Raw genomic sequence first — 72,089 nt, 5'->3', positions numbered from 1 at the left:
TCCCACCACAGCACAAGCTCTGATACATTTTTTCGCCTTGCATTGTTATTGTAGATAAGGCTGAGACTCAAATGCCTTAAAAATTTAGTGTCTGTATAGATACTGTAAGGTTTTATTGTATTCAACACAGTACTTTAGGATGACATGTGTATCACAATCTATAATATAATAAGCTGTAAATGTATAATCATTACGTTTATCCACAAAAAAATTTATAATTTGTTAAAATTCATCAACAGTGTCACCATTTAAATTGTGTACTATTATGAGATTTGGAATGTGTATTCCTCTTTCTTGTTGAGCTTCAAGATCAAACCACATACATTTTTCAATATATGCAAAGGAATTCTCTTTGGGAATCCTTTTTGCATCACTTAAACTTTATGATTGCATTTTGAACAATCAAATGTATAATAATTTTATATTATCCATTAACACAACAACCATTTTACTACATTTTTGACAACATTTGGCTATATATTCATCACCAAATTTTCGTTTACATAACCACCTTTTTGTATTTTGTATTACATGTAAAATTTTTCATTTTTAATTTCTACTTCTACATAATAGTTTCTACATTTTTCCAAGCCAGACATATGTTCCTTAGATATCAAACAAATATTTTTATACTCATCACATTTATAAACTATATTACAAATTTATTTGTGATTGTTTAAGCAGTCTTCACTATAACACTATGTTATTTTCCACACTATTGTGTTCTGTACCATTATATATACATGAAATTTCAGAGGGGAATAATTTCCATCCCTGCAAATTTTAAACGAATTATAAAAGGATTATATTAAATTTCTTAAATAAAAATTTTAAGTATCACATATGATATTCATTACATTATTGCAGGGTAGCTGAGTGTCAACCATCAAAACATTAAACAAATAAAAAGGAACTGACAACCTCCAGAAACATTGATGTTACCAACCTCTAAAGACACCAAATTTAATTTTTCTAAGGTAAATTTAAGAATAGAATGGAATGCAAAGTTTAGCTCTGTTTTTTACACTACAATATTCATAAAGTATACATATTTCTTCTCCATTTAGACTGTATAAATAATTCACATCATCATCATTTAACTGATCTATTAATTCATCATCACAATCAAATAGACACAGAATTATGAAATTGTTAATTTTCTAATTTCTATTATGACATCCACATTATACAAAAAATTTTATTGATAAAAATAAAACTTCAATAAAGTGCAGCAAAAATACAGGTTGAGAATAACAACTGGATTGTTTTTAATAATACAGAACTGTTAGTGATAATTCATCAAGAGGATAATCTGAGGTTAAAAGCTAAGGATGTGGCAGACTTATTAGAGTATAAAAACAGTGACTATGCAATTAGAAAATGTCTTGACAGAGAAGATAAAAATATTGGAAAAATTAAACCCCTAGGAGTACATGGGGTTAAGAGGTAATGATGAATCATCAATATTTATCAATGAAACTCTATTATATTCGTTTATTTTTAAATCACGAAAGGAAGAGGCCATAAAATAAAAAAAGAAACAGCGTTTTACCAACCATTAGAAAACATTGTGTATACAAACTACAATCAACAACTGACAGCCCACAAGAGCAAATTGAAGATTTACAGACTGATAAAGAAATGGCTATCGGTGTGTAGAAGAAAAGAAAATAAGAAATCACAACCTCAAAAAGAGAAGAACTATTTGTACAACAAATTACTGAAATGTAACTGCGTGTAGTTATACCAACTCAAGATATTAATTAGAGAAATATGTTTCTTCTTTTAAAAGTATTTGATGATGACTTGAATATAATTGTTATAGTATTAGAACACCATGTACAAAATTACAAAAACAGTTGTTCATTATTCAATGTAGACATCCAAACTAAGAGGCAATGTTAATACTTGGTTATGATCCTATTTTGATAAATTTATACCAAGGAATGAAAGAAAATTTCAGTATTTTGTACTTCTGTTATTATTCCAACATTTTACACACAAGGACATTTAATTAAAGATATAATCAGTCTTTGTCAGATTGAATACATTACTATTACTCCCTCATGTATCACATGAACCACATGTTTTGTCCTTTGTACTTCAGACTTATATAAAATTATTTTTATTTTATCTCCATCTAACGCCTTTAATTTATATGCGATTGGATTTGAATAAATAATATCTTCAGTTCCAAAACTTTATGTGACTTATTAGGAATGTAGAGTTTCTTAAAATTCCTTTAGCTTTACTAATTCTAACTTCAGCACCAGCTTTATATTTTGGATTATCATTTGATACAAAGATGATTGGCTTGTCATGGTTTTGATTCTCTGTTTTCTTCACTTTTGTCATTAAATGATTTGTACTGTAGTACTGATCAACGAGTTTTACATTTACTTCAGTCCATTTACAATTTTCTTGTAAGTCCAATTTTCTTCCACATCTTTCATTTAAATGTTCTGTTAAATTGTTCAGTAACCCTTGCTTTTTATTCAGTAAAAGTTGACTAATGATTAATATTATACTTTTTAATAAGGTCTTGAAAATCTTTCGTGTAGAAGTACACTCCTGGAAATGGAAAAAAGAACACATTGACACCGGTATGTCAGACCCACCATACTTGCTTCAGACACTGCGAGAGGGCTGTACAAGCAATGATCACACGCACGGCACAGCGGACACACCAGGAACCGCGGTGTTGGCCGTCAAATGGCGCTACCTGTGCAGCATTTGTGCACCGCCGCCGTCAGTGTCAGCCAGTTTGCCGTGGCATACGGAGCTCCATCGCAGTCTTTAACACTGGTAGCATGCCGCGACAGCGTGGACGTGAACCGTATGTGCAGTTGACGGACTTTGAGCGAGGGCATATAGTGGGCATGCGGGAGGCTGGGTGGACGTACCGCCGAATTGCTCAACACGTGGGGCGTGAGGTCTCCACAGTACATCGATGTTGACGCCAGTGGTCGGCGGAAGGTGCACGTGTCCGTCGACCTGGGACCGGACCGCAGCGACGCACGGATGCACGCCAAGACCGTAGGATCCTACACAGTGCCGTAGGGGACCGCACCGCCACTTCCCAGCAAATTAGGGACACTGTTGCTCCTGGGGTATCGGCGAGGACCATTCACAACCGTCTCCATGAAGCTGGGAGACGGTACCGCACACCGTTAGGCAGTCTTCCGCTCACGCCCCAACATCGTGCAGCCCGCCTCCAGTGGTGTCGCGACAGGCGTGAATGGAGGGACGAATGGAGACGTGTCGTCTTCAGCGATGAGAGTCGCTTCTGCCTTGGTGCCAATGATGGTCGTATGCGTGTTTGACGCCGTGCAGGTGAGCGCCACAATCAGGACTGCATACGACCGAGGCACACAGGGCCAACACCCGGCATCATGGTGTGGGGAGCGATCTCCTACACTGGCCGTACACCACTAGTGATCGTCGAGGGGACACTGAATAGTGCACGGTACATCCAAACCGTCATCGAACCCATCGTTCTATCATTCCTAGACCGGCAAGGGAACTTGCTGTTCCATCAGGACAATGCACGTCCGCATGTATCCCATGCCACCCAACATGCTCTAGAAGGTGTAAGTCAACTACCCTGGCCAGCAAGATCTCCGGATCTGTCCCCCATTGAGCATGTTTGGGACTGGATGAAGCGTTTGTCTCACACGGTCTGCACGTCCAGCACGAACGTTGGTCCAACCGAGGCGCCAGGTGGAAATGGCATGGCAAGCCGTTCCACAGGACTACATCCAGCATCTCTACGATCGTCTCCATGGGAGAATAGCAGCCTGCATTGCTGCAAAAGGTGGATATACACTGTACTAGTGCCGACATTGTGCATGCTCTGTTGCCTGTGTCTATGTGCCTGTGGTTCTGTCAGTGTGATCATGTGATGTATCTGACCCCAGGAATGTGTCAATAAAGTTTCCCCTTCCTGGGACAATGAATTCACGGTGTTCTTATTTCAATTTCCAGGAGTGTATTTCCTGTGTCTGTTTCTAAATTTCTTGTAGTTCTTGTTTCATATATTATTTCATAAACCTCAGCTACATTTTTGTTAGTTTTATCATAAATGGAATAGCCCAAACATATTTAGGAAAAACATCAATTAAAGTTAATAAATATTTGTATGCTTTATTTTTTATGGCAATCTTTTCAAATTACCTGAATCCATTTCTGCTAAACCTGCTTCTCATAAATGATTTATACTATAAAAAATTACATTTCATGTTCTAAAACTTTTTGTCATTGTTTTACGTAAGTCATTAATAATTTTTTCAGAAATACATCTTACAGCACCAAGCACCACTTCGATGTGTGCATTCAGTACCTACAACACTTTCCAACAAATTTAGTTCTTTACTTTTTTCATACTATACAAATTCCTCCATTGCTTTGTCTTCTGTATTAAGTTGTTACTCTTTGAGATTTAGATGTTTTAGTAAATTTTGTGCATGTGAAGCACCCATCCACTTATTTAGATTAAAAAATGACACGATTTAAATTTATTTATTGATCCAACTACCATTATTTGATTCTAAGAACTGTTCGCAAACAAGATAATTCAGATCTTTCCTGATGGATGTGTTGTAAATAGTCTTCTTGGGTTTGCCACTGGGTCTGCTGTGAAGACTATTTACATGTGTAATTCACCTGAAACAGGTTTGGTTTTAACAGGTTCATTTGAAGATACAAGTATTATGTCCCTCATTGTCATTTTAAAACTTTCTGGCGGATGATTTGTTGAAAGGAGATGGTGTTGGATGAATTTTTATGCTGATTCTAGAAATAACTTCAGTTTTTGTCTATCATGTCAGGTTTTTACATAAAATAAGAAGTAATATTTTAACGATTTTCACTTCTGAGCCCACAATGTATTCTAACACCATTTCACACAAAGTGAGTTTTTAATCAAAGCACATTTAAAAAATGAAGTACATTTAAAAAATTCTCCTAATTTGTATCATCACTACCTTGTATAAAAACAAGAAATAAGCAGTGTTCCATATTTTTTAAAATTTCTCTTCTTTGATTTCCTTGTAGATCCTTTCCCTCTTCAACATCCAACAGTAGTCGACAACCTATAGTCCATTCACCGAAATAAGAGACGTACTGTAAACATGGCAAGGCACGTGACCACAGCGCTGCCGTCGAGGGGTGTACAAGGCTGGGGCGTCAGAAATTAAAAAAAAAAAGTCGTGTTTTTTATAATTTGGCACCTGAACATGATAAAGTGATCCGAGAACTACCATCCGACACCTTTATTTACATTACATTAAAATTTATTGTCACTCTAAAAGAGAAATATTTAAGCTTTCAGGAAAAGTTTTGTCTCGTTATTCTACATTTAACACGCCATATCTCCTAAACTGTGTGTAGCACAGCAAAATAATTTTATAATTGCCTTCAGTGCCATATGTTGATGACGTCTGCAAATTTTCTGCCCAATAGAGTCAGTAATAGTGAAGCAATGAATTAAAATCTCACGTCTGATATAGAACTTTTACCAAATCATCATCCGAAATATAGTAAGCGACAAACTTTTTTCCTTTAAATTCTTTTGTGGGGGTGTAAACGAGAAAAGTTTCAGAAACGTATGAATTTAATTTTGTAGTTTGTTCGAATGTGATGGGTGCAACCGTTTGTCCTTGCAACCGGTTCACAGGCGCGGCACTCAGTCAGTGTGGCCGCCTCAGTTGCAGGTGTGAGCTCGTTAGTGGGTGTTGTACAGCGACGATTTCAGCATATCTTATGTTCATTTGTAAAGACGCTTGAAAGACTAGTTGTTGATTATTAGAGTAAGTATATGTGTTTGTAGTCACGCTGAGCATTCACTGTTTATGTGCACATCCAATAGCATCACATGGTTTCTTATTTTATATATTCACTTATTTCATTAGCATCACAAACGGCTGTCCTTATTATGTCATCCACGGATTCAGCGAGCGAGGTCGACGTGTCAGTTTTGAGTCCACCAAAAAAGCGAGCAAAAAAGAAATCATTAAGTTCTGAGAAGCACATGGTGCTTAATGTGTATAAAACGGAACTTATACATCCAGAGCAGTCCATGAGTGATATTGTTTCGAAAACAGCTGCAGCTACAGGTGTTGGACGTTCTTCAGTGTATCGTGTGATAAGTGAGTACAAGGCCACACACTCTTTGAAGTCTACCAAGAAAGGAAAATTACGACAAACTTTCTGAAAATGTTGATGACTTCGATAGAAATGCGATACGAAGGAAAGTACACTAATTTTTTTCGTAACGAATTGCCGTGAATTGACAAAGTGGTTACAGACGTGAACGAAGATGCAGATCTGGCCAATTTTTGGAGAACTACATTTTATAAGTTATTGAGAGAAATGAATTTCATATATGTCCGGCGTGCGCGCGATAGCATGCTAATAGACAGAGATGACATCTTCTTATGGAGGCGGCGTTATCTTCGAACCATTAAACGGTTGAGAGATGAAGGCAGACCCATTTACTATTTGGACGAGACGTGGGTGAACGCAGGACATACCCGAAGTTACGTCTGGGTAGATGACACTATAAATTCCTCAAAACGAGCGTTTCTGTCCGGGTTATCCACCGGAAGCAAGGGCCCATGAGGTAAAGGGAAACGTCTGATTATCGCACACATTGGCAGCAAAGCAGGGTTCGTTGAAGGATGTTTGTTGCCTTTCGAATCCAAGAAAAGTGGAGATTATCATGAGGAGATGTGCGCCGAAACCTTCGAGAAGTGGTTTCAAGATGTTCTTCCTCGGCTTCAGGAAAATGCAGTTATTGTTCTTGATAACGCGGCGTACCATTCTCGGAGAAAAGAAAAAGTTCCCAATGCGAATTCCAATAAGCATGAAATATCAGAGTGGCTAAAATCTAAAAACATCCATTTCGAAGACGGTATGTTGAAGAAAGAACTTTTAGATATAGTTAAAAATCACAGAACAGCGCACAACGAATACGCAATAGATGAAATGGCGAATAATGCAGGGAAAACAGTTTTCGTAATTCCTCCATACCACTGTGAATTAAACACCATCGAGTTAGTGTGGGCCAGAATCAAAGGCTATGTTGCAGTGAAAAACAAAACATACAAAATGCCGGAAGTTAAAGTACTGCTAGAAGAAGCAGTAAGAACAGTGACTGCAGAGGATTCGAACAAGTGTGTCCTCCATGTCGTAGAAAAAGTGGAAACTCAAATGTGGAAATTAGACTGCATTATAGAGGAGAGAGAGGAGCGGTTTGTTATAAATCTCAATGAAAACAGTTCAAGTTCGACAGAGTGAACCTTGTTTCGTTCTTTCTCATTATTATTACTGGTATTGTTATTAAAATTAACAATTAATTGTTTTAATGGAGCGTTTTGTTAGCAACCTGAATGAAAAGAAATCTGCTTCGACAGAATAAACTCAGTTTAACATTATTTTAACATTGTTAAATTTATTTCGTACATTGTTGCCCAGGTTTCTCACGGTCCGCTGTGACAGCTCGGCAGCCAGCCGAACGCCGCCAGCTGCAAAGCGTGCGCCAAGGATTTTCCACACCCCTACGTATCACGTGGACACCGAATGCTTTCTCTGGAAACGAGCGTAGTCGCTCACGTGACACTGTTTATATTTCGTCCCAGCTCTCGGTGAATAGACTTTAGCTGCTGTCTAGTGCCACTGGTACCCCCTCTTAATAGCACATTGAAAAGGTTCACTCTACTCTTGAATGTAATGTCTCAAATTTCTGGAAAGTGGTCGATATGTGAGCATAGAAAGTGGAATTTTAATATTTTGCAACTTTTTTCAACACTGTCATTATAATTAGGATCTTTGTTATACCATAGAAAGTTCTCAGTAATGAATCCGAAAGCAGCCATGCAGCTTTTTCCCTTTTCTTCGTTTTTTCTCAGAATCTTAATCCTTCAGTTTCTTTATGTAAGGACCCAAATAGAATTCCAGTTTTCAATATGTCTTGTGTGGGAAAGGGAAATTTCTTGGAAAGGACCTTGATCATAGGTTCGTCCTGTGGCAGACCCAGAGCCAGGTAGTTCCGCAGATTCCTTAGGCAAACACAAATCTGGTACAGGGGCATTAAGTTATCTCTGAGAGAAGAGTTGTGGAGTAATGTCGCATTCAGGCTGGTGGACGTCATTATCATCTTCAGTAATTGCATCAACTTCTTTCTCTTCATCGTCTTCTGCCATATTCTCCACAATATCTAGAGCAAGAGTAGCAGATTCTTCATGTGCCAACTGGCCTAATGACTGAATCAATGCTTGGTTACAAAATTTGCCTCTTATTTTTCGAACTGTAACCCCGAACATTAACTAAACACAGATAACAGTCACTGAGGTGATTTTTAGGTTCCCTCCACACCCCTGGAATCACAAATGGCATGCATGTTTTTTTCCATTTGTACATAATTTTAACCTTTCCACAAAATAACAACAAACTGTCTCTAGCGTATATCTCTTGTGCTAGTCACCAAGTCTCATTTTAAAATAAACATGGTAAGCTTTTTTACAAAGTCTGTTTAGCCACTGTATAATTTCCAAAATGTATCACGGAACATTTAGATTCTTAACATATGTGCATTCATTGCCATGGTAGTAACTATCAACAGTAGGTGAAGTATTTCATTAACACTGTCTCAAATATACAGAATAATCACAATAAACCACTGGTAACCCAGGCATGTGAGACAAGCAATACTTTAAGGGTCACAGAACAACAACTAGCATAAACAGGTGTAACAACCTAAAGGTATACAGACCCGTGTTCAGAAATTTCCCTCCAAAAATACACATAATCTACTGGAACAGCCATACATCTTTGAAGTCAAACTGCAGCAAAACTGTACATGAAAGGAAAAAAACTGAAAACAGAATTGGAATCAGTGTAAAAATTTGGGCTAACATCGTATATTAGTTTCAGTCACCTGATACCAGGCAGACTAGCGTTACTGAATAGTGTTGGATATGAAATTAGCAGTTAATCAACTTTATACCTTTTTATCTCTATTTTAAAATATGTAGATGCCTGGTCGCCATAAACATTTGCTCCAAACAAAATAATTCTATTGATTTTCACATAATATCCAAATGTGTATTTTAATGCTTCATAACCAGAAACTAAATAAAGTAGCAGTTTATATTTGTCACACATTCTAGTTTGAAAGTTACTTAACTGGTTATAGAATGGTGTCAATCTGACTTTGAGAAAAACACCTGCAAATGCTGTCTCTACTTCCTTTTTTGTAAAGTAATTTGTTATAGAGGTATAGTATTCACTATGAAGCTGGTTAATTTTTTGGTTGATATGTGTTGTAGCGATATAGTTATTAACTTGTATTGGAATACTTGTATAATCAGGTTTTGTAACATATTTTTTTCTAAATATTTTTGGTAACTGCATGATAACCACTTACTGAATGTTTTAAATCTACTCATTGTCTACCTGTACAATCAATATTTGCTTTTGTTACTTAAAATGTTATCTAATTCTGTATGAAATTGTTTGATTGCATTTTCTATTTTTCGATCAGGTTATTTATGATCATTTTCCACGAAAATATATTCAAAAGTTCATTAAACTTAGAATTTAAAACAAATATAAACAAATAACCACATATTACATCATTAAAATTTTGTAATGGTTGTCTATTATTGTACAACTCACTTAAGCCAAGATATGTGACCAGTTATTTAGGAATATTTCCTCCACTGCATTCAGGAAAAATTTGGAATCCAAAACGCAAATTCTTAAGAAGGAAAAAAGGAAAAAAGAAACTGGTTTCATTTGAAATTATATTTACTTCAAATGCGGATATTTGAGATTAACACTGATAGAGGTCGTCAATTATCCGTCTATATTTATCATAGACGCCCAGGGGACGCCCGGATGTGTAGAAATTAGTAAGCAAACACACCCTACGTGGAGGCTTCTCTCATGTCCCCCATCACCAGTTGCGTTGCTATTAAAACAAATTTAGCACAACAAATTCTTTCACAAAAAACTGAAGTGAACTCTTTACAACGTAATAAGAAGTAAGCCGTCTTCACACAAAAGAAAACTTATTTTCTTAGTACTCGTGAAAAACAGTTCCAACCTTTCTCGCCGTAAAAAGAAACTATGCAGTGTCAAAAGAAATAAAAGTAGTTATCTTTGATAATTGGAATTTCCCCGTTTTTGCTACTTATGGGAAATTTTACAGCAGTTCAAGCAGTATCTAGATTTGTCTGGGCAGGTTGTACAGTCGTATGGAATATCAGTGCGCTTGCCTTGTTCCGCGCACGTCTTACACCGCTTTCTCATAATTTGCTTCTTCCCTGCAGTAGCTTCCCGCTTTTGCTCAACGTGTGTTTGTTTGTGATGTTTCTTCCTCACATTTCGTGGAACGTCCATTGGTGGAAAGTAGCACTTTATAATGTTCATTCTGTAATCGTACAACGTCATTTTATTTCCTGAGTATTTGTTGTACAGATATAGAGAATTGAAAACTAGCAAGTCAATGACATGAAAGAGTAGTTTTTTCGGCCAGCGGATAGCCTTCGTTCACATAAATAATACGATAACATCTAATCTTGTTTATCAGTCCGAGACATATACGCATTGTACCTAATAATAGGCAAAGGTTTCGTGACTATTTGCTGGCGCGCATTTGTCACGTGCCTGATAACATTTAGATGTTCTTTGGTAATGTAGGATACCTCTCGTCGATCCTTCCATTTTCCAATCGTAACTCCACTAGAATAACGCGCAATTCTCTCTCCTCTCCCAAGTTTTGCCGATACAACGTCTTCGGGGGTTTATTTCCTATTTAATTTCAGAGTACCTGTGGAAAGTGTAAAAACCCAACAGGGTTGTAGCTAAATGAAAACTGTGATAGCAATTGTCCAAGTTAATGTGATGACTGACATGCAGCTTTTCTGCCATCAAACGCAAAACGACCTTTTTAGCGTGACATTTTCCTCCCATATCTCCACTACTTCCCGTGTATACAGCGCACTTATTTATGAAACCGTCTGGATTGTTGAGCATGTACATATTAATGCCATATTTATTACGTTTGCTTCTTATGTGTTGTCTAAATGACAATCTTCCCCTCAAAAGAATCATTGATTCATATATTGATAAATCTCTTCCCTGGTAAAACACTTGAGACATTCTCGTGTTAAAATAATCCAATGTAGGTCGTATCTTATATAAAAGATCGTCTGGTTTCGGGTCTCCTGGAAGTGGATTTTTTGCAGAATGCAGAGAGCGTAATATGATAAGATACCGGTCTCTACTTATACTCATCGGTATTCCTCTATTCTCAAGCAGCGGTTCTTTCTTCCAGTAGTCTTGTAATCGCGGATATTTAACCTTACCCATATGTAACGAAATACTCAGGAAAACTAGTAATTCGCCTATTCTAAGAGGTTTCCATTTACAGATCCTAGATCCCTCTTTTGTATTTTCGCTCAGTAATATGTTGACTGAGTTGTCGCTCGTTTCGTCAACTACAAATTGCAACAATTCGTTTGTTACCAATAATCTAAAGAAATCCATAGGAGAATTGCCAGCAGGATGAATTTGCAAAACTTCTTGCTTCGTAAATGAGTGATACTGCATATTATGTGGTTCTTTATGCCAGCACTCACCTGGATTATCTCCGTGTGACAGGTCGTGACCTTTTTCGTCGTCGATTGCCACACAATCGTCATGATCCGTATCGTCAGATTCGGAAATGTCACGAAACAGATTCGAAAGCTGTGCTTCACTCTGCGTTTCTTCTGGAGCCTCTAAATGACAATCACTGTGGTATGCCTCGTCCTCACTACACTGGGCACGCGTACTCCGCTGTTAAATAGCACAAAGCAAGAGCTGTGGTTCTCACTATTCCAGGCTGTGCCCCCATGTAGTGCCCGTTAATTTCCTCGCAATGTTGTTTCTCACGGCTACTTTGTGTTTAGTGTTCATGCACTGCTTTTTATAGGTGAGTGCTCTATCCAAGGTGACGCCTAAGTACTTTGGTGTTTCGCAATGTTTCAGGGCCACTCCTTCCCAGTTAAGTTCTAGTCTTCTTCCAGATTGTCTGTTCTTTACGTGGAAGACGCAGGTTTGGGTTTTCCCTGGGTTGGGTTTGAAATGGTTGCGCTTATAGTAGGTGGCAAGCTGTTCGAGGGCTTCTGACAGATTCTGTTCAACAGTTTCAAAGCTGTCTGCTTGAGCGGTAATGGCGCAATCATCTGCATATATGAAGCTTTCGGTGCCTCGGGGGAGGGGCTGGTCATTAGTATATATATTAAAAAGTGTTGGGGGCAGTACGCTTCCCTGGGGGGGGGGCATTTTTCTGTGTCCTCCACCGGCCTCTCTGTCCCTGAAAATCCACGAAGAATCTTCGATTCTGGAGTAGGGTTCCAATCAGTAAGGTTAGTCTGTAGTCCCTACTCGTTGCGTATATTTTCCCCAGGAGCAGTCGGTGGTTGACTGTGTCGTAGGCTGCTGATAGATCTAGGAAGACAGCCACGGTGATCTTCCTGTTCTCGAACCCATCCTCTATGTGTTGCGTTAATTTTAGCACCTGTGACGTGCAGCATTTGCCCTGTCTGAAAGCTGCTTGTTGTGGGATCGGGAGGGGCTCGATGGCGTCCGCGATTCTGTGGCGTATCATCCTTACATATGGCATAGCAGAGAGATCGGCTTGTAGTTTTGGGGATTGTCACGTTCTTTGCCGTGTTTTAGGATGGCAATGACTCGCGATTTTCTCTAGATTTTTGTAATTTTGCAGGATGTCATGCAGTTTTTCATTATATCGACTAGCCATTTCCTTGTTACAGGTCCAAAATGCTTTATTTTCTCGACACACATATCATGAAGGCCGGCTGCTCTCCGCATTTTGCACTTACTGATCGCCTTCTCCAGTTCCGCCAAGGTAAATGGCTAGGATAGTTCTTCGGTCTCCTGAGGGGGGTTTCGTTCTATGCCCCTCTTTTTTGTCTTTAGGTTGTCGTATCTTGGTGGTTTCCCATTTTTGGGAAGCTGGTGTGCAATTTGCTGTGCTGTGACGTTCGTGTGTAGATTTGGTATGGTGTGGTCATTGGCTAGGCGTTTTATGAGTTTCCAGGCCTTTTGACTATCTCTGCCAAAATTAGTTTACTCCATCAATTTGGTCCATTGCTCCCTTCTCACTTCTGGTATCCGGGAGGTAATAACTCTTCCTTTGGTGAGGGTTTCTTCACTGAAGGGGTTTCTTTCGAAGAGCATTTGATACTCTTCCAGTAGGGGCTACTGTTTCCTGGGTGAGTCCTGGTGTGTAACTTTTTCTGCATCCCCTTGGAATAGACGCTAAGGAGCAGGTTTTGACGGTGTCCACGAAGTTCTCATAGTTCTCAGGATCTGGGCTATATGTCTGGACTCCCTCTTCTAGTATTCTGGTGAATTTGGGCCAGTCTGCCTTCCTGCAGTTATATCTCCTTCTGAACTTTTCTCTTCGTGGTATAACTATTGGCAACATTTGGCACATTATTGGGCGGTGTTGTGTCTTTGGGATGGGGACGCAGATGGACTTAAAGCACTGTTGTGCTATTTCTTCGCCGACGAATAGGAGATCCGGGTTGTATCTGCGGCGCCACCTGCCGCTGTTGAAAGATGTGGGAAGTTTGCTGTCGTGGATAAGTGACAGGTTGTTTGACTCGGCCCACGCCAGAACGGCTTCACAGTTTTTGTCTTCTTGTGCATATCCCCATACGTGACTATGGCTGTTGAAATCGCCGATGATGAAAGCCGTTTTCTGTTTACCGATTTTTACTGGTGGTTCAAAGTGGAAGTCTACATTTGGGGTGAGGTCGCCGTGTATTCGCCAAATTCCAACGTGTTATTAATGACACATCCTTCGCGGAGGCTTCTCTCGTGTCCCCCGAAATTACTGTTGGGCAATATATTTAGAAAACCTTCGAAAAATGCATTCATTCAAACACGCCTAATATATGCATAAAGCAGATGAAATTTTAAATAGAACTATTATTGAGAGAGATTTTTGAAGCTTTCCCAGTGTAATAAATATTCTATAAGAATTCACGATTGCAGCCGGATCATGTTGACTTCTTGCCACAATATTTGGGCTGGCAAACGTCCAGCAATCTATAGGTGAGTGTCCGCCACTGGAGACTGCTAGTTCACGGTGTCTGCTTTACAACAAAAATTGGCGCAGAAACGTATGCGCTTTGGCGGCCGTCACGGGAGTGTCCTCTGTCGAAATCCACGCCCTCTGGAAATACCGTTTCATTTGTGGTGTTTAGGCTCGCGTCGCTAAGAACAATCGCCAGATATCGCCAGGTATGTCATTACGAATGAAATGTTTTCTCTTAGAAGAAATTAAAGAGATCACCGGGTCCCAAGCTTTGTCCACTTGAAATCCACCGTCACGATTTATAAGATTTTTTGGCAGACGTATTTCCACAGATACCACAGATTTCCATCTAAATTCAGTCCACGAGAACATACAATTTACGATAGAAGTAGAGAAGGTTGGTTTCCTCCTGTTTCTGGACTATCAGACCGATTGTGTGATTGGATTGAGGAGTTCCTAGATAACAGAACGCAGCAACGGCGAATGCTTATTTACAAATCACTTATCAATGTGGACGGCACTCTAGGTGCTTCGACATCTTCTGCGAAGGGTAAAAAGAACGAAACGAGAGGAGTTGGTAAAACTACTCAATTTGTTCTTATTAATGGACCTACTTTATTTTGTGGTGCGAGGTTAAATTTTTCTTTAATGAAAGTATCTTCTTCCTCTAGTTTGGGTAACGGGTGGGTAACTGTAGCTTTCGTTGCTTGTAACAATGCAGGTAGACCAGGTTTGGAATCTTTTGAAACTAGGGAGATCTTAGCTTACCGGACTATTCTCAATAGAGAGAAGTCTTCCGAAGTAAGAGTGATTTCAGGTGTGCCGCAGGGGAGTGTCATAGGACCGTTGCTATTCACAATATACATAAATGACCTGGTGGATGACATCGGAAGTTCACTGAGGCTTTTTTGCAGATGATGCTGTGGTGTATCGAGAGGTTGTAACAATGGAAAATTGTACTGAAATGCAGGAGGATCTGCAGCGAATTGACGCATGGTGCAGGGAATGGCAATTGAATCTCAATGTAGACAAGCGTAATGTGCTGCGAATACATAGAAAGATAGATCCCTTATAACTTAGCTACAAAATAGCAGGTCAGCAACTGGAAGCAGTTAATTCCATTAATTATCTGGGAGTACGCATTAGGAGTGATTTAAAATGGAATGATCATATAAAGTTGATCGTCGGTAAAGCAGATGCCAGACTGAGATTCATTGGAAGAATCCTAAGGAAATGCAATCCGAAAACAAAGGAAGTAGGTTACAGTACGCTTGTTCGCCAACTGCTTAAATACTGCTCAGCAGTGTGGGATCCGTACCAGATAGGGTTGATAGAAGAGATAGAGAATATCCAACGGAGAGCAGCGCGCTTCGTTACAGGATCATTCAGTAATCGCGAAAGCGTTACGGAGATGATAGATAAACTCCAGTGGAAGACTCTGCAGGAGAGACGCTCAGTAGCTCGGTACGGGCTTTTGTTAAAGTGTCGAGAACATACCTTCACCGAACAGTCAAGCAGTATATTGCTCCTTCCTACGTATATCTCGCGAAGAGACCATGAGGATAAAATCAGAGAGATTATAGCCCACACAGAAGCATACCGACAATCCTTCTTTACACGAACAATACGAGACTGGAATAGAAGGGAGAACCGATAGAGGTACTCAAGGTAACCTTCGCTACACACCGTCAGGTGGCTTGCGGAGTATGGATGTACATGTAGATGTAGATGTCTTAGTTAGAAGGAGAGTGGATGAGACATTAGGGCTCTCTGTCTACAGTAACCACACACATACGGACCTTCATCTGCAAGCGTCGAGCTGCCGTCACCCTTCACAAACTACTGGCGTCCTTAGATCTGGCTCATACCGTTTCTGGTTACGAGCTTGCCTACCATGCAGCTGGCCTTGGTTCGATTCCCGGCCGGGTTGGAGATTTTCTCCGCTCGTGGACTGGGCGCTGTGTTGTCCTCATCATCATTTCATCCTCATCAGCGGTACGCGAGTCCCCAAATGTAGCGTCGACTGATTTAAGTCTCGCACTCGGCCCCCGAGGGGCCTCCCGGCCAGCAATGAAATACCATCATTTCATTTGTGTCACACAGTTCAGTATGTTAGTGAAACTAAATGATAACGTTGTCAAACTTCCCTTAACGTTTGCAGCTCTTGTGTTATTGGATTTTTCAGATACATCAGTCCTGTTTACATCTTCAGGCCTTCTATATCCTGACATATACTTTCATATTCATTGTGTGTAAGACAAAATAACAGCGTCGCAATAAGTCCGGAATTAATTGCAATCAGTGACATAAACTTAAGGCTACGAGCAGGTTTTGTTTGGAAAAACGTATTTCTCGCAGCAGTATTAATATTGCCCTGAAAAGGCGACATTGCCCTTTCCTCACCATTATTTGCTAAATAGGTATCGGCATACCGTGGTCGTGATGTGGTAGGAGCGCAGTCCGGTTCAGAAACAGACTGATGCTGGAGGAAGCGAGAGAATCAAACGAGCGAGGGAGGGACAGAGAGAGAGATAGGGTAGGAGGGGGGGAGGTAGAGAATCCAGCAGTGACTGCGCCGCAGGTCGATACCGCTTAATAACTCGCATTCCACGCTAACAGCGATCCCTTCTGACCCCCAAAGGGCGGTCGGCCACCATCTATAAATGAACTCCAGCGACCAAACCGAATTCGGGGAACAGCTTTTCACTGTAACATAAAGCAACTACACACCGGCGTACTTTACATTTAGTCACCTGTATTCGCTTTTACGGCACCAGGCATTTGTTGCCGCTATGTTGGTCTCTATGCCTCTATGTCATTTACGAGTTGACATCAGTTAACTCTAGCTGGTACGGGCAGAGTTATAACTGAACTGTAAAGTGTCACGCCATCCGATCAGTACGGCAGCATTCTCTTCTTGGAGGTTCCCTGTGATTTCACACGAATGTTCTCGTTATGTAGACAATTTTAATTTCCCCTCTTCCACCTAGCTCTCTCCCGCTCTGATGGGTATGGACACAATCCATTTTTGACGAACTTTAAAGAGACATTTTCATGCTTAGCTTTTATTAGAAGAAAACGTAATTATAAGTAATGAAATAAAAAAATAATATACGTTGTATAAATATTGTATGCAGCCGCTGGAAACATTTGAAGATATTTGATCGTCAGATTATTACAGAATAAGAGGCACCTCTCGTTTTCTAGGTCTTTTCCAGATCACACGTATTTTGGCACATCGCCATTAACATTAAATTATTTTATTGATACATTCACGAGTTGTAACCAAACGGCACACGTAACTGCATAATTCAAGTCTCTATGTAAGTGCCGCAATTTAATTGTCTTTTATTTCGGATTATATTGTTATTACTTACCTTTGTATGTTTTATTTTGTATCGTGTCATTGTGAGATTGTTGGGTGAAGTGGCATGGCAAAAGGCTCCGAACTTCTAGCAAGGGAACCTCCCCATCGCCCCCCCCCCCCCTCAGTTTTAGTTATATGTTGGCACAGTGGATAGGCCTTGAAAAACTGAACACAGATCAGTCGAGAAAATAGGAAGAAGTTGTGTGGAACTATGAAAAAAATTAACAAAATATACAAACTGAGTAGTCCACGTGCAAGATATACAACATCAAGAGGGTTTGAGCTCAGGAGTGTCGTGGTGCTGTGGTTAGCGTCAACAGCTGTGAAGGGAGCGGTCTTTGGTTCAAGCCTTCCCTCCAGTGAATAAATTTAATTTTTTTTTATTTTCAATTTATGTACAAACTCTTATGTTTTCATCACTTTTTTGGGAGTGATTATCACATCCACAAGAAAACCTAAATCGGGCAAGGTAGAAGAATCTTTTTACCCATTCACTATGTGTACAAGTTAGGTGGGTCGACAACATATTCCTGTCATGTGACGCACATGCCGTCACCAGTGTCGCATACAATATATCAGAAGTGTTTTCCTGTGGAGGAAACGGTTGACCTATGACCTTGCGATCAAATGTTTTCGGTTCCCATTGGAGAGGCACGTCCTTTCGTCTACTAATCGCACGGCTTTGCGGTGCGGTCGCAAAACACAGACACTAAACTTATTACAGTGAACAGAGACGTTAATGAACGAACGGACAGATCATAACTTTGCGAAAATGAAGACAGTAAACTTTTTACTCGAAGGAAGACTTGAACCGAGAACCTCTCTTTCCGCAGTTGCCCACGCTAACCACGGGACCACGGCGTTCCTGAGTTCAGACTATCCTTGTTGAGGCCTATCTTGCGCATGGACTACTGAGTTTGTATATTTTGCTTATTTTTTTCATAGTTCCACACAACTTCTTCCTGTTTTCTCGATTGATCTGTGTTCAGTTTTCCAAGGCCTATCACTGTGCCGACTTATAACTAAATCTGAGGAGGGTGCGATGGGGAGGTTCCCTTGTAAGCAGAAAGTCGTCCAGCTCGATCCACCGTCGTCTTTGGGTGCTGTCTTATCACGAAGTCCGATTTTAGAGAAATCACAGAGAGAAGAAACATTGTTAAAAAATACATGAACGGACCTACCCACGCTCAAGCGCCGAGAGTTTGTTTAATATTTAATATTTATTACTAAAATGCATTGCACTGTCTTGATCCAGGTACGAACGATCTAAAAATTAAATTGGCGACTTCGTGTCTGGACGCATTGTTATATGTACTGTACTATATTGTCGTCCTTTTGTTACATGTGTATTGGATACTACAAACTGAATACGAGATCGGAATACACTGAAGACGAATTGTATGTCGCCACCTGAAATTATGCTGCAATCTCGGATACAAGGTAAGGCACCGTATCTTTACATCAGCAATCTTGCCCAAGCGCATTGTATTATCGTAGATGGTAGATCTATCACAATTTTCCGTTTCCGTAGCAGTGATTTTAAACTACATCGCGGTTTCCCAAATTATTTTCATTATTTATACATTGCAACAATACAGATTTATCAGTTCACAATATGGTCGACTTTAGTTCTGCGTGACGTAATATGGTGTGCAGCCATTAGTGTAAAAATTCCCACCATTACTTATGACAATTATTTTCTTGTTCAGACACTGTCGCACAGCGAGATTAATTTTTACATTTATTCTGGTTACACATACGAGTTTAAATTTTTATTGTGTTATACATTACGTGTGGCATAGAATTGACCAGAAAACAATGAGCAAAGCTGGACAACCAGAGACGGCTAACACAGACGCATTCCGACACTGACATGCCGTTAAATAATGAAAGTAACGTTACGGGTGACTCGAATACTATCGAGCGACGTATTATTTAATATTCGGGTGATGCAAATTTAGAAAATGGACCTTCCACCAGTAATATGGCTAAATCTAGTTCCGAACCCATTTTGGTGTCTGACGTCATGTCCAACAACGTGGCGGGGGCGAATCAGTTGCACATCACTAGTATTCGATGCTAATGTGAAACAGATGAACGAACAAAAACACATGATGACTCGTAACAAAAATCAAATAGAATCCATTCAAAATCTAATGACACAACATAAACAGGACATTGACGCACGTATCGACCACCAGAAGACATCTATAAGAGCCACTTTGAAAACAGCTCATGACGAGATGAAAACACGACATGATGAAATTAAATCAGATTTAGCTGCACTTAAAACGTCAAACGACACTTTGTGTAGTCGTGTTGAGGAGAAAAATAACAGACTCACTGGACAAGTGTCCGACCTCAACGCGAAATTTTCAGAGCTTATATTACAAAAAGGAAACACAAATACAGATGTGACAGATATCCAAGCACACGTAAACAATCTCAGTAAAACATGCGAGTCTGTGGTTACTCAGATTAAATATTATCCGGCAGTGCATTATGATATAAAAACGCGCGTTGCCGATGTCGAAAACAAGGTTGACGCAATTGACAAACAGCTTTCTGATAAAATAAGATTACGCACTGACAACCATTTCTCATGTATCAGGAGAGAATTTCACATTTGGATAGACCAAAAAGACAAATATTTTGACGAGTGCTTACAAGAAAAATTGCCTGCTGTTGTCCACGACACTGACGCGGAATTTAAAAATAACAACAAACCCTTAATCAGCCAAGCAGCACAATCTTCCGCTGCGCAATCGAAACTGTTTGACAGTTACGAACGACCAGTGTGCAGTGACGGTAATATCAACGCAAACACACAGTTTGGCAACGAATATAAGTACATTTATGACGCATACACACAGCACACTACGTACTCACTACAACAGTACGCACCTCGACATGACACACTGCATTGCAGTCGTGATCATTATCAACAACATACTCCTTGCCATTCGCCAATTGAACCTTACAGTAATCATTCTTTCACTAAACATTACTATAATGCCAAGGAAGAGGAGAGACTTCATAAAACACAGACCATTTCAACCATTTACACCCGGAAAAAGACCCGTACATCCTGTCAGCTTCCTTAATGCCTTCAGAAATGCATTTCCTCGCACGTGTAGTGACCGTAAGGCGATATCCTATGATGTCGCTTATAACCAAGGCGACGCAGCTGTATTGGCGTATAATGAAGCCAACACATGCGCAACATACGAACAATCTGAGAGAGCCTTTTTAACTGAATTTTGGTCACAATCTGTAAAGGAACGACTTCATAGGGAGATTGTGGATCCCGAACCATTCAAACCTAAGCACGGCAATTTGCGCCGGTATTTTGAGAAATATTTAAATATGGGACATTTCCTTGACGAGCCGGTTGCATCGCGCGGCATCCTCCGCGCACTGAAGGCAAGACTGCCGTTTAATATCAAAGAAAAACTTCTGCATTTCCCAGTCAGCGACGCAGAGTATTTTCTCATGGTGCTCGCTTCTGTTGCTATGCTTTACGAGAACCAGCGTTCCGTGCGGCAAAACAATTGCCACAACGTTTACACCAGCGCCATGCAAAATACTCAGGGTAGCCAAACCAATTCCGGCGCGCCGGCTGCTGTCGGCTCGCGAGCCAACAGAGTCATACTTATACCTCCAGAGGAGATCACGAATGTAAAATTAGAGAGATTAGAGCGCGCACAGAGGCTTTCAGACAGTCGTTCTTCCCGCGAACCATACGCGACTGGAACAGGAAAGGGAGATAATGACAGTGGCACGTAAAGTGCCCTCCGCCACACACCGTTGGGTGGCTTGCGGAGTATAAATGTAGATGTAGATGTAGTCGCTTCAAATGGCAAATGTGGATACACAACAGAGCCAACATGCTCAACATAGCACAAACAGCAACTATTATTTAACACTCCTTATTCTACTGGTGGCAATCCAAATAAGAGACAGCGTAACAACAACAGTAACAACTACAAAGATAATAATAATTAGCACAGCCGGCCGGAGTGGCCGAGCGGTTCTAGGCGCTACAGTCTGGAACCGCGCGACCGCTACGGTCGCAGGTTCGAATCCTGCCTCGGGCATGGATGTGTGTGCTGTCCTTAGGTTAGTTAGGTTTAAGTAGTTCTAAGTTCTAGGGGACTGATGACCTCAGCAGTTAAGTCCCATAGTGCTCAGAGCCATTTGAACCATTTGAATTAGCACAATGGTAAAAAAATTTAAGAAAAACAAATATAACAATCAATCCCCACCAAACCAGTAACAGAGCTGGAGTAAGAACAACTACGGTGCACAGTGTCAAAACACTGCGACACCACCGCAGCAAAACAGTAATACAGGCCAGTGGCAACTGCCACAGCCGCATATGCAAACTCAGGACTGGAATGCATCTACGAACCCGCAGGTGAGTCAAAACATGAAAACGCAACGACCGCCACATTTCGGAGACTGGAATAAACAATACCCAAATGTAAATACTATCGAAGTAATTAGTGATACTCCACCTCCACCTGTGTCTGCACCCACTACAAATGTGACGACTTCAAACTAAGAACAGTCACTCCTGTGCCCCACTTTGCAACAGCACAATGACCTTGTACCTGAAAGTTGTTTACAGCAACCATTATTATTCATAAGGTGTAACCATGACGAAAACTTATCTGATAAACTGTTGCAAGAGGACACACGGTCTCGTTCATCATCCAATGAAATTCTTTTAGCCTGGGTTTGTGGGTGGTATTCCCACTACTATTATTCTCGACACAGGAGCGGCTGTAGTGTCTTGTACTATCATTTTTACAAGAAAATGTGTGAGTTTGAATCCGTACTAGAGTATTCTGTCCAGAACTGTAATATTTTAACAGCCGTAGGCAATAAGTCTTCTAGGATTAAGAAACAGGTATTTGTGACAGTCAAGGAAGGTAATGGAATCGTACAATGGTCATTCCTCGTCGTCCAAAACCTGGCCTCTAATTCTATTTTAGTTTTAGACATACTGTGCGAGAAGGACAGCACTATTGATTTCTCTCAACGTAAATCTTTACTTACAGATAAGGGCAGTGAAATTTCAATTGACCTGGACACCAGGACTCTGAAGCACGATAAATACTGTACAACGTACAAGATTCAGTTAATACAGGACACTGATGATGTTGACACACAGACACACTCATCTTATGCCGTGTTTTAGGACTTGAAAACTTTAATTAGCAATACGTTACCAGAAACCACAGCTGTCAAACATGATGAACGTAATGAACTTTATGATGTTTTGTCCAAATATATACAAGTATTTAGCAAACGACCAGGTGTGATCAACACATACGTGTATAAAACAGAAGTTAAGCCTCACCAGATTTTCTTCCACAAAATCTACAATGTGCCACTATCCCATCGACGAGTTGAAACAAATGTTAGTGTGGAAAATCATCGAAGCTTCCACGTCACCTTACTGCAGCCCTTTATTTGTTGTAAAGAAACCCAACGGGAATATCACAGTTGTTTTAGATGCTCATGCAATTAATGATATTATTTTACCTGTTCGCACGAAACCTGAGAATTTAGAAGAGCACTTCGAGAAATTTTTAGATTCTAAGCATTTTTCTACGATAGATCTGACCAATTCGTTCTGACAAGTCACAATCACGCCAGATTCCAGAAAGTATACTGCATTTATATTCGGGAGGCGAACCTGTCATTTTTGTGTCCTTCCCTTTGGTTTGAACGTCAGTTCAGGCTTGTTTATCACCTCATTGGACACCGTACTTCGTGAAGAATTGGTTGACTCAGTTACTCTCTACATTGATGACCTGCTCATAGCTAGTAAGACTTGGTCTGAACATATTGATACTATACAAAAGACTCTGCATAAATTCGCAAACGCTGGAGTGACAGCTAATCTCAAAAAGTCGAAATTTGCTTGCAGTGAAATTAAGTATCTTGGACATGTTCTTGATGCTCAAGCTATATGACCTGACCCTGGTAAGTTAGACGCAATCAGGAATTTTCCTAGTCCACGGACTGGAAAGCAATTGAAATATTTCCTTGGACTTTGTTCTTTCTTTCGAAGATAATTTACCACACCAACATTTAAACATCAAACATCTATGGAACCTACTCAAAAAGAATTAGGTATGGCTATGGTCTGAACAGTGTCAGAAAGACTTTGATAGTATTAGGAATGCTTTGGTTAACACAAACATTTTGGATCACCGTGATTTTAATTTAGACATTGGTATGACATTTGGCGCCTCATTCTATGGCTGTTGTTTGTTTCAAGTTGTAAAGAATGGAGAAGGAGATGTGAAAATTACACTCCTGGAAATGGAAAAAAGAACACATTGACACCGGTGTGTCAGACCCACCATACTTGCTCCGGACACTGCGCGAGGGCTGTACAAGCAATGATCACACGCACGGCACAGCGGACACACCAGGAACCGCGGTGTTGGCCGTCGAATGGCGCTAGCTGCGCAGCATTTGTGCACCGCCGCCGTCAGTGTCAGCCAGTTTGCCGAGGCATACGAAGCTCCATCGCAGTCTTTAACACTGGTAGCAAGCCTCGACAGCGTGGACGTGAACCGTATGTGCAGTTGACGGACTTTGAGCGAGGGCGTATAGTGGGCATGCGGGAGGCCGGGTGGACGTACCGCCGAATTGCTCAACACGTGGGGCGTGAGGTCTCCACAGTACATCGATGTTGTCGCCAGTGGTCGGCGGAAGCTGCACGTGCCCGTCGACCTGGGACCGGACCGCAGCGACGCACGGATGCACGCCAAGACCGTAGCATCCTACACGGTGCCGTAGGGGACCGCACCGCCACTTCCCAGCAAATCAGGGACACTGTTGCTCCTGGGGTATCGGCGAGGACCATTCGCAACCGTCTCCATGAAGCTGGGCTACGGTCCCGCACACCGTTAGGCCGTCTTCCGCTCACGCCCCAACATCGTGCAGCCCGCCTCCAGTGGTGTCGCGACAGGCGTGAATGGAGGGACGAATGGAGACGTGTCGTCTTCAGCGATGAGAGTCGCTTCTGCCTTGGTGCCAATGATGGTCGTATGCGTGTTTGGCGCCGTGCAGGTGAGCGCCACAATCAGGACTGCATACGACCGAGGCACACAGGGCCAACACCCGGCATCATGGTGTGGGGAGCGATCTCCTACACTGGCCGTACACCACTGGTGATCGTCGAGGGGGCACTGAATAGTGCACGGTACATCCAAACCGTCATCGAACCCATCGTTCTACCATTCCTAGACAGGCAATGGAACTTGCTGTTCCAACAGGACAATGCACGTCCGCATGTATCCCGTGCCACCCAACGTGCTCTAGAAGGTGTAAGTCAACTACCCTGGCCAGCAAGATCTCCGGATCTGTCCCCCATTGAGCATGTTTGGGACTGGATGAAGCGTCGTCTCACGCGGTCTGCACGTCCAGCACGAACGCTGGTCCAACTGAGGCGCCAGGTGGAAATGGCATGGCAAGCCGTTCCACAGGACTACATCCAGCATCTCTACGATCGTCTCCATGGGAGAATCGCAGCCTGCATTGCTGCGAAAGGTGGATATACACTGTACTAGTGCCGACGTTGTGCATGCTCTGTTGCCTGTGTCTATGTGCCTGTGGTTCTGTCAATGTGATCATGTGATGTATCTGACCCCAGGAATGTGTCAATAAAGTTTCCCTTTCCTGGGACAATGAATTCACGGTGTTCTTATTTCAATTTCCAGGAGTGTATTAGTTTTGCGAGCCGCACACTTAGTGAATGTGAAGGAATTCACTCTACCACAGGAATTGCAACACTCTCTACTGTATGGGCCTTTAAGAAATTCAATTATTATTTGTATGCCAAGTACATTAAAATTTTTACTCTCCACGAAGCTCTCATATTTCTGTTAACTTGTAAGCTTGTACATACCAGATTATCACGCTGGGCTTTATCTTTGAAAAACTATTTCTTTGAAATTGTATATATTAAGGGTAAAGACAACATCATTGCCCACGCTTTCTTTCATCTGCCTCAAGGCTTGGATGAGTATAACTCTGACCTGGATAATGTGAATGATTACCAAATACTTGTTATGCAGGATAAGCTACATCACCAGTACTATATCGACTTACATAGAAATATGTCAACGTTGCAGAAATCTGAAACTCTCTGGAATAAGGTAAGAGTTGTGAGAGGTCCATGACTAAGGAATTTATTGCTAACGCACTTGAGCAGATGTAATTTCGATGGATTGCTCACGTGCTGCCTGCGATATGTAAGCTATAAGAGAATCGCAGACCAGAGAGCAGTGTTGGCTATAGTAAGAGTAAGTAGTAGCTAGCAGTTGGGTGTATGGAGTTGGCTGGGCCGGTCGTGGGGAGGGATGGCGGTGCCTGAGCGACGTAGTTGTAAGTAGGCTGTTTAGGTTTTTATGTTGGTAACGTCACGTAGCGCTCTGTATGAAAATCGCTGACTGTGCCGTGTGCAGTCTGTGGCTGGTTTGCATTGTTGGAACTTGCTACTGTAGTGTTGGGCAGTTGGCTGTTAACAGCGCGTAGCGTTGCGCAGTTGGAGGTGAGCCGCCAGCAGTGGTGGATGTGGGGAGAGAGATGGCGGAGTTTTGAGAGCGGATGATCTGGACGTGTGTCCATCAGAGACAGTAAATTTGTAATACTAGATATCATGAACTGATATATATATTATGACTTTTGAACACTATTAAGGTAAATACATTGTTTGTTCTCTATCAAAATCTTTCATTTTCTGACTATGCCTATCAGTAGTTAGGCCATCAGTAGTTAGAATCTTTTATTTAGTTGGCAGTAGAGGCGCTCGCTGTATTGCAGTAGTTCGAGTAACGAAGATTTTTGTGCGGTAAGTGATTCATGAAAGGTATAGGTTATTGTTAGTCAGAGCCATTCTTTTGGAGGTATTTTTGAAAGTCAGATTGCGTTGTGATAAAAATATTGTGTGTCAGTTTAGTGTTGATCAGAATAGGTAAAGAGCGAAATGTCTGAGTACATTCAGTTCTGCTCAGCTGTTTGAAAATCAAATAACATAGAGGTTTATCAGCACAGTAATTCATTAATTTTTCTATGGGGACGTTTCATAGTATAAGGTAAAAGCAGTCCCACTCATATGTAGTTTGTTACAACTAAATTTGTACTATTGTTATATCAAGTCCCATGTAAACGTTTTTAAAAAATCTCTTAATGATAATCTTGTTTATAAAATTAACTTTGGACAATCATTCATCTGAATTTAGAGAACTTACTAATTTCTCCAATCCATGGTCATCCCGATTACACTGTTCTACAAAAAAAAACTTTATCCTATTTCTGATAAAAAAATATTGTGATCCTAGTTGTATTTTGAGTGCTGAATTGAAAACTGTTTTTGGTTTTTTTCTGTCAGGGATAGATTTTGAGTAATTGCAATTTTATTTCTCTTTTCAGTTTCTGATATAGTGCAGCAAACGTGAGGTGAAATTCGACAAACAAATGCACATCTCTATGATGTTATAAGTTCATCACATTAATGGAGGGTGGGATCTAACATATAACACAGTAACCTTTGTGTATACACTTTGAAACATTTATTTGACATAAGAAATTACAAAAAATTGACAAACAATGAGCCACTGCCTTGTAATGCACATCACTTTTTTCTCTTGTATTGTGAATCTTTCTTCTCTCGAATGATATTCCAGCAATAATCTGCCAACATAGAAGGTACCCACTTCCCTTCATAGCGCCTTTCTATGGTCGAAATGTCTTTATGGAATCTTTCCCCATGTTCATCCGATACGTCACTACAACTCTCTGTGAAGTAGTCCAGATGAGAGTCCATCATATGTACCTTCAAAGACATATTGCACCCCAAATCCTGATATGCTTTGATCATATCCTTCACCATTGCTTTGTAGTTAGTAGTTCTTCTTCTTCCAAGGAAGTTTTCCGTCACCATCTTTAAACAGTCCCATGTGGATTTTTCTTTATCAGTTAAACATCCTTCAAAATTTGCATCTTTCTGCAGCTCCTTGATTTGTGGGCCCACAAATACACCTTCCTTTATTTTTGCAGCTGAAAGACGGGGGAATTTGGTAGCTAGATACGCAAACCCACAGCCTGTTGGATCCATGGTCTTCACGAATTGTTTCATCAGGCCAAGTTTGATGTGAAGCGGTGGAAGTAGTATATATTCAGGAGCTACCAGACTTTCACGTTGTACATTCTTTTCGCCAACTTTCCATCTTCGCCTGGGCCATTTCTTTTTCACGTAGTGAGAATTTCGGTCTCGACTATCCCACTCGCAAAGAAAACAGGCATACTTTGTGTAGCGTTGTTGCATTCCCAGTACCATAGCAATTACCTTGAAATCTGCACATATTTTCCACTTGTGTTCATTGTATTTTAATGAATTTATCATCCTTTGTACGAATTCGTAATTATCTTTTGTCAAACTAGCGTAAGCTACTGGAACAGAGGGTATTTGAATTCCGTTATGGAGCAAAATACCCTTCAGACTTGTTTTCGATGCATCTCTGAAAATTCCTCACTCCTGTAAAATATAAGTGAAGTTCAGCACTTTCATCAGGCCAGCAACGTCATTCCAAAATGTCAGTGCTTCGTCAGTTGAAAAATAAGAAATAAAGGCATGTTCTCTGTGCCTGAACACACTGATTTTAGTACTTTGGTGCAGTAGATTATACTCTTGTAATCTTGAACCAAGCAGCTGCGCCTTTTGTTTACTTAGTCCTAGATCACGTACTAAATCATTTAAATCTGCCTGTGTTAACAAATGTGGCGATGACTCACTTGTGCAGTGATATAAAGAATCATCATCTGTGATTTCTTCAGTACTACTTATTTCACTGTCACTCGGAATTTGACCTCGGGCTCTTGAAGATACTGGAAGGTTGTCGGAATGCTGCACTGGCATTCTCGCTGAAGGCAGATCTGGGTAAACAATGTGCCTCTTCAACTTTTTGTTTGTAAAACCGTGAAGTTTTGTTAGACAGAAATAACAATCAGTAACATGGTCCTTAGGCTCCCTCCACACCATGGGAACAGCAAACAACGCCACATTCTCTTTACCTTTCCACCACTGAATTAGTTTGCAGTAATATGTAGCACAACAGAAATGTGGTGCCCATTCTTTATCTTGGTCACCTACCTCTACTCCAAAGTACTGTTTGTATGCTTTCTTTATGACTGAAGAAATTTTCTTCCTATTTCTGGCAAAAGTGAACTTCCCACAGATGTAGCAGAAGTTGTTCGGTTTATAGCGATATCCACGACGACGTGGCATTTCTGCAAATTTAAAAATACCACTTTGGTAATACACCTGTATTAAATTAATAGTAGGGAACTAGAGGAACGCTGATGTGTAAAAACAAGCAGTCGTTTTACCTTCAGCACCAGGATCAATCAGTTTACACATAGCCAAAACACCCACTCGTTAAAAGACTGACACAAATTGCGGCTAACACCACTGTTGTAAACTCGATGCACCTGCCCCTAGGAGGCGTGAAGCTTTACTGGCGAGGCAGCGACCGGCTGTCGCCGTTCGAGTTAATGAGATGTTTCAGGTGGTCTTAATGACATAGGTGTGGCGGGGGATAACCTAATGATGTCTGATTCTTCCCACCTGCTGTTGCACAAGAAATTATCACGTTCTATCACTACTGGATGCGGCAACATACCCGTATTTCTCTATAACGTCTCTGTGTTTGCCAAGAACTGTGAATATACATATATATACATATTACATAAAAAGTATCCCTGACAACGATATTTTGTTTACATATATGAATTTCCCACGGTAAAATGGTCTCGAAGCACATACTTTAATATCAGAAATAGAACCCATGTCGAACAGTGTTATCATAAAGAAAAATCAGTTGTTTCCTTTTATACATGACAAATCTAGCGACCAGCATTGCACTGGGCTGTGCCACAAAAATTTCTTATAGGGGGAGATATATACGCTTTATCTGGCGACTTCATTGAGGTAAGAATTTTCAGTTTATTCAGAATGATATTTCAGGGCCATGACGCAGCACTGGTGACGTCCAAATTTACCAGTTTAGATTCACAGTCAGTTAATTATTGAAAGGTTATATTTCGAGTCACATTTTTTATTAGGAGGTTAGTCACGCTATTATTGCGAGGTTACGGAATAATAAACTGTTGGAAGGTTACACTGACTGTGAAGGCTATACTTATTTTTTCTGTTGGGAGGTTACACTTGTCAACAACCAGCCAGCATCGTATTTTTTTTTTTTTGTGAATTTCTGAGAAGTAGTCAGTTATATATCTTTTTTTTATTTACCTAATGATAAACGTAGTTAGCATCTGGTGCAACGCATTTACTAATCTGTCACCCCTTCTTTCACAGGTCATCAGCAGTTTATTGCTCTTTGTTGTTGTTGTAGTTGTTCCATTTTTGCTTTGCTTTTGTTTGATTTTGTGCCTACTTTTGACTTGTGAAAATGCCATGGAAAACTGCTAACAGTACATCAAGATGCGTAATGAGTGAAAAAGCCGACTTCAATAATTTGACTGATAACACTAGCGACAGAGATAATCCTGCGTGCCGACCACCAGTAATGACTCTAATGTAGATGATGAGCAAACAAATTCAATTATGTGCACACTAAATTTAACGTCAATTGATGACGCGGCACGTTCCGCTACAATGAACGCTGCCCAGTTTGACACAACCGATTTGCAAAATTTACATAGTGAACAGATAAAGGCTTCTAACGAAGATGAGCTGTGAAGTCAAAATACGTCAGATTTATTTGATTCTGATGATATGACCAACAGTGCACATCCAATTAGCAAACCTTTTCGTGAATCAGACTATGACCAAATGGTTACACAAAACGTGACACATGCAGATACACCATCACACAGCACAGAGAATAGAGTCGGCTAATATTCGCTTGGATCAAGTTATGGCAGTATTGCTACAACTTAATGAATCGAACAAACAAGTTAATGGGAATCTCAAACAGTCGAATGAAAAAAAAAGACAAAAATTACAAACAACTTAGTGAACAGATTACAGCGGTTGCCGTGCAATGTCATGATACCAATGAACAGTTACGTGAGGAAATTAAGGCTTGTGCTAGGAATAGTAGCGAAGAAATTAGATCCGTTGCACGAGAATTACGTAATACACATGCAGCCACATACAGGAACAGAACAAAGTAAAGAAACAAGTCATGGAAACCATTACTACACAGAGACAGGAAGATAAGCGTAAGTTGTTTACGGAAGCAAAAACATACGTACACAACAACATTCAATACTATCAAACAGTTGAACACCGAATTGCATGATGAAATCTCCGATCTTAAAACACAAACAGACACACACACATTAGACTTTCAGACACTGACAAGCAGACTTGAACAAGTGGAATTAATACAGGATCCCGATGCCATTAAAGCAGACTTCAAGATATTGAACAAAACCACAAGTAAAATGCAATAGCAAATTAATGCTTGTGACACTAAAAATGACGATCAGGTAATAGCACTAACTGAAAAATACGATGAATTGGCCAGTCGTATCGACGTTACCGCAAGTAACAATGACACCAAATCAGACGATACATCACCAATTTCGTTCAATCAAACATCCGAATTCCAAAATTTACAGCAGACGATCAGTGAGATAGGTTCGTCCAACAACACATTGCGTAGAAAATTGTCTTCTTTACACGTCACAGCATATGCCACATCCTGAACATTTGTCGCACTCATACAGCCGGTATAATTTAGGTAATTTACAGAGTACTTGACTTAGATTCCGAACAGACACAGACAAATAGATTCTCATGCGAGACGATGATTTCTGATTACAAGCACTTTCTTATCAGTTAGAAAATTTAAGGTATTTAAGAATGACTGAATACAGATTCACCCTTTGGATTGGATACAACAATTTAGCTTTGCTTTTCCACCAACTTGGCCTGTAACACACAAATTTGAGTTTATCTGCAGTTTTTTGGAAGGCGAACCGGCAACTCATATGAAACCGATCGTGAGACAATGTTATTAGGTAGAAGAATTTCAGAATGCTTTTCTGTCAGCGTATTGGCCGAAGACAACACAGCGCGGAATCAAGGATCAGTTAATTACCTTACCGAATTATGAGAACTCAAATTTTCCCACTGTCACGCAATTTTTTGAAGACATGGTACAACAAAACCAATATTTATGTGAGCCATACAGTGAATCTGCACTTATCCAATTATGTACTTCAAAATTAACACGATTGTTAAGAGTATCACTTTTAACAGGACATCAGAAAGAAAATATTTCGGCATTTAGAAATCTGTTGCAGCTTTTGGAGGTTCAGCAATCAGACTATTCCTTCATTAAAAAAAATTTTTCACATCATAAGCAAGGCCAACAAGCATACAGTAATTACGATGAGCCACGCTATCTTAATAGCAAAGGTGATAGACCCTCTGGGAATGACAACCATCAGACAAAATCTTAATTATCAGTATCATCGAACTATCAGCAACAGAAAACACATTTTGGTAACAATAGAGGCTTTTCCCCACAACAGCAACAAAACCAGCCGGTTAGCATACCTAACCAACAATATAATGTGCAAGGTCAAATAAGCTTTAATGTTTCGCCACCTACACGTATAGCGTCGGCTCCGCCAAATAATAACGCAGAGCAACAAGGAAATCACTATGTACAGAAGACACATCATTTCAATTCCCATCGCAACGTGCCGTATAGTAATGACTATCATTTAATAACAGTAGGTCTTATCAGCAGCAGAACCATCCACAACCACAGATTATCATGAATGTAGCAGACAGTCGGTATTATCCTCAGCCACATACGTCAGGACTAAATAATAGAACAGCACAGATAGTTGAAATGCCACAGTAGCCCCCGCCCCCTCCCCCCGCAAATAACAGCACGTCAGAAAGAATTTGACTAGATGCAGTACAGGTTGCACCTTCCACCAACGTAAGCAATACTTCTGATACACAGAATCTTGTCCACGAAAATGTTATTATTTTTGACGACATGCGAGACACACTTTTACATGAAACACCAGGTATTCAAAAACCCATTTCCCACCCTGTTATTGAAGAAAATACTGGATCATCCACATTTTCAGCAGTAATCGATGCTGGATCACGTATGTCAGTTATAAATGAAGAAACTTTCAACGAATGTAACAAAGAAAATACCTATCCTACATTACCATTAAGCAAAACTAAAGTAAGAGGAGCAGCATCTGGTAAAGGAGTAGATGTAAAATTAAGACACGCTTATCATTTTGTATTGCAGGTCATACGTTCCAGACAAATTTTGGGATTGTTCCCTTATTGAGAACAGACACTATTTTAGGTACGAATTTTTTGGTACAACACGACGCAATTATTGACTTTCAAAATTCCTATTTAATGTTAAAGGATAAAAAGGTACATCTGGCATTAGACTTTGTCTGCAGAAGAACAAGCAATTAATCGGACAGAAGTCATTTCTACATCACGTAACACAGACTGTCATTCCACATTGTTCACAAATACGTATGTACACAACTACAATACACCAGACGAATCCGACTATGACGTTATGCAAATGATTTCAGGTGAAGTAAAACAGAGCAACACAAATACAGATGATGAACGTACTCAACTACGCAAAATTCTTTTACAGCAAGCTCCAGTTTTTGACAACATTTCTGCTACTATGTCCGGTTTCATGTATGAATTTAGAGTTAAACAGCGTGGCACATTTAAAGCTAAACATTATCCTATTCCTTATATCCACAGAGAACAAGTTAAGAAAGAATTGCAAGCTATGCTAGACCAAGGTATTATTGAACCGGCAGTTAGTCCGTTCATAAACTCGATCCACATTGTTAAGGAAAAGGATGGATCACTTCGCCTCGTACTTGATTCGCGTCACAACGACATTATTATTCATGAAACAGATCGCCCACAGACACTAGAAGATTTTCTACTGAAATTTCATGGTACTGCTATTTATTCCACATTAGATTTAAAATGAGGATATTCGCTAATTCAGCTCCATTCGAACTACAGAAAGTACACGGCATTTCTCTGTTTTGGTGATTACTATCAATTTTGCAAATTACCGTTTGGTCTAACAATTTCTTCAGCAGCTTTTATTCGCAGTTTGAATACTATACTTCCGACAGAACTTAAAGACAGAATCGCAACTTATTTAGACTACATCCTTATTGCAGAAGCTAGCTGGTGTAAACACAATTTGATTCTTGAACAACTGTTGCAAACTTTTCGTGTACGAGGACTCACAGTTAATCTTAGCAAATCACACTTTGGCAAAACTTCTATAAAATTTCTTGGACATGTAATTTCAGCAGAAGTCATTGCGCCTGACCCGGAAAAACGTCAAGCTTTACGTGACATTATTGTTCCAACGACCAAGAAACAACTACACAGCTTTCTGGGATTAATTAACTTTTTCCGTAAATTTATTCATTACTCTGCTTTAGACACCTCTAGATTATGCCAACGGACGGGTAAAAATGCTATTTGGTCCTGGGATAGCCAAGCGCAGTCTGAATTTATTAATTTGAAACATGCCTTGTAGAACACACCACTTTTATCACACCCAGAGCCTACCAGAAATATTTCCATTGCCACCGACAGTTCTAACACCGCTTTTAGGCGTACACATTTTTCAGGAAATTGAAGAAGATGGTGCTACAACAATTAAAAACATCGCCTTTGCAAATCACATTCTGTCACCTGCTGAACGCAATTATTCTGTTACAGAACTTGAAACATTATGTGTTGTATGGGCATTTACCAGATTTGGACATTTTCTTGATGGAAGACATACTACCGTATACACAGTCATAGAGCTATACAGTTTTCACTTTCCGCTAAATTTATACATGACAGGTTAAGCAGATGGAAGCTTTATTTACAGGAATTTAATTTTACAGTTGTTCACATTCCCGGTACACAAAATATTATAGCAGATGCACTATACCATTCTCTCAGCAACAATGAGCAATACATCGCAACTGACTTCTACCAAGCAAATTTTAAACTCAGGTATATTCAACAAGTTGCATTTGAAAATTTCATTTTGTCGTCATTACAAGGCACAGCACAAAAGCAGAACAAGGACAACGAATGGAAAGAAATTAAACATTTTTGGCAAGATAGGGATAACGTTACCATTAGAAACCATTATACTGTACGCAATAACATTCTGTTTCGCCGCTCTCACACTGACAGCAAAAACTGGTTATTATGTATTCCTCACGAACTTGTTAACAGATTAATTTGTTATACTCATTTAAGTTACGTGCATTATGGAGCCAGAAAATGTTTTCTTATACTGAGACAGAACTGTTATTTTTCCAACATGAAGAGTTTCATCGTCATGTAAAATCTGCCAGAAAGCTAAATCAGACACGACTTCACATATTCCTCCTTTACACCCCATTGTACCGATTAAATTGAGACATATGGCCGCAGTAGATATTTTTGGTCCGAGTCCCAGATCTAATAGAGATTTTTGTTACATCTTTGTCGCTGTTGAACCCACTTCGAAATTTGTTACCTCCACTCCGTTACGCAAACTTTCTGCTAAATCTATTTCCAATGCGTTTGTAAAATATTTTTTATTCCATGCAGGGCATGTATTGAAAGTAATTTCCAACAATAGGCCACAATTTCGATCTGTGATATGGACACATATGTTATGAGCTATAAACACTTCTCCGATCTATATATCCAGGTATCACGCTTCTTCAAACCCTTCTGGACGACTGGTGAAAGATATTGATAAACTATGTAGAATATACTGCCATAAAAGACATATTGACTGGGACACCCACATACTCTCATTCCAGGATGTAATTAACTCCATACCAAATGAATCTACTATGCTATCTCCGACTGTTATATTGAAAAATGTTGAACCACCCAACAAAATTAAATAATTAGTATCTTTTCCTACATCTCGTCGACTACGCCACCATGGAATAATTGATATAGCGCTCAACAACATCAAACGTGCCGTAAAAGATAGCGGAAACAGGTTTTTACACGTCGTGAAGTTCACATAGGACAGAAGAGATTAGTACACACACACTATTTATCCAACAGAGGAAAGAGTAGATGCAGTAAATTTGACCTTCTATATGCTGGTCCATACAGAATTTGCAGAATTCCTCACCCAATGTAGTACATGTCGAAACTTTGAGAACCAGAAAAACCAAGGGCAAGCACCATATTTCCAGTATTAAACCCTTTATTGAATAAAGATCCTTTATGATTTATCACACTGTAATGCCATTTGCAATTATATCTATGTGACTACTTACTGATGATGATCATATTTTTTTGGCAAGTGCCCAGCAAGGTAAGGTTAGCAGGTCGATTTTCTTGCCATTATGTATCAGACTGTGCACATTTTCCATTCTTTTTATGTATATATGATGGTTTTGATATCGAAAGTAGAATTTTCTCTGTAAACACTATGAAATCTTTAAGATGTAACAAACACTTTGACTTTAACATTTTTGCCTTGTGATATTTCACTATCTTGACTATTCTACATTTTTTGCTACTGCATTATGATATTGTGTGCACATTTTTGCACTTGAAAATTGTCTATCATTTCGACCTAATACGTTTTCTGTAATGCTATGCTGCATGCTTAGATATATCTATAGAAACAAGTTTTCATTTGATGGGTATAAGATTTAAATGCAAGATATTAAGCCATACTCATCATTTTCAGAAAGCAATACCGTGTAAAAGAATAAATTATATGACCACAGTGGTTTACTATTAAATTGAAATTTCACAACTGGAATGAATGAAAGAAATGGCTATACCTTGCCATGAAGAGTAAATGGATGAGAATTAACAAGCATTAACAAGGATATACTAGACACACTGCATGATAGCAGTCTTAATTAATTATTTTTCTTTCCGGATATGAGGCGATTATTGCAGGCTGTCAGACAGAACTACACATGTTAATTTTAGTGATGAAATATGTTAGAAGTAAGAAACTCTATATGAAGTATTGGATAATAATGTATAGTTGTATGAGGAAAATGGTAATATGAACATGAATAATTAATAATGAAGTGTCTATTTTTTTGCAGATGATAATAAATGATGATGAATAGTTGTTTGAAGAATATGGTAATATGAATAATGAAGTTTTTCTTTGCAGACGAAGACAATGATGAAGTCTATATATTTCCTATTAGTTAAGAGATGCTATGTAGTTATTTAAGTATTTGTTGCAGTTCTTTTTGACAGTATGTCATATGTCGAATAGTGTTATGACTGAATGTTTTGGGGAAGACAGTCTAGAGCACATACGTATTAAGTACATGTTTCAATACCTGTTAATTCAAAGTTTACTACTTTTCAGCGTTATATACATTTGTTCTCTCAGCTCAATAATCCACTTTGTATTTTTTCCAGGAGAAACTTTTCATGATATTAATATGCTACAAGGACTTAGTTTTTAAACCTGTTCTAATATTTGCATATTTTTTACCCTGTTGTGTGTATCATTCATGAATGTGATCACTTGTTTCATAACCTTGCTACAGCTGACTCATTACAAATGACATTATTAATCCTTATTTCCAGCAATAAGTCAAAAGCAAATATTTTCATGCCCCAGCAATTGACTATCGATCCCAATGCAATGCATTGCCAGCACAAAAAAAAATATTATTACCAGTCTCAACTATTACCAGTATATTACTAAATAGTGCTACAAGTTTAAAATGTATTTCTAGCCCTAAATGTAATGCAAATTTTTCTGATGTATTGATTCCATTATGTCTATGTATTATTGGACTAAACACCTTGAATACTAGTTCCAATGTCTTACATTTTAAATATGTTTTATGTCACTTGCATGATATCATATATAAACACTAGCAGCTTGATGCTACATGCAACAGTTCCTGTTTTGGATGATGACTTCTGAATAATGCATAATAAATGCCTTGTAAATAGCCAACGAGTGCCAATAATTACTGTAATAAGATGATTTATGAATAACATTTTGTAATACTCCATAAATACTACATAAATGATTAGTAACTGGCCAATGAGTGCCAAAAATTATAGCAATGACATGAGTTGTTAATAGTATTTTGTTATACTCTCTAAATGAATACCAATGATTAATGCAGTGAGATGACGTATGAATTATGTTATGTAACACTTCATACATACTACATAAATGCTTTGTAAATAGCCAACGAGTGCCAATAATTACTATAATGAGATCATTTATGAATAATGTTCTGTAATACTCCATACATACTACATAAATGATTTGTAACTGGCCAATGAGTGCCAAGAATTACTGCAATGTCATGACTTCTTAATAATATTTTGTTATACTCTATAAATGTTATGCCAATTATTACTGCAATAAGATGATTTATGAATAATGTTTTGTAATACTCCATACATACTACATAAATGCTTTGTAACTAGCCAATGGGTGCTAATAATTATTCAAATCAATTGATACACTAGTGTAATTCTGAATGATGACTAGCACACGATTTAATGTATCCTTCACCTTCTGACCTAATTACCACGAATTACTGCGATATTCATATGTCCTATCCATCATCATGATCATGGAGCACTCTATATGGTTTTTGCACTAATTCTACGTTGATGTAAGAGTATGGATTCTACAAGAATGTGGTGTTGACATATCAAGCTGTCCTCCACCTTGAATGACGGAGATGTTATTATGGACATACTGTTTGGTGTACATAATGTACTACCACAATGATATCATACAATATTAATACAACATTTCAGTGTCTTCAGTACTCTGATAATTACTTCAGGGAAGAGTACTTCAGATTGTCTCACTTGGTGTTGTGCTTCTGTAGAAACATATGGACTTTCCGTGCATCTATATGCAACTCACTGTGCTACAACCATGATACTATCCTTCCCATTCCATTCCTAGTTCTTGTAAAATGGTAAAGACTTATACAGTGTCTTTGCACTTTATCACATTTCTCAATATGTGTAAATTCTTGTAAAATGGTAAAGACTTATACAGTGACTGTGCAGTTTATTTCATTTCTCAATATGTTTAAATTCTCATAAAATGGTAAAGACTTATACAGTGGATTTTATTTCATTTCTCAATATGTTTAAATTCTTGTAAAATGGTAAAGACTTATACAGTGAGTGTGCAATTTATGTCTTTTCTTAATATGTTCTGTACTTATCAATAATTTTATATATATACTCAGTGACTGTAGACTTAGTAAACTAAATAGGTTATAGAAAAATTTATTGCTCATGGAAAGTCCAGTTGACTCACTGCAAAATATTTGCTCGCCCCCCCCCCCCCCAGTGGAGGGTTATGTAAGAGGTCCATGACTCAGGAATTTATTGCTAGCGCACTCGAGCAGATGTAATTTCGATGGATTGCTCATGCACTGCCTGCAATCTGTAAACTATAAGAGAATCTCAGACCAGAGAGAAGTGTTGGCTGCAGTAAGAGCAGTGTCAGTAGGAGTAAGTAGTAACTAGCAGTCGGGTTTATGGAGTTGTCTGGGCTGGTTGTAGGGAGCTATGACGGTGCATGAGCAGTGTAGTATAAGGTAAAAGCACTTGCGCACATATGTAGTTTGTTACAACTTAATTTGTACTATTGTTATATCAAGTCCCACGTAAATTTTTTAAAAAATATTTTAATAATAATCTTTATTATAAAATTAACTTTTGAGAATCATTCATCTGAATTTAAGGAATTTGCTAATATATGCAATCCATGGTCATCCTGATTATTGTAAAGAGAATTGAGTTGTTTCCTTTTATACATGACAAATTTAGTGGCCAGCATTGCATTGGGCTGTGCCAGAAAAGTTTCTTATAGGAGCAGAAATATACACGTTATCTGGAGACTTCATTAAGGTAAGAATTTTCAGTTTAGTCAGAATGATCTTTCAGGGCCATGATGCAGCACTGCTGACGTCCAAATTTACCAGTTTAGATTCACAGTTAATTATTGAAAGGTTATATATGAGCCATATTTTCTATTAGGAGGTTGGTCACGTTGTTATTGTGAGGTTACAGAATGTTATACTTATTTTTTATGTTGGGAGGTTACAGAGTCTTACTCACAAATCATCCTGACCATCCTCTGTCTAACTGATATTTGATAGAGAATGATGTGTTATTTTGTCGCCATCATCCTGAAGCCACTATGTGATGTGTTTGTATTCCTAAGCATTCTGAACACAACCTAATTTGGCACACAAATTATGTTTGGGGCTATTATGGTACCAAGAAGTCCCTAGTAAAGCTACTGTTATTTTAGCAGTATGAGACATAAGATGTCCAGTTTACTCAAAACATGTGCGATTTATCAAAAATCTAAACCACTGAACTAGTCTATAAAGCCTGATTTGCATTCTACTCTATTGTACCTATAGACATTGTAAGTTCTGAAATAAGTGGTCCACATCCCACAAGCATGTTAAACTGTATGTTATAAGATCTGATGCTGCCACTGGCATCATTCGTCATTTCTCATGTGACTACATTCCTCATGTGGGAAAGCCAAAAGGTATTTCACCTGACAGTGCTGCATACTATACTGGGGTACAAGTGACGTAAATTTCTCAAAGACAATAGTATTAAGAGTAATGCTATTTTGTCGAACGTCGACATGTTGAGAAACGTGGCTATTGTACTAAGGTTTATAATTTATAAAAAAACAAAAAAACAGCTACCAGCCACATGTATGGTTTAAAAGGTTTATTATCTTCAGACCATGACCGGTTTCGGATTTTTCTTTACAAATCCATCTTCAGATGGCAGTTACAAGCATTCTAAGTTGGACCTAGTTTTGTTTTTGTTATGCGTTTGCTGCACTGGGAAAGAAAAGAAATGTTTTTGTTGTCATATCAGTAATGGTATTTTCACGAAAGATTTACTTCTTTATAAAATATAATTGCTCATGAGATAGTTTTCTGTTGTAAACTTAGTAAACGTACAGGTTATTGTACTTACAAGCTATGTAGTTCTGCCTGACGAAATATTCGTGCGTTCATGTTTTCGAGCGCAAGCTTAATACACTTTTCAATATGCACTATGTCAGTGCTATTCCAGTCAATGGATATCACTTTCAACCTCATCATCTTAATTACACACGCAGCACACACGAATAACGTTTACAAAACGTGGCCCAGCTTCATATTACAAACAAGAACAATATTTGCAAAGAGCTTACAGTCATAACGATGTTAACTTACAGTTGCTGTATAGTCGATATGGGTACAGTAAAATATCTCTTTGCTATTGTATGAGATTAATCTAAAACGGAATAAATAAAATTACATACAAATAAGATTACAAACATTATATGTAGTACAGAAATGCTGTGTGTTACTAATTAGTTGTTATAGTTTTAGGAGATAAATTCTAATATATGACATGATAAGCAATGCACATGTTTTCATTATGCGATGTTTCAATGAGATATAAGCAGTTAATGGGGGCCTGTATACTGAATGTATTTAATGGAATATTAGGCTTAAGTTATTTTAAAAAAGTAAAAGCTTCTTCAAAGTTATTTAGGAAGGGGGTGTTAACTGACTCTGTCTGTTCATTCAGAGTGAGATCAGGGAACCTGTTTTTATGTGTATGAATCTCAATCTCCTCTAACAGATTCAATGTGAAGCCCTTGTCTTTGAGGTGTAATATCTGCAGGTTGTTTTCTGTATTCTCAACTGTATGATTGTCTTCTGCAAGATGGGTGGCAAAACCAGATTTGCTTAGGTTTTTCAGACGTAGGGCATCAAGGTGTTCCTTGAATCTTGTTTCAAAAGCTCTACCTGTTTGGCCAATGTAGAATTTAGGACAGTTGTTACACTTAAGTTTATAAATTCCAGATCTTTTATGGGGTATGCTATTGTGTGGAAGTGAGTGTATGACTCTTTGTTGGAGTTTGTTATTGGTAGAGAAACTGATGCATAAAGTCCCCCTCACCCCCACTGAACAGCACAAAGAAAGCAACATAATCAAATCAATTGCCCAAAATAATGGCTATGATGTTTCAATCATAGACTCACTCTATCAAAAAACAAAAGAAAAAATTACTAGCAATAAGGTTTTGCAACAAGCAACAGCCACAATAACTATAAAAGACAAAAAATCAGTAAAATATGTAGCCCTCCCATATATAGGCCCACTTTTATACAAAATTTCCAACCTATTCAAGAAGAAGAATGTCCAAATCAGTTTCTCTACCAATAACAAACTCCAACAAAGAGTCATACACTCACTCCCACACAATAGCATACCCCATAAAAGATCTGGAATTTATAAACTTAAGTGTAACAACTGTCCTAAATTCTACATTGACCAAACAGGTAGAGCTTTTGAAACAAGATTCAAGGAACACCTTGATGCCCTACGTCTGAAAAACCTAAGCAAATCTGCTTTTGCCACCCATCTTGCAGGAAACAATCATACAGTTGAGAATATAGAAAACAACCTGCAGATATTACACCTCAAAGACAAGGGTTTCACATTGAATCTCTTAGAATAGATTGAGATTCATACACATAAAAACAGGTTCCTTGATCTCATTCTGAATGAACAGACAGAGTCAGTTAACACCCCCTTCCTAAATAACTTTGAAGAAGCTTTTACTTTTTAAAAATAACTTAAGCCTAATATTCCATTAAATACATTCAGTATACAGGCCCCCATTAACTGCTTATATCTCATTGAAACATTGCATAATGAAAACATGTGCATTGCTTATCATGTCATATAATAGAATTTATCTCCTAAAATTGTAACAACTAATTAGTAACACACAGTATTTCTGTACAACATATAATGTTTGTAATCTTATTTGTATGTAATTTTATTTATTCCGTTTTAGATTAATCTCATACAATAGCAAAGAGATATTTTACTGTACCCATATCGACTATACAGCAACTGTAAGTTAACATCGTTGCAAATATTGTTCTTGTTTGTAATATGAAGCTGGGCCACGTTTTGTAAACATTATTCGTGTGTGCTGCGTGTGTAATTAAGATGATGAAGTTGAAAGTGATGTCCATTGACTGGAATAGCACTCACATAGTGCATATTGAAAAGTGTATTAAGCTTGTGCTCGAAAACATAAACGCACGAATATTTCGTCAGGCAGAACTACATAGCTCGTAAGTACAATAACCTGTACGTTTACTAAGTTTAAAACAGAAAACTATCTCATGAGCAATTAGATTTAGTAAAGAAGTAAATCTTTTGTAAAAATACCATTACCGATATGACAACAAAAACATTTCTTTTCTTTCCCAGAGCAGCAAACGAATAACAAAAACAAAACTAGGTCCAACTTAGAATGCTTGTAACTGCCATCTGAAGATGGATTTGTAAAGAAAAATCCGAAACCGGTCATGGTCTGAAGATAATAAACCTTTTAAACCATACATGTGGCTGGTAGCTGTTTTTTATAAATTATAAACCTAAGTATTAAGAGTAATTTTATCTCAAGTTATTGTTCCCAGAGTAGTCCCACTGTAAGGGTGTTCCGTGACACTAACACATTTATGAGAACCTACATGTCTACCAAACATACCAGTTGGGTAACATACTTGCCTTTATTTGAAAAAGTACACAACAATTCTAACAGTTAAAAATATTCGGTTAATATACTGTGCTGTCCATCACATGTGAGATTGGTCTTATCACACATAATTAATTAAGCAAAGGTATCTGCAGGAATTTTATCATAAAAGGTTGCACAAAGTGTCATCGTCTTTGTTTGAATCGCAAATAAATTCTTTCTGTGAGTCATATTTATGACATAAATAGGATAATTCGCTGAGAAATTATATGGATTTTTAAGGAGCGCCTTCCAGTTGTTTAATTCGTTAATAACTAGAAAAAGTCATAAGCTGCCAAATAATTATTTAGTGGATCTAAGTTGCACATTTCTTGCAGAAGTACTTCATTTCTTCCATTCTTTCAGTAAAGTACACATAGCCTTAACATGATGAAATAAATATACATGAGTCAATTGGTTATATTTTCCGATTTGTCTGAAATGTAATGAATAAAAGTGAGGTGTATCAAATTCTGCTGAGTTATAGAAATTCGTGATATCTAATGAAACATTCTTCTTCCCATTCAGTTCAGTGACGTCCACAGTTAATAGCTCATAAAAAGATACCGGAATTTTTTGATTGTTCAAAATATTTTCCCATTGTTCAAGTTCATAACTAGTTTCATATATTTTACAATGATTCTACAACAGTTCTACCTTCATTTGGAAGAGTATCTTGTATTTCAATTCCCACATCATTCTATTCAGCCCCTCTACGAATAGTGTCTCTAGCACATGAAAACCATGGAAGAATTACAGGAAACACGACCTCATAAATAGTTTCTTTGTAATCTTTGGAACCCAAAAAGCATGCCAAGTGGGAAAACCACCTCATTTTTCTTGCTCTTTATATTTCAGTTGCCAAGTATATGACCTTCCATGCGTATTTTATCAGCAAGAGATGAAATCAAATGCAACAGAACTGATAATGAAGCAAAAGGGAGTACAGTTCTAAATAAAACAGTATTTACTTTCTTTACAATATAAAATAGTCTTGTCATATAATTATCAATTAATTTTTGTTGGGTTTTCCATCATATATTGGGTAACATAATCCCTCAGCTCTAACAGCCCTAAAGCTCATGTACAACTGAGCATCTTTATAATGTAACTGCTTTGAATGTTAGTTTCACTCTGCTTGTATGGGACATATAGGGTGCATTTACTTTCCTCATTCATAGGGCATGAGTAAAACTGATAGTTTTCAATCTTGTTGAGTTAACAACGATAAAATTTTATTTAGCCATTTCTAAAACAACTGTAAAACATGTACAACTGAAGTCAAGCAAATTATTACATTCATCAGTTACAGTTATCTCTAAATCCTGAATAGTATCAAAAACAGGCATATACACAGACTAATGTGGTTCATGAATTAGGGGTCTCCTAATTACAGCATTATGCTTGATTGAAGCAATATTAATTTTTTCTTGATGAAAGTGATCGCTATGCTTCATGAGCATTTACCAGCCAAAATAAAATTTATGTTGATCAATTTTAATGGAATAATTTTAGGAACATCATTAGCAACAATCTTCACATTAGTGAAAACAGTTTGGCCACTAAGTCCAACGACATGTATAATACTGTCATTTAGATCCATATTCGATGTAACATCACTTTCAATAATCTTTTTGATTGAATAAATTTTCCTTAGCTTTTAAAATTTCTGTTGTATCTCCATCACAATGCAATTTGTTACCTTTCGACATAGTATTTCCAGTTAGAATCTCATATAAAACCCACATTACTATAGCTGTCTCATATAGTTAAAGTAAACCTTTTTTTAGAAAAGACGACTTACCACTCAGCTGAAACATGTGACTCATCGTTACTTAAATGACTGGGAACCAAAAATAATAACTGCAGAGACGAAATCAAAAATGAGCATGGCAAACTCTTGCTTCATTATATTCGATGTGCAATAATAGGGCCATCAGATGTGGAAAAACTACACTGAAGAGCCAACGAAACTGGTATAGGTATGCGTGTTCAAATACAGAGATATGTAAATAGCCAGAATAGGGCACTGCAGTCGGCAACGCCTATATAAGACAAGTGTCTGTCACGGTTGTTAGATCGGTTACTGCTGCTACAATGGCAGGTTATCAAGATTTAATTGAGTTTGAACATGACGCTATAGTCAGGGCATGAGCGATGGGACATAGCATCTACCATGTAAACTTTCTATATCTCAACTATCCCACTTAAATTTTGAATGTGATCTTCTCGAAATTTATTTAAATTTTCTAAATCATTTATTTGGCCTTTATACATTTCTTTTATTTCTTATTTAATTTAATATTCTCCATGTTTTCGAATTGGAAGTAAAACTTCATGTGAAATCCATTTTTTTTAATTTTTGGCTTCCTTTATGATTTAAAAATTAATGAATATAGTCCTGGCTCACTGATAAATACAGTATGTTTTTTGTATTTAAAGGTAGTGCCTTTGTGACACTTTCATTCAATAAATTTTCTAAAATTTTTTAGCATCTTTCTGAACATTTTTAATAGCTTGTTTCTTGTCTTTATTTTCCAAAATTTTAGCAACGTGATTTGCATAAAACCATAGATTATTTTTTTCATCAATAACCATAAACACTTGCTTATTATTATATGGAAGCTTGTTGTTGGATAGATCTATAGCTGACTCTATATAAGAGAAACATTTCTGTTAGATTTTTTATTAACCCTTTCATCCTCAGTGTAGCCATGTGTCAGCACTACTTTCGTATGGGCCATTCTTGGATGTTTCCACCTCAAATCTTTATCCTGTAGTTACCATATGCAAACACATATGCATTTTGACATATCAACAACAGATAGCAGCAGAATGCCCACCCATGGGTATTAAAATTAATCTTTGGTATGAGCTGCCATTCTGATGTTTCGATCAGCTGTTATGTGCTATTAGTTTCTGTGCTTTTGTATTCTTCTTCCACGAATATTTATAAGGTAAGTTCTTCATAATATTGTTAAAACTGCACTGTATCACTAACCTTAAAATTATAATACATTTGTAACAATTTATACCCAGAACACTTACTGAAATGTGGCTGTTGCCATTTGGCAACTATGGGAATTCATGTCTTGAATTTACATAACCTCAGAAACTGCTTTCTGTTTCACAGTTTTCTGAGAATGGCATTCCTCCAAAAAAGTCTAACTGATAAGAAAATATTAGAGCTGCTGCAGATTCCAGATTGCGATATTTCCGAGTTTAGCTTTTCGTCAGATGAAGACAATAATGAGTCTGACTTTATCCAACAAGACTCCGACAGTGTCCTAGAATATACGCAAACTAATCATACTGAAATACACTTGCAAGGGAAGAGTTATAGTATTGAACACGAGGACATCTCTAGACTGCAAGCAACAAACATAGAAAGTAATGGTGTACAACCTTCCACCAGTAAGGTAAGTATTATATCTTTTCAGCATGAAAAATTATTACATAGTGTTACCTCAAAGTGCACATAACTGATTGTTTTATACATTGTAGTACAGGAAGCAGCTCTACCTGCAAAAAAGAAGAAAAACTGTTCATGGAAGAAAGGTGATTTCGTTCTGCCAGTACCACATGGAAAGACAACATATGTCCACCAGCATCTGGTGAAGATCTGACTCCAATGAATTATTTTCAGATTTTCATTGATGATGAAATATGTGAATCTATTGCCCTTGAAACAAATCATTACACACACATCAAAGATAGGGTTGTCACTAATATTTCTTGCAATGAAATGAAACAATATATTGGTATTTTACTTTTTATGGTTGCACTTCCAATGCCACAACAATGTCTCTCTTCTCTAATTGCAGATGTTATGAGTAGGAATAGATCTGAAACTCTAAGGTCATATTTGCATCTAAATAATTACAACAACCAGAAACCGAATGGTGATCTCAAGCATGAAAAGTTATTCAAAGTGAGGCCTCTGATAGATTCTATATGGAACAATGTGTTGTAGCTCCCTCCAGAAGAGAAAAAGAGAATTGATGAACAGATGATCCCTTTCAAGGGAAGAAGTTCTTTAGTTCAGTATCTAAAAACCAAACCTTATAAATGGGGATATAAAGTGTTCACTCAAGCTGGAGTATCAGGCCTAATATATGACTTTGCAATTTATGTGGGTAAAGGCACATGTGATGACCACAATTTAGGAGTTACAGGAGATATTGTTCTGGCACTGTGTGAGATTTACCAGAGGGCAAGAACTACAAGATATTTTTTGAGAATTGGTTCAGCTCATTAGAACTTTTAGACATGCTCAAAGAGAAAGGTATTTTATGTTTTGCCACTATTTGTTCAGACAGAATGTCACTCAGCCCCATAGCAGAAAAAAGGAACTGAAAAAGAAAGGAAGAGGGGCACTGGATTATAGCATTGATAAATCATTCAACATCATGGCTGTAAGGAGGTATAACAATAACGCTGTGCAACTGGTTTCCACAAATGCAGGTATAAATCCAAAGGATAAATGCAAGAGGTGGAGTAAAAAGGATAATCAATCAATCCAGGTAAATCGAACACTGATTGTTAAGGAATATAATGAACACATGGGAGGAATGGGTTAAGTAGACATGCTCATAGAACTTTATAGGATAAATGCCTATTCCAGAAAGTATATGCGAATAGTTTATTGGTGCTTCAATGTCGCTGTGGTAAATTCGTGATTGCTTTACAGACGCCATTTGAATCAGTGAGGCGCTACAACTCATCTTTCTTTTCTGGATTTCCACACCCATATGGCTTCTGGTCTTACAATGGCAGGAATGTTCATTGCAAAAGAGAAAGACCATCTACAGAAAATATACAAGCTCCAAAGAAGCAGGCTGTAGGCCCATTGCAGATGTCAGATATAATGAATTTGTCACTGGCTACAACAGAGCCACCAGAAAGGCTGCTGCAAGCTATGACCTAAAGGATTCAGCAGAGTGTCGTGCATGAAATGTAAAGTGTTCATGTGTCTACAAGTGAAAAAAATTGCTTTATGTCTTCCCATGCCCTAAGGGATTCAGCAAAGTGTCATGCATGAAATGTAAAGTGTTCCTGTGTCTACAACTGAAAAAAATTGCTTTATGTCGTTCCACACAAAGTAATAAATGAAGTTTTCTGTAACTTACCTTAACTGCATGTTTATGCTATGTTGTATAAGGTAAACTCAGAAATGGTCATGTCATCCATATAAAGGTATATTCTCCTTGTTGCATTGATATTCTTCCTTGTATCACAAGTATATCTTGTATTTGTATCCAATTCTTAAAATTTTTATCAAATTACTGAAAATCATTTTGTTGAGTACTAACGTTGCCATATGGCAACTATTTTTTTTAAAATTGAGTGGTGGAAAATTTAGGAGAACTTCAAATTATATTTCCAAATACATCCTAGATAACATATTTCAATGCAAATATTTTTTTAAATCACATACATTAATTCAGGAATGAAAAGGTTAATGAAAATAAAAATAAAAAGAAAATATACCTTACACTCATACAGGTTCATTAATAAATATAGTTGATGGTTTGGTTTAGATTAATCTAATAATGTTTTAAGTGTATATAAATGAAGTTACTTTTACGATTGTGCTTTGTGAAAATAATATTTAATGATAGTAACAATTATGCACTAAAATATTTATTTGAATTTGTATATTTGAATATCCCATCAGCAACTGAAGTAACTCAAGTGAGCGATGAGAGAGTCATTAATGTTAGTTCAACTGACACACAATCTTGAGGTAACTCTGGTGAATTAAGTAAAGAAACCTAGGGGTGGTGAACAAGATCCATTCAGTAGTTCAAGTATGTATAAATGGAATAAGCAAAAAACAATAAAGGAGCAAATAAAATATGTTAGAAGTAGCAGAGGCATCATTTCGTTTATAGCAAGACTATATTGATATTCAGTTCGTTTGTGACATTAACCTACTAAAAGGAACATCTTTTATTTAGCAGTTATACAGAACATCGGTCTTCTAGACTGCTTGGACTTGTAAACTATATTTTCTCCCCTTTTTCACTTTTTCCCGGTTCTGCATCGTTTTTATTAGTCTTTAAGGTATAAATAATGTTTATTTATACATAATCCTAACTTTTTAGGTCATAACCTTTGTTATATTACCAACAAATACAAAATTATTACTAGAAAGAACATCAATCTGCAGGATTTGGTTGTTTACATTTTCGTACACACAATACACATTTATGCAGATTCCTTCTGTTTTTGATGTGGATAAAATCGACAAGTTTTTCTTTTTTCATGCTATGTCTGTTGGACATAAAGTTCCATCATGTCAAACTAAAAATGTATTGAGTGGGAATGATAAATTGTTTTTCGCCTACAGAAAGTGTGGCTCCATCACATCCTTTGCTTGAGTAGATGCAGGCGTTGTAACTATATGCATTATGTGCATCTAACAAGGTCATGAGTTTGATGCCATATTTTGCGGGTTTTTGGGCATATATATACGGAATTTAAACCGGCCTCTGAAAGGCACCAAAGTTTCATCATCCGTCAAACGTGCTCTAGGGCTATAAATTTGCTAATAGTTAAAAATAAATTTCTTAACTGTGTCCTTAATAGCAGCAGCTGGATCATTTTTCTCCCTCTGTTTCCTCGTGCCCAATTCATGGAATCGAAATCCCCAAGAACGAAGGAGAAACCAGCGAGGCCATAGACTCCCTCGCCGATCTGAATATGCTGCAAAAACTGTGTGTCCTATCAGAGTGTTCACATCATGCACATCAGTGGCTTTGTACACTATGCTTTCCTTTAGTTCAATAGCAGAACTCATTTGTGCCAAGTTTTCATTGGTATGAATTACAGTCATCGCAATCATCTCGTCGACAAAGAAAAGATGCCAAACTTATGGCACTAGGTTTTTCCCACACTGAGGGCAGGACCTTCCATCTTGGATAGCCATACTTTTCTGATGTTAGATGCTGTTCTTCGCGTCCTAGAACAATTTGGAACTGATGACCATGTGAAATATTTATTTCTTCCATAGTGAGAAATTAGAAGATACCTCTCATCTTGATTGTCATGGTCTGAACGCGAAGGTGAGCTAGAAACATCAGTAGGCCACTGTGGAGTGACAAGTCTGGTTCCTCTAGAACTTATGTCATGCTGTCGTTGTTCTCCAATTTCTTCACGGAATGGTGTATTTTCTACTTCAAGTAATTCTCGAATCGTTTCATCAATTCGATCATCATCAGGAGAGTCATCGTCATTATCTGTTTCATTATGAATATCTAGGATAGTAAGGTCCTCATTCGGAATGTATGTCTCATCTGAAGCCACTTCGAGTTGGATTCTTCAAAGTAATCTTCAGAGAGTGTGACGGCTACAATTTTTTTCGACCGATTTGAAACGTATTTCGGACATTTCATTCTAACCTATAGAAGCAAAACTTCAGGTAGCAGTGGCCAACCGCAACACATGCAGCAACAGATAATTAAACCCCTTTTGTGGCATTTACTAGTTCCTAACCACGAGAGAATTTTATTATATCATCTGTGTGCTTTAATAGTTTAGTTTCTTGAGTTGCTGTGTATACATTTAAAATTTAATAGCCACAGATCTCGCATTTTCGTCTGTGTCAGAAGGTAAAGAGATTTTTTGACATATTACAAGTTCCTTATCAATGGCAAATTATTTAGCTTCACCTGAGTGCTTCGGTAGTTAGTTTCTTGAATATCTGCGTATTACTAGACACAGATGGCGCGTTTTCGTCAGTGTCTACAGTAGAGTTGCGCAGCACGTGCCGATAGTCCGTTTATCTGCAAAGTTCAGTTTTCCACGGTCTTTACTATGGACAGGGACTGCGATTGTTGTGTGCGAATGCGACCCGAGTTCGTGACACTTCGCTGTCAGCTTCAGGCTGTGATGGCTTCAGTTACACAGCTTGAGGCCGCAGTGGATGGGCACCAATGTTGTCGGTCGGCTGTGGGGATCCAATAGACGTCTAGCGCATCAGTCCTCCGATTGGTCCTCACCAGTGGTCAACCCAATTACTGCACGCACTGAGGCCGACTCCTCACCTGTGGTCGAGAGGGAGGTCGCCCCGGGGCGAAACAGGCGACGAAAGACTTCCCAGGCGGCAGCACGTAATGGCTCCCCAGTTTGTCTGACAAACAGGTTCCAGGTGCTGTCTGTGGCTGACACTGTCGCTGAGCCGGATGCTGTCGCCTGTCCTGTTTCAGAGGAAACCACTCAGCCTGCAAGATCTGGGCAATCGCAGAGGGTGGGATTATTGGTAGTTGGGAGCTCCAACGTCAGGCGCGTTATGGGGCGCCTTAGGGACTTGGCTGACAAGGAGGGTTGGAAAACCAATGTGCACTCCGTGTGCGTATCGAGTGGAGTCATTCCAGATGTGTAAAGGGTACTCCTGGATGCCTTGAAGAGCACAGGGTGCAGGTGGTTGCACACGTCGGTAACAATGATGTGTGTCGATTTGGATCAGAAGAGATTCTCTCTGGTTTCGAGCAGCTAACAGAAGTGGTAAAGGCTGCTAATCTTGCTTGCAATATGAAAGCAGAGCTGTCCATTTGCGGCATAGTCGACAGGACCGATCGTGGACCTCTGGTACAGAGGCAAGTGGAGGGTCGGAATCAGAGGCTCAGACGGTTCTGCGACCGTGTAGGCTGCAGATTCCTCGACTTGCACCAAACGGTGCTTGGTTTTTGAGTTCTGCTGAATAGGTCAGGAGGCAGCTACACAGGTAGCAGGGGCTGTGTGGTGTGGAATGGGTGGTTTTTTAAGTTAGAGGGTCTCGGGAAAACACAAGAAGAGCTTCAATCACAAAGGGTGTAGGCTGAACACAGGAAGAACATAGATACAGGAACCATTGACAAACAGTTGTAAAGTGTCGTAGCTGTGTTGGGAAAGTACCAGAGCTCCAAGTGCTAATAGAAAGCACTGATGCTCAAATCGTTATAGGCACTGAAAGCTGGCTAAAGCTCGATATAAGCTCAGCCGAAAATTTTGCGAAGAACCTAACGGTGTTCTGAAAAGATAGGCTGAACACAGTTGGCGGTGGCGTGTTTGTTGCTGTCAGAAGTCGCAAAATTGAAGTATATACTTCCTGTGAGTTATTATGGGCAGAGGTCATTGTTGGCAACCGGAATAAAATAATAATCGGATCCTTTTACCGACCACTCAGTTCAGATGATACAGTTCTGAAAGTACCAAATAAAACTTGAGTTTGATTTCAAACACATACCCAACTCATACTATAGTAGTTGGTGGTGACGTTAATTTGCTCTCAATATATTGGCGAAAATACATGTTTAATTCCAGAGGTATGCATTAAATATCATCCGAAATTGTGCTAACCGCATGCTCTGAAAATTATTTCGAGCAGTTAGTTCATAGTAAATGGTTGTGAAAACACACTTGACTCTTACCAACAAATAATCCTTAGTTAATAACCAGCATCAAAACCGATATAAGGATTAATGAACAAAGGGTTGTCATAGCAAGATTGAATATTGTAATCCCCAAATCCTCGAAAAATAAGCGAAAAATATACCTATTCAAAAGAGCTGATAAAAATTCACTTGACGCCTTCCTGAGATCTCCACTGATTCCAAATTAATAATATAAGAGTAGGCCAGATGTGGCTTAAATTCAAAGAAATAGTATCGGCAGCAATTGAGTGTTAAACGGAAATCGCTAAACTTCTTTTACGCGATAAATCAGTCTAACATAAAAGCTGTAAATTCAAGTAAATAGCTAGGTATTACAATTACAAACAACTTAAATTGGAAAGAACATATAGAAAATGTTGTGGGGAAGGCTAACCAAAGGCTGCGTTTTGTTGGCAGGACACTTAGAAAATGTAACAGACCTACTTAGGAGACTGCCTACACTACGCTTGTCTGTCCTCTTTTAGAATACTGCTGCACTGTGTGGGGTCCTTACCAGATAGGACTGACAGAGTACATCGAAAAAGTTCAAAGAAAGGCAATACGTTTTGTATGATCGCGAAATATGGGAGAGAGTATCACAGAAATGATACAGGGTTTGGTCTGGAAATCATTAAAAGAAAGGCGTTTTTCGTAGCATCGGAATCTTCTCACGAAATTCCAATCACCAACTTTCTCCTACAAATGCGAAAATATTTTGTTGACACTAATCTACATAGGGCGGAACGATCACCACGGTAAAATAAGGAAAATCAGAGCTCGTGCGGAAAGATACAGGTGTTCAATCTTTCTGTGCTATACGAGATTGGAATAATAGAGAATGTTAAGTCCCATAGTGCTCAGAGCCAATAATAGAGAATTGTAAAGGTTATACAATGAACCCTCCGCCAGGCACTTAAATGTGATTTGCAGAGTATCCATGTAGATATAGATGTAGATGAAATATTCTGACAAAGGAAACAAAACTCTTAGAAGAGGGAACACTATTCAAAAATACCAACAAATACATGACACTTTTAGGGAACACGTGGATGGAGAGACCAGCAAAACATTCACACTTTTAGGAACACCTGGCCTGTCAGACCAGGAAGGGAATACACATTTTCAGAACATGGTCACACAGATCGACAACATGTAACAAAAAACCTGCTTACTCGAAAACAATGAATACACCAACAATGAGCTGTTGAGCAGCTGCCATTTGGGACTTGACTGAAGATTTCTCAGATTCTTCCCTTTGTCAGGGACCAAGTGGCGCCATCAGCATTGTTAACATCAACTATGGTGGTATCTCAGACTGATATCTCATTCAGAGTGTTAATAATCCTGGTATTTTAATTACAAGTAAAAGAGGAGTGCATACTTATGATATGTGGTCAACAATGTCCAAAGAAACTAGAGGGAAAAGGAAATGTATTGAGTCATGCATTTTTTCCACATATGAGTACTGATCCTGTTGAAATACGTATGGATAAAGATGAGATTTACTATACAGAAATGGATAAAAGCACACAAACTATTTGTCGGTTGTTTTATTTCATGAAATTGGTCACTCATTAGGTTTGTATCATTCAGATGTTTATGGATGAATAATGTATCCATACTAGCATGGTTCTCATTTAGAATTATTTCAAGATGATATTGATGCTATTCACTATTTCTATGATAAAAATATATCAATACAAATTACTACACCGAAACCTACACCAGTTGTACCAGCAGTTAGCTGAAATGAATAGTCAAATCATTATGCAAAATTAATAAAATTTGTCATTTATTAATTGTGAATGGAGTTTTATATATTTTTATCACATGTTGGTTTGGATACATGTGATACGACTTTAAATTCAATAAGTAATTGTTTAAAAATCTTACTACAAGATTTACAAAAAATTGATGGAATACATTGAAGACCAACTGGTGAAGTTGCATTATTTATTGAGAACGCGATATACATGTCAAATTTACGATGGTTACAATTGATTTTGGGATGTCCAAGGTCAATATCTAGTACAGGGTTTCTCACAAATTTCTTATTAAATGGTGTAGTCAACACTTACTTAGGTAGAAGGTTTTTATTCTTTAATGAACTTTTCTATATGGTATTAGATGAATGTAATTTTACATATAAATCGTGAGGAGTTACAAGCAGAGAATTTCCAGGGTTACTACAAGAATGAATTCTGCATTTAGATACATTAGTGGATTGTTGTATTTTTTCAGTGATGATACTTTTTATTAACATAATGTATTAACAAAGAATATGTTTTGAGCTGGTACAGTTCATTTTCTTTATTTGGTATTAAATGTATAACATTAGTGCTTGAGGTAATAAATATATAAAAAGACACATTGGAAAAATTACAAATTTTAAATTTTTCACAAATCTGATATTTTTTTCTATATTAATGGATGTTTAACAATCAGAGCAGTCATGTTTCAAATCCAAATAAGTATCATAACACTGGAAAATTATTTGCTAATTTTACTCCACAAAAATACAAAAAAGATCGTTAAAACGTTGTGTAGACTGTGTGTAAATAAATCAAGTAAGAAATCACAAAAGTAAACGAATTCCATGTGTATGTGATAAAAATGTTTCTACATATTAATGTAAAAATCGTTCCCAACGTATTCTGAATGAAGAACTGTCGAAAATTATATTATCAATGAATAATGATGAAAAACAAGAAACTGATATAAATTCAAAAAATGTATAGCTTTTCACAATATTAAACATTTAGATTGCTCCATGTTAATCCATCACATAAGGATAAACATAACAATACATATAAAAATGTACTTTGGAATAAATTATAAATAAATAAGGAGAAATACCTTACACTTAATACTGAAATAGCTATTAAATAACTATTCTTGCTGGTAGAATTTCGAAAGTAGTTTTTTACAAATCTAGTAAATTTTATTTTGTTTAAATATTGATGCCAAATGGAGAAAGTCACACTTGTTCAATTTCGTAATTATAGTAAAAGAAATAATTTATGATGTTTGGTAAAGTAAAGTTTATCTAATTAAATTTATTAGTAGCCATCACAGACACAAGGTGGAAGTGACTGCAAACAGTTACCTTGCTATAAAGTTGGAAGTGATGATGACGTTTTTCAAAATAATGAAACTAAACAATTTAATGAAATATTTCTTTTTTCTACCATAGTGTTTACCTTTTATACTGATCTATTTAAGACAGAGGAGATCTTTTGAGACAGAGGAACAGTTACATATTAGCTAATTGATAACATATTTGCAAACAGATTCCAAACTGTAAATTTTGAAAATAATATAAACTCAATTGGACCTGATCATTTCTGACTACACTAAGAAACAAAATTATAAAAATTGTAGAAGTTAAACTAAAATAGCATCACAGATTGTAAGTAATTATAAAACTTTTTGTGACTACCAAATGAAGAAAAACAGAAATATTATGCAATTTAATTTTCAAACAGGACATTGTAGGATCACAAGTGAAAGAGAATTAATTTTAAAAATTTGGGACAGGTAAATGGAAAATATTATCAAGGATGTTTAATTTTCAAGTTCATGAATGAAGATGGAAATTAAATAGAATAACTGGTTTACAACCAGGAATTAACAGGTGTGATTCATTGAGATGATGATCTTACACTGAAGTACAAGTTAAAATAAAAAGTAAAATAGCATGTATTACTGTAAAAATAAAGATCAAAAATGTTTTCTGTGGTATATAAAATCTGCATTATATCCTGTAGATAAAATTCAGAAAGAGTTACAACATATAATAATATTGGTTTTTATCTTGATTAGAGACTTGAAACATTTGAGTTTTCTTTGATGATGACATTCTAAAAAATCGAGAGTAGAATTAATGTATCGATTAATGTTTGCGCATTCGATAAAAACTATCAAATATGTCCATAAAAATTACTAAACATAAGAGAGAGAAACATGAAAATCTCCTTCATTTCAAGGATGGAATTAATACACATTATTTTTGTATAAAAAACTTATCTAGACTTCTTTTGAGTCAAATTAGTAGCCATGAAGGAGTAAAATTTAGTTATGATTTATGTTCACATCATTTCATTAGTAAAGAAAAATTAGATGAACACACAAAAATGGTTTAATTGAAAAACCATTAAAAGTAGAAATGTCAAAGGAAGGTTCATATGTTCATCTTAAAAATTATTAACATACACAAAAAGATCCATTTGTTATTTGTGCTGATTTTGAATGTTTGCTATTAAATATGGACAACAGTCAGGGAATCCAGAAAACTCATAAAGAGTGTAATATCAAAAACATGAAACAAGTGGATTCTGTTATTATATTAAATATACAAAAGGATATAATAATAATCCTGTTGTTTATAGAGGGCCAAATTGCCATCAGTAATTTATTATAAAAGAGGTTGAAGAAATTGGAAGAATTCGTTCTGAAACTGATTAAATGAGATCATTAAGTCCTGAAGAACAATCAAGATACAAATGATTAAAAAAATGTGCATAGTGTAAATGTCATACTGAACAAAAAACAACGACTTTTATCATGAACATTTAACTTTAAAATCTGGAAATACATTATATAATAATTGTTATTTAAAACATCCCAATTTTGCACCAGTTTATTTACTTACATTTTCTGGATATGATTAAAATCTGTATGTAAAGGAACTTTAATACTGAATAACAAATATACATATCTCTGTTTTGCTAAGAAGACAGAAAGTTTGGAAATGAGATTTACTGACACTTTTAAGTTTATAGCTCTTTCACTTCATAAACTATTACCGAATTTGAAAAAGGAGCAAATGAAAAATATTAAAAAGGTTTTCTCAGAAAAGTTATTCAGTATAGTGACAGAAAAGGTGCATAACAATCTGATAACACAGATTCCCCGAAAAAATTTGAAGAGACAAAGTTACCAGCAAAAGAACCATTTTATAATAAACTAACTGTTGCAGAAGTGATGAAGATTACTATCATGCAAAATTAATTTGGGAATAATTTAATGTTAAAAATATTTTGTGAATATCATGTATATCTTAAAACTGATTCAGTGTTGAAAATGTTGGGATTCAGTGTTGAAACTGACTAACAACCTTGTGATTTATTACATGATTATGATGTGATTTTAATGGTTGAAAAGGGAATAAGAGGAGAAAAATCAGTGTTGTAAAAGATATGTCAAACCAAATAATAAATGTATGAAAGATTTTGATGATAAAAAGATATGATATTATTTAGCATATTTAGGTGTGAATAATTTATATAACTATCCCATATATAACACATAGTGGATTTGAATAGGATGAAACAAATAATTTTCACTCCACAAAAATAAGCAATATGTCAGATATTGCTAAATTTGGATATATTTTTTATGTAAGTTTTGAATACCCAAAAGAATTACATAATTTACATAAAGTTTTACTATTAGCTCCTGAAAATAAAATTATGCCTGGAACTAAGGAAAGCAAATTGTTAACTACTTTAGAAAATAGAAGTAATTATGGAGTTTACTAAAGATATCTTAAACACTATCATCATTATATACGAAATTACAAAAGTTTAAGCAGTTGGTTTGGTTAAAGAAGTATATAGATTTAAATACAGGAACGAGAACTAAAACCCAAAACGGTTTTGAAAAAGATTACTATAAACTGATGAATAATTCAGTATTTCATGAGACAGTGAAATATTAGAAATAGAATGGATATGAAATTAGTATCAGTTGGAGAAAAGGGTGATAATTGTGTAGCAATATTTAAATGAATAAGACAATAATTACTTTTCGTAAACCAATCTATGTTGGAATAAGTATACTTGAAATATTTTAAGAACTGATGTATGATTTTCACTATAAAATAATGAAACCAAAATACAGAGAAAATATTGAGTTCTGTTGTAAAGTTAGACATAGTTATATGTACAATATGAAAACTGAAGATTTTTATAGAGACATGAAATCGATGTTTCAGTAACTTGATACAAGTGAGTTTCCAAAACACAACATTTATGGAATTCCACAAATAAATAAGGAAGTTTTAGGAAAAACCAAAGATGAATGCATTGTAAAAATAAAGGGATAAATTTGTGGTTTAAGATAAAAAATTATGCTTATAAAGTTGTTGATAAAATAGAGAAAAAACTGAAGGAGTTAAGAAATGTATTATTAAAAATACAATAAGCTTAGAAGACTATAAATGTTTTTGTCTAACAATTGGGAACAGCATAGAAAAATTAATATGATTTGAAGTGAAAAATACGTAGTCTATGCAGTTGAAATAAGCAAGCCAGCATTGAGTCCGCTTGATGACAAAAGATATCGTTTGGAAAATTAAATATATACATTACCATATTGGCATTATGATTGTAAGAAAATCTAATAGCTCAACAATGCAACTGTTTCGAGAGAGATTAAAAAAGTGAGATATAGACAAATGTTTGATATAATATTACGGGATGTGAATATTTAAATACTAGATATGGAGAAAGGATTTGTATGGAACTTAATAATGAGTTTAAGATTATTTTACCAGACACATATTCAAAGGTGCCGTCGTGGCATTCAGCTGAAGCGATTTAGGGAAATCACAGAAAAACTAAATCAGGACAGCTGGATGTGGGTTTGAACTGTCGTCCTCCTGAATGCGACCCAGTGTACTAACCACTGCGCCACCTCACTCAGTAATGCATAGTTCTTAAATCTTTTAATTGTAGACAGAAATTTAAATTGCTGTACTCAAACTGGTAATATAAAAGGATAAGAAACCTGTGATCACCAATAGCAGATTTACAAGCTTACATACATAGCACAGACTTTAGGCTTAACTGTTAAAAGTGAGATTGAGGCTGTAGGCCCTCAAGGTTTAAACGCCTTAAAAACAAATTTAAAAGAGCATTTGTTTACAACAACAATACATGATTCAATGTTGTTCAAAACTTACAATAGATAAATAACGACTTAAAGCTTCCAGCAGAGGCTGAGTAGAATTGTTCAAAATCCAGTTTACCACTTCAGTTAGTGGCCAGTCTAGCTAAAGATTTGTGTAACCCGAGAATAACTCAGATATTCTAACACACCAGCTGCCCGTACAACACTTCTTGTACACACATAAATAGGAATCACTAAGTAAATGAGCAAGGTTACACTTGCGGCTTCAAATAGGTTACAGCAATTGCAAGGAAACCTCATCTTTCAAACTTGCAGGCGAGTTTCACTGAGTGAATTAACATCTAACATTCTGCGTAGTGTCTGTTGATCTAAGTCGTGTCTCCCTACCACTTTCACGCAATGATGCCCTGAGCGCGTTTTGTAGGGAATTGACTAGTTTGAACCTGGGACCTGTTGCTGGTAAGAAGACGCCAAGCCACACATGACATGTAGAGATCAGAAGAGTTCAGTGAGACTAGCGATGATATAATCAAATACTTAATGATTTCAGCGTCAGCTCCACTGCACTCCCTGTAAAAAAATCTTAATACTAACTAAGTTTAGTGGAAGGGATTAAAGGCTTTCCTATTTTTAGTCAGCTGGTAAAATAACGTCAAAAAGGCAGTTCAGTTTACCATTGGAAATTTTATTCTCCTCACAAAACATTGTTTATAAATTGCACTATTGATAAAAGGAAATATTTTAATACAGGATGATAAAAACCAACTGCGTTCAGCAAAAATGTGAACGAATATTCCCTGAATGGGTTTCCAAGTTCTACAATGGATCGGAGGATGACCTATGCGATATCACATCTATAATCTAGGTTTAAATTAAGTTTCATAAAAGAGAAAACTATCAAAAATGGTCTACAGTGAGCCTGTGGCTTCTCAATAATTATATAACAGAAAAATCATCGCGTTTCAGATTTTTAACTTCTAATAGCAAATGTGAATACCACGAAGTTCAACAAAGTTTAATTCACGATCGACACTAGTATTAGGTAAAAATGGGGTGTAACAGATGAGACTTCTGCAGTTCTGAGTGAAGCCTTATGCGCTCTTATGCGGCATCATGTGCGTTCATTACCTTGTCGTTTGTTAGGCGGTGTCAGGGGGTGGCGGGTGGCGCAGCTCCACACACCTCGCCATCTCAGAAGCAACTCTTTCTAATTTATCCTTACTACAATTTACCGAAGTTGGTCTCAGAAAAGCTATCTGGCTGTGTTTTCAACTGACCAATCAGGGCCTCAATGTTAACCTTAAGCTCTGCCTACAAAAATTCTGTCTATCCAATGAGAAACGTTATACTTTTCGTGGTGGGGCAATGTTTTTAATGTTTGCTACGTAACAGAGACGCGTATAGCCTCACACTAAAACTTGCAGCTGGTGTGGCCCTTTTAGTGTTATCGTAAGATCTATACTGTTTTTCTAGAGGGCTATATCTTTTAACATGGGCTGGGGTGGTCTTGGCGGTCGGCTGGCGACGTGGGTGTCCGGTCCTTATCGTAGGGCCTCCTAGCCTATACGACTCTGCTCTCAGCATATGTTCTCGTTTCTCCCCTCGGAACTGCGTCTGTTTCATGGTGGGATGGTATGACATGCATTTAGGCGTTCTTCTGTTAGTATGTGGTATTCCATTTGCTCACTCGTTGATCGTATTACTTTGGTTAATTTAATGTCAGGATTTATTCGGAACTATGTGACACATTGCCGGATTTTCTATCATGTCAGGGTTTTCATGGAAGGTGTTGGATTTGCCTGACACCTTACAAACATAATAAGCACCCTAACGTCTTCACAACAACATGCAGCATCTTTCAGAGAGCTATTCCAGCCACCTACATCCAAACTGCACACAGCAAGAACATTCCAGAAGTCAGATTGTTGGTGCACTTTTTCTCCAAATCCGGAGATCAGCCACAGTGGAGGCTGTCGTGTGGCTCCGAATACGCCAAGATTCCCCAACGCCCACCATCCCTCAGTCTGTACCTGCTGCCGCCTAGTACCAACTCCTCTCCATGGTTAAGGTCCCACCTTTTCCTCACTAGGAAACAGCGATGAACCAAGCGAATCTGTGCAGCATTGGCGCCTCCTACAGGGACGCCAGATGATCCAAACATACCACAACGCCACCACGACTCACTTGTCTAACAGGCGTCGAGCCATAAATCATCCCTGTAGAGCAGGGAGCACCCTTTTGGGCTCAGCATTCGTCTGCTGGGTACAGTATTTGCGACCATGTGATTCTCAGCTGGAGACCGCCTGTTTTCTGTCACCATAATATCTGGGCATGCTTCAGCGACCACCATGCAGCGCAGTGATGGAATATCGTGTGTCACAGGAAATGGGGATCTTGGCTTGACCACCTGGATCGCGAGAATGGTAGAAACCTCTATATAAAAAAACTTCTTTATAAAACCTCTAAATTTCAAGGTGTGCTGCCCGCCGATGAGACGCATGCCTGTCGAGTTGGAACATCTGGGGGACCTGCCACACCCCAGTTGTAGAAGGCTTAGCAGGACATGCGGGGCTCTGTCTAGGTAGACTTATTTCCCTAGCTGCTCTTGGGACTATCAAAACTCTCCTCTTCTCGTCGCAGCGGAAGGGGTTGATACTGATAGGTACCAACACCCAACCAAACAAGAGGCTCGTGTACCCAGTCTTCCTGACCCTGGAGTTAATTGGAAAAGTTTTGGTTGTAGTAACAAAACGAGTGCTGTTCGCCCGAATGTGTTTTTCATTGTGAAAATGAAGGAGGGCAGGTTCGATAAATTTTCGCTTTTCTGTATTCCAAAAGGCTTAGAGAACACTGACGGCACTTTAAAATCAGTTAAGCGATTGCATAGTAGGACACTGTACAAACGTCTAGTTAGCAACAGCTTAAGAACCTCGAGAAACCTCATTCCCTGTGGGAATTGGCGATTGTAACTGAGTTGCACGGCACCTTGGATTACAGCAATGTTGTTGTGACCTGCAGGGATCTGATGGACATTCCCAAGGACTCCAGAAGGTATAGTCGATGTGCAAAAAAATCATGACTAGGTTGGATGGTAATCTTGTAAAATTCGATTCTTTTATCCCGACGTTTAATAGAATGAAACTTTCTGAGCACATTTAGGCAGGTTTCATTTGCCTTGTATGACGGCCTTATGTCCCCTATGCAATGTGTCGTTTCAAATGTCAATACTCTTGAATGTACTCTTCAATGTGAGGTAGAAGCAACTTTTGGCAAACGAGCTAAGGCCGCACACGAATGAGTAACTTGTTCAAGTCTGTGAATTGCTGTGGGGCTCAGCCTGCCTGGAGTCTGGATTGCAGTGTATATCTGGAAGAATGGAAGATACAAGAGCTTAAAACTATGAAGCACATACCATATGGTGAGTTCAGAAAAATGAATAAAGCCATGCTGCCCCCAACGTTCACTACCTCCTTTGCTACAGCTCTTATACAGCTGGTGCAGAAAGTTGATGGTGCTACACAAACGAAGGTTGCTAGTGTCAGTGCTGGTACCTGCGTTTGTGACTGCAGTTGAGCTGCTGCAGTTATTTCTCGTCTGTATCTCCTCCCATAACTTAAGGAAAGGCTGTCATTCCCAATGCTGCAAAGCTCCTTGCCCCTCCAAAGGTGCAGTGTAGTACGACATCCAGTGCTGCCACATCTGCAGCTACTGTTGTGGCTCTGAAGCCTACCCAGGGCAAAAACTCATAGGCAAAGTGTTCACGATTGACGGAGTCGGTGAGTAAACAGGCTGACGATGTCGACGTCATTCTCTGGTGTCTATCTAGATTCATCTTTAGAGGCGATGGACCCTGATGTCGGACGGGACCAATCATCTCTGAGCCTCCACCAATTGTGTGCTCCCCTCCCAAACAGAGAGTCAGGATGAAAGTATTACCCCCATTATTGATGGCTACCATCCGATAGTTGAACATTAATAGATTCGGGATACATATGGAGAAACAGAAACTGCTAGCACAGAAACGCTCTTATGCTTGTGTCTGCAGGAAACACATCTTAAAGTGTTTGATGCCCCTGTCCAGCGGTGCTATAGACTCTACCACAAGAATCACCTGACTTGGGAAAGGATCATGGGAGGGGTCACTTTGTCAGCAGTGTGTACCTCTGATCTCCTCCTAGCTACTGCCTTACAAGCAGGTGCATTTGTAATCCATGTATGTCAGAGTATCACAGTTTGTTCACCATTTACCTCCACTCGTTGGGAATGATTCTAAAAGAACTAATGGATGGATCTTTTGGAACAACTGCCCCAACCATTTCGTCTAGTGGGCTTCGATCGCTTGCTCTCAGGGTCGGATTCTGGAGAACTTCATGACGTCTCACGAGGTGTGCATTCTCAATACAGGTCCACCCACTCATTTCTGTGCTGCTACTGAGTAATTCTCAGCTATCGATCTCTTATTGTGCTCTCCAGCCCTTGTGGACACTGTTCGCTGATGTCCTTCATTCCAGCGACCACTTCTCAGTGTGTATCCACCTACTGGATAGAAGACTGCTTCAAGAGAAGCCACTGAAAGGAATAATCAGTACAGCTAACTGGACCTGTTCAGTCAGCTGGATTTTTTGAAAATTGTGAAAACGTCAAGGAGTGGGTGGACTACATCACTCAAGTGATCCATCAAGCCGCTGACTTATCAATCCCAAAGTCCTCAGGTCACCTTAGGAGGCAACTGGTTCTTTGGTGGCGCAGTGAGTGCTGCCCAGCAACTGGCACAGGGGTGTGGTCTTCAGCGACTTCAGTACTGTCCAAAACCAAACACCTCATAGACGCTTGGGTCACGAGGGCCAATGTTCGACGAGTAACTAAGGAGAGGAAGAAAAGACCATGTCAAACGTTCCTGGACTCTATCAGCAGATCTAGGTTTTCTACAAAAGTATGGGGCAACGCCAGAAGCATTTCTAACGAACAAAATTATTTACTAACAATAGCAGCAGTAGCAGAAGTGCTGAAAAAGGGTTGTCTATAAACAACGCCCTGAGACATCGTTCAGACTGTGACAGGGCATTTTGCAGCGTCTACTGCCAATGCCAACAGGATCCAGCATATCGCCACTACCGTACTACTGCAGAGACGGTAAACTGACCTTCAGATCCCACAATTCTGTGTCTTACATCTGCCCTTTCTCCATGTTGGAGACAGAATCGGCACTGTCTGAGACTCGTGATGCTGCATCCTGTCACGAGAAAATCCGGTACTGCATACTTCGACATGTACCAACAGTGTCAATCTATATCGTCCTCGAAAGTTTTAATCTGATATGGCAGACTGACAACTTCATCAACTCGTGGAGAGAGACCATTTCGATCCCTCTCCCCTAATCAGGAAAGGACCTCACATGTCTCAGTAATTACCAAAGTGTCGCCTTAATAATATGTGTAAGGAAGACCCTGGAGCGAATGGTTGAATGACGTCTGATCTGGTTGTTAGAGACCACACAACTCCTTAGTAGCTCTCAGAGTGGATTCAGAAAAATTCGGTCCAATGTCGACAATCTGACCCTAGTAGAGTTGGCTATTCAGCAACTCGTTAATTGTCAAAATAGTAATCCAGCTAAAAGACTGCAAACATGCTTTCTAATCGTCAACTGTCAAAATCATGCACATGCCTTTATTTAAACGATTAGAGGCAGCTCCACCATCCAGTCTGTTCGCCAAAAGGTCCGCACATCAACTGACGTAGTACACACTACCACCACAAGAGGGCGCTGTCATCATTCTGTGATGTAATCCAAGATGGAAGATATGACATCAGCTGATGATGCAAGTACTCTTATCCAAGATGACGACAAAAATTGTGTTCACTATGAGGTCTGGACCTAGTACACAGTACCACCACCAGAGAGTCATGTCATCCATTTCGTGATGTAATCCAAGATGGTGGGGTTAAATGACGGGAAAACGACTCTGCCTGTGCTGGACATAAGTTTTTACTTTGCAGGCAGTGTCTCCACTAGATTCCAACTCACCTAGTACACACTACTGACACCAGAGGGTGCTGTCATGCCTCCTGTGACATAATTCTGGAGGGGGAAAATGGCGCGAAAATAACTCAGCCTGCTCTGGGCTGCTAGAGAGAGTAAGGAAGGAGTGTACTTTATTTATTTTGGACCAATTTATTTAGGGATGGAGTATATTTATCACACTGATACAAAATACATGCTTGGGGTCACACCACACAGCCGATAGACCAGTAAACTACTCCTAAATAACGCTCTGCATACACGCAAACAACTCCTAATTTACCGAAATAATTCCAGTACAGACTTTCAGACTCCTAAATAATACAGTACACTCATGTATAGACACACTCAGTATTCATAAAATGTCCAAATAATGCATAGCGCAGACTACAGACCTTCTCACAAAGTAATGTAACAGATACGCAAACAATGTATGCAGACACCATAAGCCACCCCATGTCCAGTAGACCGCACAGGAGGCAACCTGCAACCCCGTGAAGTGATGCAGCCATACGCTGTCAAACCACACACAGATGCCCTTGAGTGGCGACATCCCTTTCATACTTGGTACCTGAGAAATGCCTCTGCTCACCCAGGCACCATTGCTGACGCTACTGGACAGGAGCGCAGACGCTCCAGAGGTGCCCACACTGAAACTGCAGGGAACCACCGCTTGATGTAAGCCAGCTCGACCCATCGCTCTCACGGCGATGTAGGTGAAAGTTGTTTCTATTTGCAAGTATACAGTCAGTGTTATACTGACATCACAGAACTCCAAGTCACGCTCACGTCGGTCTCATATGCGAGACGCCTCTCGTCAGAACAGGTCTGTACCGTTGATGACAGAGTAGCACAGGGTGTACTGTTCCTAGCGTGACATTAGAGACGTGTCTAACCGTGCTTAACTGCCCAGCGTGACTGACACAATGCCACGAAGTGTGCGAGTGTAGCTACAAACCACAGCAAGCGCATCCAACAAAGTTCTCGATCTTATACTGATGTCACATGAGTGTGTAGGAAAATAAGAACCGAGTCGACCTTGTGGAAATTGTATAGTGTCCCAGAAATAGTTAACGATCCCTTTCTTGATGTCTCAGTTTGTATGCACGGAAATTCGTGCCCTTACAGAACCTGTTTACAAAAAAAGCGCTGAATAACTTCGAATGCAGTCTTCCTCCCAGATCCAACATGGTACCATGTCCATCACGTGTTACCCTTCATGCTTTCAACACACACAAACGTTCCCTCCGCTATGTTGAGGCTCCTACATCCCAGCACAAAGGATGTGTATGAATCGAGCATTATGATTGGTTCTTATCGAATTTACCTGCTTAATTACTGATGCTTCTGGTATCGAAGCGCTGTCTGCATTTTTTCCTTCTGCAGACGAGACTTTCTGCGGTTATTTTACACAGATCGCCATATTGTACTGGCAATAAAATCTTACAAACTACCACACATATCGTCAAATATGGAAGGACATATTTACACTGCTCTCCCACCGAGGGCAGGAGCTTGAATATAAGAATGGGATATTAGCCTGTGACCCTTCAACATATCACCATGTACCCTACATATCGTCAAATGTGGAAACACTCCTATTCAATTACACTCCTCTCCCACCAACGACAGGAGCTTTAATATTAGTGTGTGAAACCGATCTCCAACCTAGCAATATATCACCACATACCATGTCGATGTGGTAAACATACAATTCGTATCCTGCACCAAACAAAATCATCCCTTTTACATCATTTGTTCATATTCTGCGAAGACAGACAGTACCATATATACTCCTCACATCACTAGATATTTTCCTGCAGCCCATGATCACAAGTCATTCACACCCAATGCGCTACCGGAACACCCTCAACAGAACCAAGTCGCTCTCATAACTGTTCTACAAATTCGGACTCGTTTCCCCTAGGCACAAACACGTTACTGTTTCTGATCCGAACCTGCTTCCTTGTTTGCTCGCTTTTCTACACACATCTCCAGACTCGGGGATTACAAGAACACATGTATTTTCGCATTGTTCGCCATAATATTATACCATTATCGCGGTACTTTTCGATATCAAGTTCTAGGCAGCATCCTACAGATCGCTAGTGCAACATAATTTCCAAGATCCTGACTGTAAATTATTTCTCTACAAACTCGAAACTTTAGGTAGTTTGGGTGTGCTGCGTTATCAGTGTTATGCAGAAAAGAGTATGTGCGTTCCCTTCAATCGTTCTCTTCGTATTTTTAATTCATTTGACATGCATATGGGGGACACCATTCTACACTTTAGAGATTCCATGTGGTTACTGGGTCTCATTCTCGACTCCAAACTGTCGTGGTTACAACACATGAGAGGTCTGAAAGCGAGAACCCAGAAGACACTGAATATCTTAAAGTGCCTTAGCCACAGGGCTTGGAGAGTAGACAGGGCACGTCAGCTCCAGATTTATAGGGCTTTTGTGTGTGTTCATGAAAAGACTATGGATGGACAGTCTACTGGTCAGCGAGGCCTTGTTACCTGAAGATTATTGACGCTCTCCGACATGATAGCATTAAACTGGCCACCAGTGCTTACAAAACAAGCCCCATACCCAGTCAGAGCTGACAGGGCGCGTCAGATCCAGATTTATAGGGCTTTTGTGCGTTCACAGCTAGACTACGGATGCACAGTCTACTGGTCTTTGAGGCCTTGTTACCTGAAGATTATTGACGCTATCCAACATGATGGCATTATGCTGGCCACCAGTGCTTACACATCCAGTCTCTGTGCTGAGGCTGGGAAACCGCCCCTCACTATCTGGAGGAAGATTACCATGGTGCGTCAGGCAAGTAAGTTCCTCGCAGCTACGATTCCACCTACGTACCACACTGTTGCTCGCCCACCTGTGGAACGCCTTTCTCCAATCGCACAAGAGCAACGACTGTGTTTGCGGTCAGCATGCAGCTAGTGCTGCAGTCACTTGGTATGGAGTACATACGACCCCAAAATCCAGGGTTTAGCCGCCTGCCACCATGTTTACTGCAGATTCCCAGAGGAATTCTAGATCTGGTACAGAAACAGCACTCCTCCATATGTTCTTGATATATTATTTTATGACATTTTAACTGAGCACCACAGTCTTATAGCTGTCTTTACAGATGGGTCGAAATAGGGGGACCTTGACAGCTCCATTGTTTTCTCTAATCGTGTCCTCAAGGTCCGACTGTCTCGAGACATTACCGTATTTGACGCGGAATTATATAAGATTTTTTGGGCACTGGATCAGTCGAGATGTGCGTCAAGTGATAAATTCCCTGCCTGTTTCGATTCTCTGAGTGCCCTTGACTCTCTAAAACGCTTGTACCCAGTAGATAAAGTAGTCCAGAATATCCAGGACATTCTTCTGCATCTGCAACGGATGGGGAAGGAAGTGTCATTCTGCTGGGCACCAGGGCACATGTATATCGCGGGAAGGAAATGATAATTCTAGCAGCCAATGAGACGTGTCGTGATGCTCAGTTACTGCATACTATGGCCTTGCATTTGAGATATAGTGTCATGCGCCTATGGGAGAATCAGTGGCTGACAGTGACAGACAAAAAGCTGCTTTTTATAAAGCCCACAATGCGGCAGTGGCGTACCTATTTCCAGCCATGACGACGGAACGAGATCCTTCTTACTCGTTTTGGCCATGACCGCATCCCTATGACGCATGTATTCTTGCTCCGGCGAGAGTGTTTGTGGTGCCACATATTATTAGACTTCGTTTTATTTTCCGACCAGAAGGCGGTGTCAGATTCGCTGACAGATCTGTTCTCTATTGTAGGTAACGTTCAAACGAATGTGATAAGAGCTTTAAGGTCTTGTGATTTGTCCAATTTGTTTCCTTAAGTTTTAGGATGCTGTTCCTAATGTGTTAACAGGCTGACTAGGTCACCAAATTTTTTTTTGTAAGTTATGAGCCAGTTACATTTTCCCTCTGCCTTTTTTTAGATCTTCTGTTGTTTTACTTCTGTTTTATCCCATATACATCACCTTTCACCCTTTCTCCATTGTCTTAAAGCGTGTGAGATTGTGATTCTGTAGGTCAACGTCAATGATGGGATCGGAAGTGAATCATTGTCATTTTGTATTTTTCCTCCCCACAGTGTGACAACAGTTTTAGTTATTTTCTCCACATTCGTTTCTTTCCACTTGTGTAATGGGTTTGACCGCCTTGGTGTGTAGCGGCCATGGTGTCCAGACACACACACTCACTCACTCACACACACACACACACACACACACACACACACATACACACGGATAGGCAACCACAAATCTTGTCTCAAGTACAAAGTGGTAAAGGACAATTTTTGTCCAAGGAGTGGGTTCTTAACATAATTACATAAATGGAAAATCATCCACGAGACAGTAAAACAACAATTATGAACAGATTTCGAATAAGACCGCAGTGTATAAGAAAAACTACAGATATTCAATCATTGTCATTGTCATTTTGTATTTTTCCTCCCCACAGTGTGACAACAGTTTTAGTTATTTTCTCCAAATTCGTTTCTTTCCACTTGTGTAATGGGTTTGACCGCCTTGGTGTGTAGCGGCCATGGTGTCCAGACACACTCACTCACTCACTCACACACACACACACACACACACGCACGCACACACGTAAATACGGCCTGAACCGAGGGTAAGTGGCTGGACAGCTTTAAAAGGGCTAGGCTGCGACCCAGCAAGAAAAATAAAATTCACCTCTAACAAGACAGCAGTTGGCTGAAGCGATACTGGGTGATACAGAGATCCCCAATATATAACAGCCTTTTGAGGACTAAACATTCTAGATATCTCTCTCACCTCACACGTTCTTGTTACGAAAAGTGGTGTTTGCGCTTTTCAAGAATGCCCGATACATCTTACAAAATCTGCATGACAGTGACCTGCTATGTTATTCACGTCTGCTTGCGCACAACATAGATTGCAATGGTTTGAAGGGAAGCAGTGGATGATTACATATCTTCAAGTATTTATACAGAACTGGAAGACGTAGGATAATCGAATTTCAAATAAAACGCCAACCTGACGATTCACAGCAAACTGCTGAATCAGCCCGAAAATTTGTAGATGAGATAAACAAACTTATCTAGTCGTTCAGTAAGGAATTTGTTTTCACTTGGATCAGCCGGGATTTCAGGAGGAAACGCGTATCAAAGAGATTGAAAAAGAAATCAGGAGAGTTGTATCGAAATAAACTCACATAAATGCCTTAACGCAGTCGTATGCAATTATGCCAACTCTTAATCTGGATGGTAAATTTGCTGGAAATTTATTTACTGTGCTGCGAGAAGTTGGACTTGCTCTGCCTCAACGATTTTTTCTCGTGTGCGTTATCTGGCAAGGACAGTAGATAATATTTACATCATAGCAAATAAGAGTGGGAAAAACACTATAAGAGAACTAAAACTATGGGAAAAGCACTGCTTTTTGCCAATAGCTGTTCAAAATTACTTCCTTTTGCTTGATTCGTGATCGGTGTGCAAAAAGCATACTCCTTTAGTGAAAACTATCCCCCCTGAAAAATCTGTGACATTGCAATTCATGCCACCTGAAACCACTGGACAAATTCAGCCTCTAGATGTTTGTTTCTTACGTGCCTATAAAACGTATTATCGCACTATCTGCGTCTACACTCTTCAAGGATAGCCAGTTTCACTATAAACTCCAAGACACACTGCTTCGCATTCTGTTGCTTCAACTCCACATTCCACCAGTACTCATCGCCCCGTTACACCAGTATGACTCCATACGCATTCTTTAATAAGAGTGGATGCCTAGCTGAGCGTCCTGCACGGATTGTAGCTCCCAAGGAGTTCGCCTTTGATCTTGATGGTGCGAACCTATGCGATCACTGTGGCGCGCCATTTTCCATCCGGTGTTCATGGTGCAAGTAGATGGTTTGTTTCGAACCTTTCTTGAGTATAGACGATGCCCATTTTGTAAAGTTTAATACGTGCATCCCACTGAACTTTGATCTTTGCTCCTCTCGGACGCTCATTTACTGTCGCCCTACTGATGCACATGGTGAGTCGTTAGCATCTAATATTTTTCCTGTCATTATCAGAAATATTTCAAATGAGCTTTAGCGCTTTAGCCACGGGTGTTAGGGACTTTGCACGACACGTCTGCTCCAGTTTTATAGTTGGCCCAGACCGCGGCCGTGGCGTACCTCATTCTGTCCACATCGGCGGCATGAGGTCGTCCTTGCCAAAGGCAACAGATCTATGACGCATCGCTTTTTGCTCCGGCGAAACGACCCTCCATTGTGTGGTGCTCGTGGCCTACAGGTAACTGTGCGGCACATTTCCCTATACTGTGTTGTATTTTCGGACCAGAGGGCAGTAGCAGATTTGCCGGCAGATTTGATCTCTGTTTCAACTAACGTTGAAACGAATATGTTAAGAGTTTTAAGATTTTGTGAGCTGTCCAGCTTACTTCCAGACACTTTAGGGAGATGTTCTTCTTGTGTTGACAAGTGACTAACACTCCAATGTTTTTTGTAAGTTACCATATAATCATATGATG

Source organism: Schistocerca cancellata, chromosome 8 (genome assembly GCF_023864275.1).
Source record: "Schistocerca cancellata isolate TAMUIC-IGC-003103 chromosome 8, iqSchCanc2.1, whole genome shotgun sequence".
NCBI lineage: Eukaryota > Metazoa > Arthropoda > Insecta > Orthoptera > Acrididae > Schistocerca > Schistocerca cancellata.
Note: the sequence above shows the minus strand (reverse complement) of the source record.